The following is a 72089-nucleotide window of genomic DNA, read 5'->3' as shown; positions in this document are numbered from 1 at the left end:
AAAATTATGCACCATTTGTTTTTCTCTAAAGAAATCTTAACTGACGTCATTATAATGTCACGAGCTGAAATCTAGAAAAGGACTATCTTTCAAACAGTCACAGTAACTATTTAATAACACTCACTGGGTGACCTTCGTTTGACCGGATAAGGGGAACTTACAGTGAATGTTATTGATATTACTTTATTATACTTATTCACTACTTATGTTGGTTATAAACAGCTTATCTTGAACAACTTATATTGTTTCATTTTATTTCTCATACAGTTTTCATTTATTTACAGGACATATATATAACACTTTTTTAGTACACTGGTATCGAAATAATATGCGACAAGTTTTTTTGCTCTGCTGTCAATGTCCTGTGTCAGATGATGTCTTGAGCGCTTCGTTAGAGATTATATTTCTGAACAAGGTTGCTCAGAAGTCTTTGTATGAAAGTAGGAGTCCCTTCGCATAATTTATTTCAGTTTTCCGTCGTATAATAACAACCACTGCACATAGTTACGTTGTGTTTTCCGTCTCAGAATAAGACTTGGTATATTTAGTGCTATACACTGTACAGTTAGAACGAATTATCATATTCAATTTTCACCGCTTCCTTATATTCTACTGGAATGTTGCGCATAATAATATGTGATCACTGACATGTGAAGAAAGCTGAAATAATCGTATGACAAGAGAATGTTTTAAAATCGTAAATAATTCATATGTTAAAACGAAAGTACTGTAAGTGTCTATGTTTTTATGAACCAGAAACTAGTGCTTGGAAAGCGTTTTACATGACTCGGTGCAACAGATTTTTCACATCGATGAATCACTGGCGAATGACCACTACACTACTTTTCATATAATTAAGGTACGTTAATTAAAAATTATATAACATAACTCTGAATGGAAGAAGTAATTCTCAAGCAGTTTTTAGTCACCCATCTCTGTATTGTCGCATGTCTTTTCTTCCATTGTATGCTATATATTTCTAAGTTACGCGTTCGCGTTTCGTATTTTTACTAGAAGGAATTTAGCATGGCTTAATCTGTGACTTCTATAAGTCTCTTCAGAGTCTCGAATTTTAGTGGAAAGAGTAAAATACTGTTAACATAAATAAAAGATTGTTGAATAATTGTGTAGTTGATCAGACACTTATGAGATACACGGATTTGTTACAGTAAGTATTAATTAGACACTTAGGAGATACACGGATTTGTTACAGTAAGTATTAATTAGACACTTAGGAGGTACACGGATTTGTTACAGTAAGTATTAATTAGACACTTAGGAGGTACACGAATTTGTTACAGTAAGTATTAATTAGACACTTAGGAGGTACACGGAGTTGTTACAGTAAGTATTAATTAGACACTTAGGAGGTACACGAATTTGTTACAGTAAGTACTCATTAGACAGTTAGGAGGTACACGGATTTGTTACAGTAAGTATTCATTAGACAGTTAGGAGGTACACCAATTTGTTACAATAAGTATTAATGAGACAGTTAGGAGGTACACGAATGTGTTACAGTAAGAATAAATTAGACATTTAGGAGGTACACGGATTTGTTACAGTAAGAATTAATTAGACACTTAGGATGTACACGGATTTGTTACAGTAAGCACTAATTAGACAGTTAGGAGGCACACGGGTTTCTTAGAGTAAGTATTAGTTATACAGTTAGGAGATACACGGATTTGTTACAGTAAGTATTAATTAGACACTTAGGAGGTACACGGATTTGTTACAGTAAGTATTAATTAAACACTTAGGAGATACACGGATTTGTTACAGTAAGTATTAATTAGACAGTTAGGAGGCACATGGATTTATTACAGTAAGTATTAATTAGACAGTTAGGAGGTAGACGGATCTGTTACAGTAAGTATTCATTAGACAGTTAAGAGGTACACGGATTTATTACGGTAAGTATTAGTTAGGAACTTTTTACATGCTAATAAAAGATAAGACTATTAACCAATATGGGCTGTTACTATTGTTGATTTATTAGTCAGTGTGTTAAGCAGTAGATACGACAGGAAATTCAACAAATAAGTGACTGTTTAAATGCATTCGTGAGTTAAGCCTCTCGACGAAAGTAGATTTAAGAAGTTGTACGTTATAGTTTATGAAATATACACACACTACTCTTCAAGTAGTGGGTTAAAATACTGTATGGTTCATGTAAAGGATGGAGCTCTAATGATTTAGTTTACTGAAAATAAATTCGTACAAGAACAAACTTCGTTTTGTGCTTCGATAATGATATAAAATCTATATACCACATAGTTAAGGAATATATAAGCAGGAATTTGTTATATTAGGGTCACCGAAGCAAGATATAAATACATCTACACTATTAAACTTCCGCTAAGAAAAACAAGATGTAATTACAAAATCCATTGATCCAGCAAAGTTAGGGCAAACCGAGCGCTCTGTATCTGTACACTTTCTATATTTAGAATCTTTACAGTTGGTTGCTGGTTCACGTTGCTGACGGCGGCGCCACTCGATGTATGAGACTCAGTTCTGCGCGAAACTGAGCTGCTCTGTGGTATCAAAACAAGGCTCCCAAACGAAACGGCAGTCCTCTAGGCCCTTTATGTTCGTGATACCATCCTTTTTCAGGTAGACGTTGGAAACATGCCCGTTTAGCTATTAAAACTAGTTACGCATTGATCAGTAGTCAACTCGTGCGAAGTCCCTACAGCGATCTACGGTAAGTAAAATCCAATTATTTAGTTCTATCTGCGTGACATAGCACATTTAGGAATTTCATTTGGAGAACGTGAATATAAAAATGGCTTCTACGTTATACCTACACATGTTATATACACTGACGTTTACACGGTATGTCAGAACACTAAGCTGTAGTGCATAATGGCTAAAGAGATATAAACCTCTACATATCAAATTAAACAGGAGGTCGAGGTAAGTGTTCAGTATTGAACCATAAAACCATCAATTTTGTACGTTAAATAAAAGATTCGTGTTTGCAAATGTTATCCTACACTCTTCAGTTTCACACGACTCGCTGTTCTGGAGTGTCTATATATTTAGTGTTCTACAAATCAGTCTACTAGCACTCATAACTTATCTGGTGTCAGTTAAGTGTTTATACAGACTAGCCTTCTTTAGCATACACTTGAACTCTAATGAAAACACTTTACAGAGTACATGGTTCGAACCACACTTTAAACAGTGAACTTCAAACCCACGTGTTTCTTTATTGTTGAGCAGAAAGCCACGCAATGACCTGTTCCTATTCTTCCCACCGCGGGTATTGAAAACCGGATGTTAGTGTTAAGAGCTCTAACTGAGCCACAGGGAAGCCGGTTTAGGTTGATACTCAGGGCTTGCAACAAGAGCCAGTGGCACATTCGATCTCAATATGGCTGGAGTTGGTTAACAGTAAACAGTTGAAATATTTCTCTCAGGAGCTGAGAAAATATTAGGGTGAAGAAATCTAATTTGATAACTGTTACGTTACTGATATGTTTAATGCAGTGTTGTAGATTAACTTGTTTATTGATATGTTTAATATATTGTTGTTGCTTAACTTGTTTACTGTAATGTTTGATATAGTGATGTTGGTTAACTGGTTTATTGATATGTTAAATGTAATGATGTTGATTAATTTGTTTATTGATATGTTTGATGTAGTGATGTTGGTTAACACTTGTTTACTAATATGTTTGATGTAGTGATGTTGGTTAGCTTGTTACTGATATGTTTAATGTAGTGATGTTGGTTAACTTGTTTATTAATATGTTTGATGTAATGATGTTGTTTATCTTGTTTACTGATATGTTTAATGCACTACTGTTGATGAACTTGTTTACTGATATGTTTCAAGTACAGATGTTGGTTAACTTGTTCTTTGATATGTTTGATGTATTGATGTTGGTTAACTTGTTTATTGATATGTTTCATTTACTGATGCTGGTTAACTTGTTTATTGATATGTTCAATGCAATAATGTTGATTAATTTGTTTATTGATATGTTAAATGTAGTGATGTTGGTTAACTTGTTTACTGTAATGTTTAATATACTATTGTTTGTTAACTTGTGTACTGTAATGTTTGATGTAGTGATGTTGGTTAACTTGTTTATTGATATATTTGATATAGTGATGTTGGTTACTTGTTTATTGATATGTTTAATGTAGTGATGTTGGTTAACTTGTTTATTGATATGTTGAATGTAGTGATGTTGGTTGAATTGTTTACTGTAATGTTTGATGTAGTGATGTTGGTTAACTTGTTCATTAATATGTTATGTGTAATGATGTTGGTTAGCTTGTTTACTGATATGTTTAATGTAGTGATGTTGGTTAACTTGTTCACTATAATGTTTGGTGTAGTGATTGATGTTGGTTAACTTGTTTATTGATATGTTAATGCAGAGATGTTGGTTAACTTGTTTACTGTAATGTTTGATGTAGTGGTGTTAGTTAACGTGTTTATTGATATGTTGAATATAGTGATGTTGGTTAATTTGTTTATTCATATATTTGATGTAGTAATGCTGATTAACCTGTTACTGATATGTTAAATGTAGTGATGTTGGTTAACTTGTTTACTGAAATGTTTGATGTAATGATGTTGGTTAACTTGTTTATTGATATGTTTGATGTAATGATGTTGATTAACATGTTTACTGATATGTTTCAAGTACAGATGTTGGTTAACTTGTTCTTTGATATGTTTGATGCAGTGATGTTGGGTAACTTGTTTATTGATATGTTCAACGTAATAATGTTGATTAATTTGTTTATTGATGTGTTAAATGTAGTGATGTTGGTGTTAACTTGTTTACTGTAATGTTTAATATACTATTGTTGGTTAACTTGTTTACTGCAATGTTTAATATACTATTGTTGGTTAACTTGTTACTGACATGTTAAATGTAGTAATGTTGGTTAACTTGTTTATTGATATGTTTAATGTAGCGACACTGTCTAACTTATTTAGTGTAATGTTTGATGTAGTGATGTTGGTTTACTTATTTATTGATATGTTTAATGTAGTGATGTTGGTTAACTTGTTTACTGAAATGTTTGAGGTAGTGGTGGTGGTTAACTTGTTTATTGATAAGTTTGATGTTATGATGTTTATTAACTTGTTTACTGATATGTTTCAAGTACAGATGTTGGTTAACTTGTTCTTTGATATGTTTGATGCAGTGATGTTGGTTAACTTGTTTACTGTAATGTTTGATGTAGTATTGTTGGTTAACTTGTTTACTGATATGTTTCAAATACTGATGTTGGTTAACCTGTTTATTGATATATTTGATGTAGTAATGTTGGTTAACTTGTTTACTGATATGTTTAATGCAGTATTGTTGGGTAACTTGTTTATTGATATGTTTAATGTAGTGATGTTGGTTAATTTGTTTACTATAATGTTTTATATACTGATGTTGGTTAACTTGTTTATTGATATGTTTGATGTAGTGATGTTGGTTAACTTGTTACTGATATGTTAAATTTAGTGATGTTGGTGATCTTGTTTACTGTAATGTTTGACGTAGTGATGTTGGTTAACTTGTTTACTGATATTTTAAATGTAGTGATGTTGGTTATTTTGTTTACTGTAATGTTTGATGTAGTGATGTTGGTTAACTTGTTTACTGAAATGTTTGATGTAGTGATGTTGGTTAACTTCTTATTTGATATGTTTGATGTAATGACGTTGGTTAACTTGTTTACTGTAATGTTTGATGTAATGACGTTGGGTAACTTGTTTACTGTAATGTTTGATGTACTGATGTTGGTTAACTTGTTTATTGATATGTTTGATGTAATGACGTTGGTTAACTTGTTTACTGTAATGTTTCATGTAGTGATGTTGGTTAATTTCTTTATTAATATATTTAATGCAGTATTGCTTGTTAACTTGTTTATTGATATGTTTCATGTAGTGATGTTGGTTAATTTCTTTATTAATATATTTAATGCAGTATTGCTTGTTAACTTGTTTATTGATATGTTTGATGCATTATTGTTGTTTAACTTGAATACTGTAATGTTTGATATAGTGATGTTGGTTACGGTACTGATATGTTTAGATTATTTTGGTAATAACTGAACTACATGTTTTCCATCCTTTAAACATGTTTTCCTTGAGTTGATCACAGAATAAATAAAAAAATACGTGATATTATATCTTAGTCGTCCTGAATTGTATCAAAAACATCAGTGAAGAACGTTATCAATATGAGAGTTCTCTTAATGGATTTGGAAGCTTTACGTCACAATGTGCTTGTTGAGACTGAAGCTTGCTTATGTACTTGTGTTAATGGCGAGTAGTTTATAGAAAATAGCATGATATGTGCGGAAAATCTCACCCTATTTGCATAAAGATAAAAGATAAAAATCAAGTCTCGCTGTTTGCAGGAGAGTGTTCGGTTTGAGATCAATATTTGAGAGATGATTATTATTATGATGATTATTATTCTACCAGATGGTGGGAAGAAAAGTTCAGTGACTCGAATCTGGGACGCGCGCTTTTCTCTCCCAGCACTACTCGTTAACGACAGCTGTTTAATATCAGTTTACGTGTTGTTGTTTTGCTTTGTTTTTAATAGAAATTAAGACTTTTGTATTTATTTACATAATCGAAAACAAAAATAAATTCAGTATTTTTGATGGAAACTGTTAATTTGTATCTGTTAAATTGTTTTAAAACTGAATATGACCTTATATGGTACATGTATAAACAACATGTTGGTTAGTGAAGTCTGTCTTGAACCTTTTCGATAAATTTACAGACTTAAACGAAAAAACCTGGGGTGAAAACAGCAGATAGTCGAATGTGGCTTTTCCTAAAACAAACAACTGTTGTATTATTATTCCTCCAAAATAAAGAGAACAGTTAGTCCAACTTCATTTAGTATTAACAATAACTAAGTTACGTACTTACAGTCGTTTAGGCTTAGTAAATACTTACTAATAATAACTTTACCTTTAAAATCCAACTTTCTTTCTTACGAAGAATAACAGGCAGTTTTGTGTAGCTGTAGAACAAAGAAACGGTTCGAGCATTAGTGCTTCATTAAATTTCAATACTTTGCAGTGTTAATGCGAAACAGCACAAGGACTATCTATGTGCGCTAGCGTTCTTTATTTATGAAGTGATAGATCATAGAAAACACAAAAAAACTCAACTACAACAGCACCCGCTAGCTCTCGACTGACCGTCTCTGGAAATTAGTAACTTGGTTTTTCGGTGATGGACATTTGGATTAACAGTCCGGCATGGCAACCACTAGACCACACCCGGACCCTTATTTACTCAATTTTATATATAAGCACAAATACATCGCTTGGTGTTTAAAAGATGGCGGATCAAAGTTTTGTATTCTGAACTCTCAAGACATCAACTGGGGATTCGGGGTACTGCAGAATAGAACTGGGGCACGGTTTCCGTGTGTTATTGTCTAGAGACTTCTGCACAAACATAAATTGATCTCTATAAATCATGTTCAGTTCGTATTAAAAATGTGTTGTTTTCATTTGTCATTGATGAAGTCGAAGGTTACCCGACCATGTTCTTTCACTCAACTTGATTGCTTCTGTCGGAAAAGTGGGTGCTTCTATTGAAATAACAACTTTTCGACCTTTCTAAGTCATCTTCAGGTCGAAACGTTGTTCTCTGCTTATCAATAAAAGTGTTAATACCCATACCAGCCATTCTGAGATACACTTTTTATTTCAAGTGGGTTTCTCGTCATCAAGAAGGGTGCTACTATTGTTTCTCGTTATCAAGAAGGGTGCTACTATTGTTTCTCGTTATCAAGAAGGGTGCTACTATTGTTTCTCGTTATCAAGAAGGGTGCTACAATTTTTTCTCGTCATCTTCAGCTTTACAGTTGCCTCACTTCAGATCTCGTAAAGTACTTAATGGCTATGTGCACATGTCTGTCTGTACGTTTGGAAGACATCCACAGTTAATTTTTGTGCGACTGATTTCATCCTCGTTCTTACCGACATACCAAGAGATTGGGGATCATCGTCTTCACAGTCTGGACACGCTATCACTTGGCCACGCCCAATACGAGTTCAGGTGCAAAACTTTGCCCCAGTTTTTGTTGTGCGTTTCCATCACGACGAGTTCCGTTGGAACTTTCACAACTACTGTTCCATTCATTGACTTTACATTATTTCATGAACCATTCACGGGTATCGAATACTCGAGTTGTATAAATCTTGCCAGAAAATAATGGTTTATACAAGTTTTCTTTGCTATTTCTCAACCCTAATGTAACATTACAATTTTTGATCGGTCCTCGGGAGAAGTGAGAACTGGTCTAAAGCTTGGGTTTTTGAACTTTAATTAGACTCAACCATCCAGTGATTTGGTATGGCTGATGAATTTTTGTGACAACTTTCCAGAGCGCAGTAGGCGTGATAGTACAAGTTGTCGTTTCTATAGAAAGACTCCACTAAATCTGAACATGTGATTTCTACAGATTCACTGTATGTAAACATGTGGACTATGTATAGGTTCACTATATCTGGAACAGGTATGGTATATGCACAACCTTTCTCATTTCAATAACCTACTTGGTGGGATATTCCTTTCTCATTCCAACAATGCGTTTTTGAGAAATATTCCTTGTTCGTGTCGATAATACGTTGTTTGGATAATACTTTCATATTTAAATAATCCATTCTAGGTATATGCCCTTCCCATATAAATAATCCGTTGACGGGATATACTTTTTTACTTCATTAATTCGTTGATATAGAACGCTATGTGAAAACAGGACAATAAATACATGTGAAATGGAACACGTCATGAAATAAAACTTATTGTAAATTAGATTTCGTCCAGAAATAAAACATTACCTCAAAAGCGGTATAAATTATCGTTCCGCTATAACAGCTACAACACTATATACTATGTATATGTGAAACAGATCAAACTTATCTAAGTGAAATCCGTTGTTGTAGGAAATTACAGACAGGTCCGGTGGAGCAAAAGGGGGTGGGGTAGTTTCAATACAATCATTTCCTGAACACACATAACCTTCGTTTTGTTAATAGGTCACAAACGGTCGTCTTTGCTAAGGAAAGCTTACATAGAACTGTTATTGAACTGCTGATAAAATACTAATAGAATCTGAGGCGAAAGAAAATGTTTTATCTTTATTGATATAGCTTCACATCGGACTGTGACTACGCTACACCTTTACTTATACAGCTTCGCATCGGACTGTGACTACGCTACACCTTTACTGATATAGCTTCACATCGGACTGTGACTACGCTACACCTTTACTCTTACAGCTTCGCATCGGACTGTGACTACGCTACACCTTTACTGATATAGCTTCACATCGGACTGTGACTACGCTACACCTTTACTGATACAGCTTCACATCGGATTGTGACTACGCTACACCTTTATTGATATAGCTTCACATCGTACTGTGACTACGCTACACCTTTACTGATACAGCTTTACATCGGACTGTGACTACGTTACACCTTTACTGATACAGCTTCACATCGGATTGTGACTACGCTACACCTTTATTGATATAGCTTCACATCGTACTGTGACTACGCTACACCTTTACTGATACAGCTTCACATCGGACTGTGACTACGCTACACCTCTACTGATACAGCTTCACATCGGACTGTGACTACGTTACACCTTTACTGATACAGCTTCACATCGGACTGTGACTACGCTACACCTTTACTGATACAGCTTCACATCGGACTGTGACTACGCTACACCTTTACTGATACAGCTTCACATCGGACTGCGACTACGCTACACCTTTACTGATACAGCTTCACATCGGACTGTGACTACGCTACACCTTTACTGATACAGCTTCACATCGGATTGTGACTACGCTACATCTTTATTGATATAGCTTCACATCTGACTGTGACTACGCTACACCTTTACTGATACAGCTTTACATCGGACTGTGACTACGCTACACCTTTACTGATACAGCTTCACATCGGATTGTGACTACGCTACATCTTTATTGATATAGCTTCACATCGGACTGTGACTACGCTACACCTTTACTGATACAGCTTCACATCGGATTGTGACTACGCTACACCTTTATTGATATAGCTTCACATCGTACTCTGACTACGCTACACCTTTACTTATACAGCTTCACATCGGACTGTGACTACGCTACACCTTTACTGATACAGCTTCACATCGGACTGTGACAACGCTACACCTTTACTGATACAGCTTCACATCGGACTGTGACAACGCTACATCTTTACTGATACAGCTTCACATCTGACTGTAACTACGCTACATCTTTATTGATATAGCTTCACATCGGACTGTGACTACGCTACACCTTTACTGATACAGCTTCACATCGGACTGTGACTACGCTACACCTTTATTGATATAGCTTCACATCGTACTGTGACAACGCTACACCTTTACTTACATAGCTTCACATCGTACTGTGACTACGCTACACCTTTACTTATACAGCTTTACATCGGACTGTGACAATGCTACATTTTTATTGATATAGCTTCACATCGGACTGTGACTACGCTACACCTTTACTGATACAGCTTTACATCGACCTGTGACAATGCTACATCTTTATTGATATAGCTTCACATCGGACTGTGACTACGCTACACCTTTACTGATACAGCTTCACATCGGACTGTGACTACGCTACATCTTTATTGATATAGCTTCACATCGGACTGTGACTACACTACATCTTTATTGATACAGCTTCGCATCGGACTGTGACTACGCTACACCTTTACTGATACAGCTTCACATCGGACTGTGACTACGCTATATCTTTATTGATATAGCTTCACATCGGACTGTGACTACGCTACACCTTTACTTATACAGCTTTACATCGGACTGTGACAATGCTACATCTTTATTGATATAGCTTCACATCGGACTGTGACTACGCTACACCTTTACTGATACAACTTCACATCGTACTGTGACTACGCTACATCTTTATTGATATAGCTTCACATCGGACTGTGACTACACTACACCTTTACTGATACAGCTTCACATCGGACTGTGACTACGCTACATCTTTATTGATATAGCTTCACATCGGACTGTGACTACACTACATCTTTATTGATATAGCTTCACATCGGACTGTGACTACGCTACACCTTTACTTATACAGCTTTACATCGGACTGTGACTACGCTACACCTTTACTTATACAGCTTTACATCGGTCTGTGACAATGCTACACCTTTACTGATATAGCTTCACATCGGACTGTGACTACGCTACACCTTTACTGATACAGCTTCACATCGGACTGTGACAATGCTACACCTTTACTGATATAGCTTCACATCGGACTGTGAGCAAGCCATACACATTATTTAGACATTATTTAGACTACTCCTGTTACAGTTGCTAGTTTTTCAGTTGGTATTTCTACTTCTATTTGTAGAGTTTTGGTGTCAATAAATACTTGAGACACAATAATGTGGTATGGAATTGTAATACAATAAGAAAATTCATTATGAACTAGTGATCTAATAGTATCTGTTAGTAAAAAATATTAGTAATAATCAACGATGATCTCATAGTCTACTGACTTTTAGGTCATTCAAGGTCGTATCCTTCGGAAATCTTATTAAAATAAATCATGTTCTTGTAATATCAACTGAAACTTTGTAAACCAAAAGTTAACAAAAGTAATCAGTAATAACAACAATTATAGCCATAAATGTAACGTTTTAATGCATCTAGAACTGTTACACAGAAAATGAAATTCGGCCATAGTATAGGTTGCTATAGAAACCCAAGTTTGTTTCTCATGGTAAGAATATTGGGGGTTACAGCACCTGCGAAGAGCTCATAACGTTGAAAGCGTGAAAAGCCTTTGTATGAAGTCCAGTCTTGAATATAAAAACATTTTAGCAAACTACATAAGGACAATGTCTTCAGAATAACCAGGATGCTGGCATTGTGCGTCACATATTGGCATTTCACATGTATGTAGATCTTTCAACAGATCTGTTGACAGTTTCTAAGCCTGATTGTATGTTTAAAAATACCCATAACTGTTGCTTTTTTTTTTAGTGTAAAGTGTTTAAATTGTTATAAATATACCTTTATAACTCATATTTGTTGTTCATGTTTTATGTGCAAAAGACTTTAGAAGGCTTTGACATTGACTGATTTCAGGTTCAAAACACCTAATAGAATTATATCATTAACTGGTAGTTACCTATATCTATACCTTTCTCAACTGTAACATTTTCATTGTACTTCTGAGTCACCCGATATAATCAACATATTACTGTAAACACTACATCTGTCTATTGAGTCACACGATATAATCAATGTATTACTGTAGACACTACACCTGTCTACCGAGTCACCCGATATAATCAACATATTATTGTAGACACTGCATCTGTCTATTGAGTCACACGATATAATCAACGTATTACTGTAGACATTACACCTGTCTACCGAGTCACCCGATATAATCTACATGTTACTATAGACACTACATCTGTCTACCGAGTCACCCGATATAATCTACATGTTACTATAGACACTACATCTGTCTACCGAGTCACCCGATATAATCTACATGTTACTATAGACACTACATCTGTCTACCGAGTCACCCGATATAATCTACCTGTTACTGTAGACACTACATCTGTCTACCGAGTCACCCGATATAATCTACATGTTACTGTAGATACTACATCTGTCTACCGAGTCATACGACATAATCAACATGTTACTGTAGATACTACATCTGTCTACCGAGACACCCGATATAATCTACATGTTACTGTAGACACTACATCTGTCTACCGAGTCACCCGACATAATTAACATGTTACTATAGACACTACATCTGTCTACCGAGTCACCGGATATAATCTACATGTTACTGAAGACACTACATCTGTCTACGGAGTCACCCGATATAATCTACATGTTACTATAGACACTACATCTGTCTACCGAGTCACCCGATATAATCTACATGTTACTGTAGATACTACATCTGTCTACCGAGACACCCGATATAATCTACATGTTACTGTAGACACTACATCTGTCTACCGAGTCACCCGACATAATTAACATGTTACTATAGACACTACATCTGTCTACCGAGTCACCGGATATAATCTACATGTTACTGAAGACACTACATCTGTCTACCGAGTCACCCGATATAATCTACATGTTACTATAGACACTACATCTGTCTACCGAGTCACCCGATATAATCTACATGTTACTATAGACACTACATCTGTCTACCGAGTCACCCGATATAATCTACATGTTACTATAGACACTACATCTGTCTACCGAGTCACCCGATATAATCTACATGTTACTGTAGACACTACATCTGTCTACCGAGTCACCCGATATAATCTACATGTTACTATAGACACTACATCTGTCTACCGAGTCACCCGATATAATCTACATGTTACTATAGACACTACATCTGTCTACCGAGTCACCCGATATAATCTACATGTTACTATAGACACTACATCTGTCTACCGAGTCACCCGATATAATCTACATGTTACTGTAGACACTACATCTGTCTACCGAGTCACCCGATATAATCTACATGTTACTGTAGACACTACATCTGTCTACCGAGTCACCCGATATAATCAACGTATTATCGTAGACACTACATCCCTATTTAAATTGGTGTCTGTGTGTTTACTCGTACCAAGTATTACAAAACTAATGTTTCACAGTTACACCTACCGATTAGAATTAAAGATTTAAGATACCGACAGATAACATTCTACCCATTGTTAACTGCACTTTGGTCACGGCTTTTGTCTTACTTCTAATGAATCAAGTACCAGAGATGAAAATAGTGGTACCAGCTGAGATACCAGATTTGTAAATGGTGGTACTAGTTAAGTTAGCGGGTACAAAAATAGTGGTTCCAGTTGAAAAACCAAGTGTGAAAATAGTAGTACCAGTTGGTATATCAGATACGAAAATGATATTAGTTAAGATAGCGAGTATAGAAATAATGGTATCACTGAAAACAGTATTACCAGTTGAGATACCAGGAGTGTAAATAGTAGTACCAGTTGAGATACCAGGTGTGTAAATAGTAGCACCAGTTGAGATACCAGGCGTGTAAATAGTAGTACCAGTTAAGGTACCAGGTATGCAAACAGTAGTACCAGCTGATGTACCATGTACGTAAATAGTAGTATCAGCTGAGATACCAGGTATGTAAATAGTAGTATCAATCAGAACTAAGCTGGTTACGTAAGTTTATTTGGAAATATTTATTCTAGCTTCCTCTGCACCAAACCAACTTGCTGAACTCGTATTATTTAACTTACGAAACCGAGTTGACTTTTGTTCACCGTGCTGATAAACAGTGTTGGAAAGTGATAATTTGTGAACAAGTTATGACGAGAGAGTTTTTATTCCTCGAAAAGAGCGTAACCTGGTGGTCACAACAAAAGTATTTCCTCCCCTTAGGATTTATAAATCAATATTAACTTTGTACCGAGGAGAGTCGCTTGTAGGAAACTAAATTCTGATTAGTCAGTAAACAGAATGTTCTGGATATTTAAACACGCTGGATACACGCACGATAGATTGAAATTGATCAGGGTACGGGCAGCGTCGAGGGCAGAGCTGACACTGTTTCTGCTGCATTACCGGATGCACGTGACTTATAAAAAACAAGTGACCTTGACGCATAGTAATCAACACTGCGTATGTTCAACGGATAAAACAACAAATTCCGGACCAGTAATAAGCATCGTTTCCGTTACGGATCACCATGTCATAACTCCTTAAACCCACTTCTGTTTTTGAACAATAGTTAAGAGCACAATCTAAGCGATAATTGTGGTTAATCCATTAGCACGTGTTCAATCAATATTGTAGAAAACAAGAACCCGAGAAGGGTAATCAGTCTAATCGCAGAGCTCCAAACGGTAGGTTTTAGAGAAAGGCTTGGCTCGATGTGTAATAAAGCTGGTATTGTTATGCCTAGTTTTAATTCATTTGTTTAATAAATATACTGCTTAACAATGACGTTTACGTTTTAAATCACAGTAATTAATTACTGTGTTTCCTTCCAATATTCTGAATTTCCCCAGAATCATTACATTGTCAGCAGATAATCGCATCAATGAATCTTACAATTATTTATCTGAAACTAAACAAGAATCCAATTCGAACAAACTTAGCTCCCACAGAAGTCCTTTTCATATACTTAGTGTCCAGCTTTACAGGACTAAAAACTGGCGAAGTGTAGATTAGGAAAATGTCTCAACTATGTAACACGTCTGTTTGAAGAACAGGTTACAACATGCCATAAATACAAGCAGTTTCTAACTTCCAAGGCTGTAAAGTGTAATACATTCGGTAACTATCAACAAAGTATCATATTAAACGTTCTACTGTATAATCAGTCCTCAATACCAACAATTTCTCAATTATTCACTTGTTTGTATATAAAATATTTGTGTTTTATGTCTGCTACATATACACACACACAACCATATACATGTCTACGTTATAAGATTATACATAATAATCAATCTAATATGAAAAATTACTTCATATTTTTTTAGGATGTTTAGTGCAAACAGTTTCAAGCGCCAAGATATTATGTTTAATTGTCATGGTCTCATAAGAATACATGTTGTGGTTCACAACCATCTCAAAACATTTACCGTTAAATGTGGTCCTTTATAAGATAAAACATTTATCACAACGTGCAGTCACTTATACAATAAACTTAAACATTTAGGATAACGTGCATTCACTTATACAATAAACTAAAAAATTTTAATGTTAAATGTGGTCAATTATTCGATTAAGTAACACATACTTAAACATTAGAGATACAAGTATAAACAACAACAACTAATCACGTTATTTCATATGTCAATTTAATTTTGTATCAGAATGATTTCCTATTTCCAAGTTACAAACTCCCGGTGTTAGAATGTAAATAATAACAAACCAACCTCTAGATGGCGCGATTACAATTTTATTACGCTTGTATAAATAGGGTGTGGGCCGTGTTGGCAGTATCGGGTTGTTGGTGCGAGTCTTAAGTACTAGAACATTCTTCCAGTAGTTGCATGTGTGCGCGTGACTTGTCTACATCTATTATTCCACAGTACTTGTGTAGGTGTGCGCGACTGTTTTACGTCACAGATTTTTTAGAGAACAGCGGTCCGAAGTCACTAAAGTAAGCATCAACTCTTGCAAAATATACTTTTTGGTCTTGTGTACATTTGTGTTGTGCAAATAAAACCAGTAGGCCTCGTCACTGAGAAAGGAATTTTTAGCCACTCACAATCGACTGAGTTCTAGGTGAATTTTCCTTCTTGCTGTGTCGTTTAACATACAACTTATTTTTCTCTTCAATTTAATATCCATGTGTCACCATGTCGTTTACAGATTACTTTTCATCATTGTTAATCGCGCACGTGCCTTTCGTATTTAAATCCACAGGCGTGTAACCATGTTAAAGTGTGTTTGTGTATTGTTACATTGGTAGAGAAGAAAGTCTGTAAACTGAACGTTGTACCTCGAGCGATTAACGTTGTAAGCGAAAAACTAAACCAGTCAACTTGTCTCTCATCTCTCCCCGTACAAGCTAAGGGCAATGGAACGCGACAGTATAGTTACACATACGACCAACATATTATACCGAGTTATTAAGTCGTGAGCGCAGAATTCAATCCTTTGTCTGGATGTGTGTCTTGTAAAATTCGCGTTGCCTTCTCGTAAAATACAGTGGATTTTTCTGAACAACTTTCTAAGTGAGTAGAAATTTAAAACAGTTGTTAGTTGTTTATAAGTTGATTTAAAACCTAAAAGTATTCTGTGAAACAGATAACGTTTAGAATTAACTAGTTCAAAGAATGCATAATAGAAGTTAGCGTTACAAGCAACAAATGAATTCTGGATTAGAATATCCTTGCTTGCCTAATGTACAGTAAATAATAACCAAACTTTAACATACATGTATCAAACAGATTACGCTCAGCTACAACCAAGTGTGGAAGCAAATGTCCGCCATATTGTAATTATAACACAGCAAGCAGGTCTATCTTGCTGAAAATCAAGCGTGACAACCATTAAACTTGCCAATACCTTTAACAGGTGCTATCTTGTTAGCAGCTAGAGGTGTGTTATTAAAATATGAATCTTTGAGTATCTATATTTAACATGAATAATGTAGCAGATGTTTATGTCTTATCAAGTAGAGTTTGTTACATTTGTTTGTAGTGAACATAAATAACGTAGCAGATGTTTGTGTATTACTAAGTAAAGGTTGTTCTTGTTATATTTGTTTGTGTCTGTAGTTAACATAAATAACGTAGCAGACGTTTGTGTATTACTAAGTAAAGGTTGTTCTTGTTATATTTGTTTGTGTCTGTAGTTAACATAAATAACGTAGCAGACGTTTGTGTATTACTAAGTAAAGGTTGTTCTTGTTATATTTGTTTGTGTCTGTAGTTAACATAAATAACGTAGCAGATGTTTGTGTATTACTAAGTAAAGGTTGTTCTTGTTATATTTGTTTGTCTGTAGTTAACATAAATAACGTAGCAGACGTTTGTGTATTACTAAGTAAAGGTTGTTTTATATTTGTTTGTGTCTGTAGCTAACACAAATAACGTAGCAGATGTTTGTGTATTATTAGGTAAAGGTTGTTGTTATATTTGTTTGTGTCTGTAGTTAACATAAATAATCAGCAGACGTTTGTGTATTATCAAGTAGAAGTTGTTACATTTGTTTGTAGTTTATATGAATAATGAACCAGATGTTTGCGTGTTATCCGGTAGAGGTTGTTATTGTTATATTTCTGTCTGCCTGTAGTTGATATGAGTAACGTAGCAGACGTTTGCGCGTTATCCGGTAGATGTTGTTGTTATATTTGTGTCTGCCTGTAGTTGATATGAGTAACGTAGCAGACGTTTGCGCGTTATCCGACAGAGGTTATTGTTGTTATATTTGTAAGGGTCTGTAGTTGACACGAATAATGCAGCAGATGTTTGCGCGTTATCCGGTAGAGGTTGTTGTTGTTATATTTGTAAGGGTCTGTAGTTGACATGAATAATGCAGCAGATGTTTGCGAATTATCTGGTAGTGCTAGTTATTGTCATATTTGTTTGGGTCTGTAGTTGGCACGAATAATGTTACAGATGTTTGTGTATTAGTAGGTAAAGGTTATTCTTGTATTTGTGTCTGTAGTTAACATGAATAATGTCACAGATGTTTGTGTATTAGTAGGTAAAGGTTGTTATTGTATTTGTGTCTGTAGATAACATGAATAATGTCACAGATGTTTGTGTATTATTAGGTAAAGGTTGTTGTTGTTATATTTGTTTGTGTCTGTAGTTAACATAAATAATCAGTAGACGTTTGTGTATTATCAAGTAGAAGTTGTTACATTTGTTTGTAGTTTATATGAATAATGAACCAGATGTTTGCGTGTTATCCGGTAGAGGTTGTTATTGTTATATTTCTGTCTGCCTGTAGTTGATATGAGTAACGTAGCAGACGTTTGCGCGTTATCCGGTAGATGTTGTTGTTATATTTGTGTCTGTCTGTAGTTGATATGAGTAACGTAGCAGACGTTTGCGCGTTATCCGACAGAGGTTATTGTTGTTATATTTGTAAGGGTCTGTAGTTGACACGAATAATGCAGCAGATGTTTGCGCGTTATCCGGTAGAGGTTGTTGTTGTTATATTTGTAAGGGTCTGTAGTTGACATGAATAATGCAGCAGATGTTTGCGAATTATCTGGTAGTGGTAGTTATTGTCATATTTGTTTGGGTCTGTAGTTGGCACGAATAATGTTACAGATGTTTGTGTATTAGTAGGTAAAGGTTATTCTTGTATTTGTGTCTGTAGTTAACATGAATAATGTCACAGATGTTTGTGTATTAGTAGGTAAAGGTTGTTATTGTATTTGTGTCTGTAGTTAACATGAATAATGTCACAGATGTTTGTGTATTAGTAGGTAAAGGTTGTTATTGTATTTGTGTCTGTAGTTAACATGAATAATGTCACAGATGTTTGTGTATTAGTAGGTAAAGGTTGTTATTGTATTTGTGTCTGTAGTTAACGTGAATAATGTTACAGATGTTTGTGTATTAGTAGGCAAAGGTTATTCTTGTATTTGTGTCTGTAGTTAACATGAATAATGTCACAGATGTTTGTGTATTAGTAGGTAAAGGTTGTTGTTATATTCCTTTGTGTCTGTTGTTAACGTAAATAATTCAACAGATGTTTTGGTATTAGTGGGTAGACATTGTTATTGTTATATTTATTTGCTGCTGTTTAATGTAAAAATTCTGGTATATTTTGCCGTATAGGGGTATAAAGGTATCGTGTTAATTGATGCAAGTGTGATATAATGAATCTAACTTCTACTGATGTCTGCGTGTGTGTTGTTGGAACGTGTATTTGTTTCTAGACCCAACTAAATAAGCGAATGTCAAACCTCATGTTTTGCATCAGATTAAAACTTAGATAACGACATTTGATGTTTTCAGACGAAACGATTGGTGTTACTTGCTTTGGTTCACGTTTTGTTACACTGTGCTCGTAATACCTTTTACGTGCAAGTAACGTTATCTTTACGTGTCTATTTCATTGTGTAGTAATATTAATATGGTTGAAAATGTTTTCCTTATCAAGTCGCGTTTATAAGATGAAGTCTGTTAATTTAGTCTAATTAAAGGTAGACTAATTACGTTATAACACAACAGTGTTGAAATACGTCATTCCTAATAAGACGAGGCGTTTTTGAGGAAAATGACATATTTGAATCTCCTGCCAATGACAGAATGGAACACCATACGTGCTGAGTTCAAGGAAACCGCTTTTGGCTCAAGTCCAACTTATGGGGAAGGGGGTATGTTTGTATGTTTATAGTTTAAACCAGTAGTGAGGATAAAGCGTTCTTAGAAAAACTGTAGGGAATTTCGTAATTATATTGTAGATTTTTTTAAAGATGTATTCTCACTACACAGTTTTCGTATAGGTAATAATCTATCAAATACTTTTAGGGTTGTGTTTGAAGACTTTTTAAACAATGTGTTTTGTTAAGTATTTTTGATGGATTTTATATTGGTTTCCTGTATGTATTTTAGAAACCGGTTTCTAATTTCAATAAGATTTGGCTAGAGAAACTGATGGAGCCAAACTGGTCTAATGAGGTAACGATGACTTAATAGTTTAATTATGTTCAGTTTCAGACACAGAATGTTTAAGATTATGTCAGGAAGTCAGTTCTGTTCTAAACGGTTTGTGATGCTAAGCCTAACGTAAAGTGTATAATAAGTTTGATGATTGAAGATATCCAAAATTTTGTGAACGAAGACTCTTCAGAAACTGTCGCTGATAATCACAGGAGAATATTTAATTATTAAAAAAATAGTAAACATTGAAGCTAAGGATTCTTATAAACCGTGATAAACTCCTTTTAATAAAAGGTTTCAAAGGCCAAGGATAGTTACAACATTATAAGGCCTCCCATCGGTATGGCTGCGGATTTATACTGCTAGAAATAGGGTTTCAATACCCGTGATGGGCAGAGCACAGTTAACCCTTTGTGTAGTTTGGTAACAAACAACAACATTCTAGGGTGATAGACACAATGGAAATGGTAGTCTCAATTTTTATCAGTTTTGTTTTGGGATGTGTTAATTGTTCGGGTTATGACTATTTTCTGAAATGTGCTAAAGACGATTTTCACACCAAACACGTAATTTCCCCATTTTCTGATTGCTTCTCCATTTTGTGATATTGATATATATAAAGCTTGCGAAAGCGGGCCGTTTTTTCACTTGCTCTGTAGTTTTGCTGTGACCTTGAACTCTGAGCAACAGACGCCCTAACTATTGAGAACTGTTCACATTATCATGTGTCAGCTATCATAACAAACTTAGCTCCGTAAACTTTGAACCCAAGGTTACACATGTGACGGTAGTGTTTTACGAAGTTTAGTTGTAACTACCTTTATGCTAATAATTGACACAGGCAAATTCTGATTGTAGACATATGAAATTTATGTGGTATTTTGCATAACAATAAGTTCATGTGGAAGGCAAATAAACAGACTGGTGAAGTATCACATAAGCAGAGTTCAAGTCTAATTACAGTCTTGCTAGGATATTTAGTCGCATTTATTTAATTACAATGTTGTGATGCTACGCCACACTTGTTACCATAATGTTACATACATTACTTAATTATAATGGTTGTAATGGTTCGTTATATACATTAATTAATTATAATGGTTGTAATTATTTAATTACAGTGGTTGTGATGGTTCGTCATATCCTCACTTAATTACAGGGGTTGTGATGATTCGTTATATCCTTAATTACAGGGGTTGTGATGGTTCGTTGTATCCTTACTTAATTACAGTGTTTGCGATGGTTCGTTGTATCCTCACTTAATTACAGTCGTTGCGATGGTTCGTTATATCCTCACTTAATTACAGTCGTTGCGATGGTTCGTTATATCCTCACTTAATTACAGTCGTTGCGATGGTTCGTTATATCCTTAATTACAGGGGTTGTGATGGTTCGTTATATCCTCACTTAATTACAGTCGTTGCGATGGTTCGTTATATCCTCACTTAATTACAGTGGTTGCGATGGTTCGTTATATCCTCACTTAATTACAGTGGTTGCGATGGTTCGTTATATCCTCACTTAATTACAGTGGTTGCGATGGTTCGTTATATCCTCACTTAATTACAGTGGTTGCGATGGTTCGTTATATCCTCACTTAATTACAGTGGTTGTTATGGTTCGTTATATCCTTACTTAATTACTGTGGACTCAGCAGATAGTCCGATGTGGCTTTGTTGTAAGAAAACACAAACGCGCAGGGGAAATAATAATAGGTCTTCCTTTGTTTCGAAAGGTCTCCTAAATCCCAAAGTTCTTCACTCTAATTAGTTGTTAGAACTGTCACAGTTTTCTGATGTGTACTGGAACGTTGCTCTACCTGCCAGCACAGTTCTAATTAGTTGCGTTCAAAGTTTTGTTTTGTTAACGTGTTAAACTTTTTCTCATCACAATAATTATAATACATTTAAAATAGTCCCCTAGTAGGATAAAGAGATAAGTCTATGGAATTACAACTCTAAACTTCGGGATTCGATTCTTCGCGTTTGAAACAGCAGATAGCCCAATGCAGTTTTGCTAAAATAATAAACGCACATTTAAAATTACAGTTCATGTTTGTAAAAGTGTACAGAACTTAATCTGGTAATTTTAAAGATCGTCAGTGAAAGACTATATAATTATAATAATTCCTTGTTGTTAATTTTTATTAATGATATGATTTATAGTCATCGTCTACAATCTTCAGATAATGACCTTATAGGCTGTAAGACTATTGACAAGTAGTCATATTTGAGTTATAGCTGGAATTTTTATCACGTAAAGGACATGTATAGTAGTTTTGTGAGTTAAGGTGAAAATGCTTATTTCTCCATCAGCTTACAAGGAATAAATTCGTTCACGTACTGGGCGTTTTATGTTTCTGTTCATAAAAAGAAAAATCTAAAAACATTAGCCGTTTTGTTTTAGTTAAACACAAAGATGCACAATAGGCTGTCTGTACTTGCCCATCACGGGTACCAAACCCTGCTTATATCGTCGTATGCCTTCAAATGGCTACCAAAAACGTTGTAATCGTTTACTGTCACTGGTTAGAAGGAAATACATCTATAACCGCTGTATTTTCTATGCATTGAAATTAAAGTTCACTTAACTTCATGAATACAGTGTTCAAACTACTGATATATTGAACGAATGACAAGTTACTCATACCAAGCAAGACCTGATAGAAATGTAGTTTAACGTCTTGGCGCCAGCAGAACTCGCCTGTCGTCGTTGGACTACTCTTTGTGACCTTGATGTTGTAAACTCGTTTCACCCACCCGGGAAGCCTTTCTTGTTTGTGGTTAAAAGGTGTGGTCTGAATAGCTGGTTACACAAAATACCACAATATACTAAACCATCACCTCTGTGTGATTCTAGTAGCCTAACCAGTTTGTAACTCTACTGACCTCCACTGAAGGTGTTAAACATTCCGTTATTAAACAATAACTGAAATTATCCTGTAATGTCCACACTGAAAAAGTCTAAAGAATCAAACAAGAGGAAGAAGTCTGAGATTTAGGTAAGTAAACTCATCCTTTAAACCCTCTGTAGAGTGAGAATGTCTGAGATTTGGGTAAATAAATTCATCCATTTTTACCTCTTGTGGAAGGTGTATGTTTCCACTTTGTTTATGTGGTTGACTTTAGGGTACAATATTAATCACCGATAGTAATCACGTTTTACCAGATATTGTGCAACACATTATGTGTTGGTAGTTGTTGTTGTTGTTTTTAAATTAAGCACAAAGCAACATAATGGGCTATCTGTGCTCTGCTTACCACGGGTATCGAAACCCGAATTTTAGTATTGTAAGTCCGCAGACATACCGCTGAGCCACTGGGGGGCTGTGATGGTGGAGATCAGCAGCTAAACAGATTAGTTATGATTAAACACGATAATATCTATGTGTGGATAGTTAGCGATCCTTATGGTAAGAACCGGTACTTTATTATTTTCTATCCGTTAGATACAGTAACTATTTTTCCTTCCAATACATCAGGGTTATTTGCCTTATAAATTTATTAATTTCCAAAAATGGAATAAGGGCGGAGAAAACATCTTGTGTAGATGAAATATAAACTGTTATTGTTACCTGCGTGTGGAAGGAACAGTAATTTAGACCAATATGGAAGCAATTAAACCTAAAACTTATTTTAATCTGATTCTTTACTTTTCCAACGCTGTCATTAATAACACTAGATGGAGTTCTATGTCCGTAAACTGTGTGGAATTCACACAGAACAAGTGATTTCCGGTTCTAAATAACCAGTAAATAAGCGCAGGTTTCATGTTTTATACATTTTAAACACGCATATGCTTGCGGTGGTTACATTTACATCTCGTTTTTAATGCGATTTTTTTTTACTGTTTAGAAATATAATATTTCTTGGAAATTATCTGTAAAAATTCGCTGCAAACATTCCCTTCTTTTGATTCCTTTTATGAAAATCTAAACATTCACATTTATTCCAAACAACCATGGAGACCAAGTTTGAACACTTCCAAAATGTGGATTTGTTATTTTTAACGGCTTCTCATTTGACCAATTGTGAAATGCATCTATTGAGTGAAAGCCGAGAGTAAAAAAAAAAAAAAAAACACTTTTTTTCCTTTTTTTGGAGGGGGAGACCCTCGAGACTTCTGCTCAGTATAGCATTATTGAGGATCAACAGAATGCAATATAGAATGTCATCGTGTCACAAACTGAAGGAGAGACAGTCGATATTTACTGTACATATCGTAAGCTTCTTTTAATATGAAATTAATATTTTACTGTTTATTATCTTAGTAACACAACCGACTAAACGTAGTACATAGTTACTCAGCCATACCACGTGACATTATTCACTATAACAGAAATAATAATTACAATCATTTTGAAAGCAGGATATGTTCGTGTGTTTTTCTCTTAAGATCTATTTAAGTCACAGTGTAACTTGTTCTTATATCGCATGTACTTACCACTAGCTGCCGTGTTCTCATACTTTTGTGTTTTTACTCTTTTCTGATCTTCATTTTCTCAGGAAATATAAAAGTACTTCTTTGCTTTGAATATGAAACTCGTTCGTGGGTATCAATGTTGTATAGAAACGATGACCCAACTAAACGAGATAAAACACTGAAACCATAAATTTGTTTTAGTTCCCAAATTTCACGCCAAGCTGCTATCAGTTTCTAATTTTAGACAACAGGGACAACCGCTAGTCTGAGAGAATAGTGGAGAGTGCGTTCTTGTGGCAATGGGCCACGAACCATGAATTTTCGGATAAGCAGCCTCAGCATCTTAACCATTAGGTCACACCCAGCCCTATAAATGTTCACAGGTGGGTCAGATTAAACCTATTGTGAGAGTTATTGTTTTCGTTTTAACGTCAAGCTCTACAAAGAGTTCTGTTTGTGAAGATTTTAGCATTGTAGGTCCATAAACTACCAGCTGATATATCACGGGAATAATGAGAGAGTAAACATATCTGAAAACAAAACTGGTGAATCTGGGTATAAACCACATAGTGACATGTCTGAAAACAAAACTGGTGAATCTGGGTGTAAACCACATAGTGACATGTCTGAAAACAAAACTGGTGAATCTGTGTGTAAAACTGTAGTTTTCATTGGACCCCATCCCACCAACCCTCATGTTAGTAACAAAGTAAGTTCCCACAGCTTTAAGTCAGCACCGTAATTCTAGACTGTTTTAACAGCTTTGAGTAAATTAAAACAGAATCTCAATGAAAGGAAGACAGTAATAAGGATGAATTATCAAAATGAGCTCATTTCCTGGTTCCTTGTGACAAGTACTCACAAATACATTCAGTTTTATAATGTGTGTTGAGCAAAGCTGTATTACTGTTCTACGTTAACCTTCAGACTAATTACAATTCTGTATTCTGGTATACACTAAAAAACAGTAGTAGTCTGAACTAAGTGTACCCTTACTTTTCTATAAATAACCTCTGACCTTTATATATAAATACTGAACACCAGCCACGCTGTTAGTCTGACCTTTATATATAAATACTGAACACCAACCACGCTATTAGTCTAACCTTTATACATAAATACTGAACAACAGCCACGTTATTAATATGACCTTTACGTGAATATTGAATACCAGCCACGCTGTTAGTCTAACCTTTACGTGAAACTAAACACCAGCTGGTAGTTGCTAACAGAATGACGTAACCACTCTTGCAGTTTTATAGGAATGTAACTATGGGAATCGGGCCCATAGTTACATATATAAATTATAGTAAAGGGGGAAAATTTTTAAAGAATTTTATTGTTTCGTGTTCTAATAGAACTACTCTGTAGTTTGAACTTTGGTAAACGTTATGAAACTGTCACATTTCTAAGGAGGGCTTTAAAGAAAATAAGAATTTCGTAAAATCGGCTTAACACCGAATTAACTTTAGTTGTTAAACTAAAGGTAATGAAAAGATAATGTCACCAATTTTTGATAAACGTTATACACAGGGAGAGATAGAAAAAACGAAACATTTTAAAAGGTTCAACTTGTTTGTTCACACTGACATAAGTCGTGCTAACCGCGCCTCTAGCGGCGATTTTACTTCAAAACATAGGTCAGTGCAAGTTAGCATCGAGCAGATCCAGTTTTGCTGGTCGACTATAATTTGGGTAGAGACGATGACCTGAAAGATTAGGTACCCCCGTTTACATCTTTCTTGCACGTAGTAAGAACGTGAGGTGCGCTAAACATCCATACAGCAAGTATAGGTTAGAGGTATTTCCAGTAAGAAGCACATGGAAAAGAAAAGTTTTGGGTATTATAGCACTGAAAGGTAACTTAAAAATTAACCGATCGCTACATTTAGATGAGGCAAGATTGTTCTGAAACTTTTGTATTAAATCCAGAAGATGTTGACATATATATCCATAACACGTAGACACGTGTGTATATATCCAGAAGATGCAGATACACTGCTGGCCAAAATCTTAAGGCCAATGAACATAAAGAAAAAATATGCATTTTGCGTTGTTAGACTCAACCACTTATTTGAGTAGAGCTTCGAAAGATAAAAAGGAAAAATAAAAATAAAAAACTTTTTAGCATTTAATAGGGAAAATATTAAGCCAAATCTAATTCAGTACAAACTTAAGAGCAGTCTATGTTAAGGGAGAGAATTTGGTTACAGATTACACGTTTTCAGGGATCACAAAATGTTCCCATTTTATACACATGAATTTAATTTAGTTATACACTGAAATGAAAAGTGGAAAATTAGAAGCAAGAGTCACGTTGTGGGTTTCATAGTTATTTGAAGAGAGTAGAACTCCCAGTGGGTCAGCGGTAACTAAACATTGGGTTGTGACACCTGCAGTGAGCACAGCACAGATATTCTGTTATGTACTTTTTATTATTATTATTAAGAACAGACAGTGAGTAAAAAAATTTGTATGAATTGCGTTAGGATACAGGCCAGGAGGTGGAGACAGCTGGGCCATGATTAGAGGCCAGTCTGTTGTGTGCCAAACCAGATACCAGTTGAGAAATTCGTAAAGACTAAAAGAGTTCAAAACAGGTCCAAAACGTGGTTCCGGTTAGAGTCAGAAACAGGTCCGAGGACGTGGTTCTGGTTAGAGTCAGAAAGAGGTCCAAAGATGTGGTTCTGTTCATCGTGGGTTTCATTATCTGCTTGAGTTTGTTTACTGTTGATAGGGACGACAGAACTCGGGTCGTGAGAAACTGTAGTGGTTTAGAATTTGTAACGCAGCTATTTCTATCTGGTGTAATTATGTTGTTCAGAAACGGCATGGGCTGAGCGTGGCGCTACAGTTCTCGAACTTTGCGGCCGTGGATGTGCTATAAGAGTGACGGTCACAACCCAATATTTTGTCAGAAGAGATTATCTCAAGATTTGGCGGTGAGTGATGCCTTCTCTCTAATCTATCAGTTCCAGCTTAAGGACGGATCTGCGCAGATGTAACTTTGAACCAGTAAAGCTCTTAATTCAGTAAAAACGTTAATCACCGCTGGTTATCAGCCTAAATATCTCAAACCAATAACATTTAACGAGAATAAAGCTTAAAATCTGTTTGATAAATAAGCATGGATGAATAGATAAGACAAGAACACGAAACGCTATTTCAACAAATGAAGAAAGGCTTAGGTCTATTTACATTCCAAAGTGTTTTGACCGGTTTTCATCTTAGGATTTTACGTGTGATAGAGTTGAATAAAGACTTTTGAAACATTTATATATGGAAACAAACTTGTTTGATCAGCATGGTGGTTTTCTTTGGTCACTGACTATACAAAACGCGTGATGTAATTTCTCGAATCTTCAGTCTTGAAAATTTTATTTTATAGTTAACCATAATATAACAAATGCACAACGCTTCACTTGATAAGAGAACTTGGGGGTGCTCGTGCATGACGTTTCCAGGCTTGTAATCACGTGATTAACTTTAAAAGCGCAAAAAGTGGTTCGTCACGCCCATTTTCAAAACGAGGACTTGTTTTGTACATCACACGTTTGTACACTACAATATACATTGACCTTTGAAATGATTCTTTCATTTTCTTGGTATAGTGTCACACAGTCTGTTCTATTTCTACCCCCTTTTCAACAGAAACGCATGCCTATCCATCGACACATGAGTACACAAACTCACAGTAAGTACTTTCGTGTATTGTTTTTCTGTCTCTTGTTAGGACTACGCGTCTTAAAATGCTAATACCCTTACTACCCAGCGATGACTATCTTTTCGTGTCATGTTACAAAGCTCTACACTTTGAATGCCCTTTGGACAACTCGATTTTTTGTAATTTCCTTTTAAATGGTGGACTCTTGACATACCTACCTTAGCAAACTCTGCCTTTATCATATTGTGGTTAAGGTTAGAGGTTGTACATCAGCTGTACAACACTGTTGCATGGAAAAGTGGTGTGACTGCCATTGTAAATAAAATGTGTATTTACAGTGTCCATTGAACCAAGAGGACAGCCATCATATTAATTCTAGAATCACAGATAGTGTCCATCACCAGATTCCATTAATTACATTTTTCTAAACTGTTCATGAGCAAAGCTGTTTCGTGACCCATGACTTCGTTGATTTGAAAGTCCATGATTATTGATTATGTAGTCTTAATTAATATACAAATAACAAAACAATAAATATGAATATTACGGCTATTCCTGATAATTACGGCTGGAATTTCCCATGTATTTGACCAGTTCCTTAGATTGACCATTGCAGATAGAAAATCTCTCAGAATGCTGTAGATCACACCGATATAACAACAATTCCATAATTTGAAAGTTGAGTTTATCGTTTGGCACAAAATAAAAACCTAAACCTACAACTTGTTCACCATTCTTTATTGACGATCTGGTTTCACTAATAAACATTACTAATGCAGTGGTCCGTAAAATTAACAAAATGGAAGACAACAAGTATTAGCGTCAACCTTGAAACAAGAGAATAAAAGCAACAGGAATATAAACAGTAATCTTTAAGTTTAATAGTTAGTGTATAACACCAACAGTCTTATATCAGATCGTGAAAATAACTTACAATATCGTTGTGAACGTTTGACAGGTGTGTTTCTAAATCTTGTGTGGTCGTGAATATGGGAGATATTCTCCAAAAGTGTAGTCTTACCAACAGTTATATAAATTAGTTAGGTGTCTTTTATCACCTGTAGGTTATGCAAGGAATAGTAAGGCAAACTGAATCATTCCAAGTAGAATACTTAATCTAAGTCTATATGCTTACGGCGCTGGAAACGGGGTTTTTATATCCGTGGCGGGCAGAACATTGTACAACACTATTACAGGGTCACCGCGACCTGTTACAGTTTCATTCTTCACGTGAGGTGTAATAACTTGTCTTCTTCCGTCAAGCGACTCCTTGAAGAACGAGTCGAATTGTTTGTTTATAAGTTTCTTCAGCTTTTGTCTTGTTCATCAATCGTTTCCTAAATAAACCAATTTATGAGTTACTACGGTTCTACTTTAAAGTTACAGCTGCGTAAATAAATACAGTACTGTTATCTGATAGATTAGTTTTATGTCACGTGAATACATTCTGAGATAAGTTATGAATTGTTTGTGTAACTAATCTAAAAGACAACATTTATCTCACGAGGTGTAATCTCAAGTTCAGTACTGTATACCAACCGCCTTCTTTTGTAAATGGGATGTTATAGATGGCGCTTCAAATAGAAAAGTATAAATTGGGACAGTTCTGAGTGCAGAACAATGCTTAATGATATTAAAAAGATAAAAAAAATACACGTACGTCAAGACTTGTGTATGTGCCACACTTACAAGGAGTGGGGAGCGAACCCCCATACTAATTCTGTTGTACTGCCTAGTCCGTCATCAATACTACTTGATAGTCAATTATTGTTACTGTGAGATTAGTTTTAAGCCACTCGTGAGCGTTAAAGTTGGTCCCTGCTAATTTGTGTGTTGTGCGCGCACGTTGTAGACCAAATATTACAAACAAGGCTATGAACTCAATGGACGTACAAACTATAAACTGAAACCTCGGGTTGATACTTTTATACACATAATAACAAATCGTTTTCCTTACCTTGCTGTCTTTTCATAGGTCGGTAACAAACTAGACTTGTATTATTCTATTGTACTGTTATTTATATATTGCCATTTGTATCGCAGGTGGTAACAGATGGCAAGTATGCAATGTGTGTTTCAGAAATGTAATAGCGAAAGAAGAATTAGCACTGGAGTAACGTTACAAAATCTTAAGTTCTGGTAACTCTGATGTCTACTCCTGGAATCAGTAAAAACATTAATTTCAGATCTTGCGTGTGGTTTTCTATACCATTAATATAACTGCTTCCAACACCCTACGCTAGGCTGTTGATTTGTTTGTTTTTGAATTTCGCATAAAGCTACTCGAGGGCTATTTGTGCAAGCCGTCCCTAATTTAGCAGTGTAAGACTAGAGGGAAGGCCGCTAGTCATCACCACCTACCGCCAATTCTTGGGCTACTCTTTTACAAACGAAGAGTGGGATTGACCGTAACATTATAACGTACCCACGGCTGAAAGGGCGAGCATGTTTGGCGCGACGGGGATGCGAACCCTCGACCATCCCAGGCCGTTGAATGTTTAATATTCTCAGCATAAATACCGGTTAGGTAATGCTTGTTGTAAGGCAGCAAATTATAGGTTATTAATTTCTATAGTTAGTTTAATTTACAGGGGATTTCACTGTCCATTAATTATCTGTATTGCTATTTAGTTTTTAGGACCAGGAAAAGTCCTGAAAAACCTTCAGAAGCTTTCATTATTGGCCGCTAGATGAAGAAAACTTCCGCTTGTTTGCTAGTGCCGATTCAAATAAATTTGTCAGTGGATCAGCATATAACAGTTCTCTCAAAGTTCAAGGACTTTTAATCAACAGTTTCCGTCTATAATGTCAAGAGGCTCCTTCAAGAAACATTCGACACTTTGTAGAGTTCAACTTGGTTTAATTGTCGATTTTACAAGACTGGACTGAATAATGAATGTGGAAATTAGTGAAGTGTTTGATCTTTATATTTTCATGATTTATTTAAAATATACTACAACAATAAAACAGGCGTTTACGTACGAAGATTCGATATAATTGAGAAATGTAATATAATACTATACTAAAGTAAAATAATTGAAATAATTAAGAAAACAAAACTTGTGTCTAGGGAGAAATAATTAAGAAGAACAACGTTAGGGAATAATGCAACAAGTAAATAAAACACAGGAAAACAAAACTTGTGTCTAGGGAGAATTAATTAAGAAGAACAACTTTAGGGAATAATGCCACGTGCGTTACTTCGTCATCCGGCGCTTCCACCAGTCGAAGAGATAAGAGACATCAATCAGTTTGTCATCACGTGTGTTAGTAATACAATTAATTTTCTGTCGATTTAATATAAAAGTTGTTCTTTACCATATTTATACATAACTAAAACCTAATATTAGCTCTGTATCTATATTTCCAGCTAGTTACCTAGTCGACGATGGTGCTGAACCGCCTAGTGCTAGGAATAACCCTGAGAGGCAAATATGTCCAGTGTAGAAGTTTGTAACCCCCTATCGACTTCGCACCCTGTAGAAAACAGTGGAGGAGTTATAGTAGCTCCCGGTAGAGACCATTTGTCATCGACGAAAACAACGAGCAATCTGTTTGAGACGAAGAATGGCCGAAGTAGTCCAAACAAGGAGATCGAGTTAGTTAGAAAACCCGAAGTTAGGGAAGTGTTTCGTGACTCTTACGTTGGTAACGCCCGCGAAAAGCAGGGCGAAGTTTCATCTCACGTGATGCATCCAGGAGGGAGAGCGGCCGGTGTTTACCCCCAGCTACACCATGTGACACAACAACCACGGGTTCCCACTCACCAAGGTTTATACGGATTATCCCCACATTTAATACCTCCCCCCCAGCATGTTCCCATTGACCCACATTCTGTACATTCACCACGGCACAGACATCTGATGCATGCTCATGCCTTGCTGAACCCCCAATATGCCCCTGCTGTTAACTTGAGCATCTGGCCACATAAACACCCCCATCTGGTTAACTCCCAGTTCATGGTGCAAGGTGTTTCTGAAGAAGTGTTATTGCAACAAGAGAGGGAACGAGCTATTATTGAAAAACAGTGCATCTTACACACAGACAGGTAAGAAGCTGTCAATTACGAATTATAATAATGTGGAGAAGGTGAACAAAGAGGGTGTTTGACGTACTTGTTTATTTAGTGTTAACAAATCCATAGTTGTCATCTAATTTTGTTTGATACAAGACAAGATCGAATTAATATAGAGAAAATCATTTCAAATTCATTTATTAAATTAGTATCTACTTTAATCATATATATTTAAACGGAAATAGGGTGTTACGCACAATTCATAACGTTATTGTTACGTGGAAATAAAAGTATTTTTTTATATTGCCATGGTATTAGTTCCCATTCTGGCCGCAAATGGTAAATTATCATTTTCAATAGCATTACAAATGGACTGTAGGAATAACAGTACAGTATATAAAATTTAAACAGGATACAAAACTATTAAGATATGAAATAAATGGAACCTCAAAACACACCATTATCAATTTTAAATAAATAATTATAGTCTTCATTGTTGTAGATAAAAGTTTTGACACGGAACGATTATGAAAACAAAAACATACTAATAATATAGTATTACTGTGAATTAAACATTTTAGCCACATTTCGTCTTGCTAATTCTGTATCGATTATGTAATTAAATACGACACCGTTTTTAAAGTATATTGTTACAAGTTTTCTCTTTGTAAAATGCTGCTAGTTACAAATCATTAAAAATTTCCTATCTCTGTCCAAACATGATTTTTATCCTCAAGACTGCTGGTATGGATATAATCACTTTAAATAAAATAAAATACAGAACAACCTTTGTTAACTTGAAGATGACCTCAGAAGGTCGAAACGTTGTACTTTATATTAAAGTGCTAATACCCATACCAACCGTCTTGAGAATACATTTTTCCTTCAAGTGGGCTTCTCGTCAACACAATACTTTTTATCCTGTACACTTTCTTGTAGAGGGTTCGTTAAGGGTTTGTACAACAAACTAAATCTTGTAGGAAACCTTTCTATCTGAATTTAATTTGAGGTGTTGCTGTGTGACTATAAAACGTATATCTATGTACTGCAAATAGCACGGGCAAAGAAATAAATATACTTATTGCGACCTTGGTTCCAATGAACTCTTGGTATTGCTTTCTACTAGAATATTAATAACACTCCCTGTTCTTTGTCAGGTTATCCATCTCCAAAGTTGACGTTAAAGTACATTTCATACGAGTATTCTGCTGCTGTTTAAAAACATCTGTTAGAAACGTTAACATCAAGTATCTGATGCTACAGGCTGTGAAATAAAAATTAAACAAGGGATACTGCACGTTTTAAACTGAAAAAAAAAAAGGTTACTCGTGACAGTAATTTAAGCGCTATCTCTCTCTCTCTCTCTGCTGTTTTTGTTTAATTTTTTAAACAGACCTTGGAATTTTCTACCAGCCAATCGTGGTTACCTAGAATTCCAGAACAGTTTCTTAAGGGATCGTACTTTTAAATCGTAATTATAAATTATTTATAAATAAACAGAATACTAAGTTCAGTTCATGCAAAAAGCCATGAAGAAGTTACAAACAATACGAGTTTATTATTAAACAACAGTGAAAAATTAATTTAAGCTTTCAAAACAGCTAAGAAATGACATCAAAAGATTCATATTTATTTTAAGGGCTGTTGTAAGAGTCTAGAACTGACAATAGCAATAATTCTGGAATATTTGAGATTCAGAAACGTATGCTATTGTAATCAGATGCAATTAGTATACTGCTGGTCAAAATCTTGAGGCCAATGAACATAAAGAAAAAATATGCATTTTTCGTTGTTAGACTCAACCACTTATTTCAGTAGAGCTTTGAAAGATGAAAACATGGTCGATATAAGCGTTTGCAGAAGGCTGGCTGGAATGTTATTCCAAGTGGTGAAAATGGCTTCACGAAGTTCATGCACTGTTTGGAATTGTCGTTCATTTCTATAGACGTCCCTTGCCATCCACTCCCAAACATTTTCAATGGGGTTCATTTCGGGCGAACACGCTAGCTTGCCCAAAAGAATCATGTTAGTCGCCATGAAAAAAACCTTTGTCCTGCGGGCATTGTGGTTTGCAGCGTTGTCCTGCTCAAAGATCCAGTCATTTCCACACAAGCGAGGGCCTTCAGTCAATAAGGATGCTCTCTCCAACATGCTAATGTAGCCAACTGCTGTTTGACGCCCCTGTATAACCTGAAGCTCCATTGTTCCATGGAAGGAGAAAGCACCCCAGATCATGATGGAACCTCCTCCATTGTGTCGTGTAGAAAATGTCTCCGGTGGGATATCCTTATCGTGCCAGTAACGTTGGAAGCCATCTGGACCATCCAGGTTAAATTTTTTCTCTTCAGAGAACAAAACCTTCTTCCACTTTTCTACATCCTATGTTTGATGCTTTTAAGCAAAGTTTAACAGAGCTGTTTCGTAGTGTGGAAGGAGGCGTGGCCTTTGAAAATGTTCACGGTTTTCTCTCAAGATGATGTATTGTTGTTCTTGAACTGCATTCTGTGTCCGTTAGGGCTTTAATTTGGTTCGACAATCGGCTGATGTCTTGCCGGACAACCCGTCGAATCCTCTTATTCAACGCAGGCAAAATTTTCTTGGGTCGACCACTTGAAATTCTCGTTCCGTATCCCACAGGGTCTTTCAAGACATTTGCAACAGCAGTTTTACTACGCCCAAACTCACCAGCGATGGCACGTTGAGAGAGACCTTGCTTTTGCAGCTCGACAACTCTGCCATGTTCAAATTCTGTCAACTTTTTAGCCTTTGCAATGTTTTTACCCAATGTGACACAGGAGATGTCAGTGGGAGCTGTTGATAACGCTAATGCTTGAACTAAATGACTAAATTTCGTTACGTGTTTACCGATTAACGCTTCGTTTCAGTATGGTCTTCAACTTTTGACCAGCTAGTATTTAGGCTAATTTCATAGTGTTCACATTTTCCCTATTAAATGCTAAAAATGTTTATTTTTATTTTCTCTTTTCTTATTGTCATCTTTCGAAGCTCTACTCAAATAAGTGGTTGAGTCTAACAACGCAAAATGCATATTTTTTCTTTATGTTCATTGGCTTTAAGATTTTGACCAGCAGTGTTTTTCAAAACGAGAAGTAAACAAAGGTATGCTTGTGTATTATAAAACTTTAAAATAACCTCATGCACTTTATTTAGGATAAGAGAAATAATTCTATATAAAAACTACTTTTAACAACAAGTATTTAATTTTCGTTATTTTTCGAAACGGTTAACAGAAAAAAAGTTAAAATTAAGTGGACAGTTGTAATATTAATGAGTTTAGATATGATGTTCTGCTACAAACAGTTACAGTAACTATTATTGATGGTTATAGTTTACGGAAAATCTCCACTTAATTAAATAACTTTTTTAATACACCAAGAGTTATTTATTAGGTTAGGTGTCCATCAACTTTGAATTACAGTTAAATCAATCTGGCTACCAGGATTGTTGTTTTTATTCTACAGGAACTCGATCACTATGTAATTTTTAACAGGGTGTTACTTTACCTGAAAAACGTGTTGTTGTTTTTTTAAATAATTTGAAGCTATTTCTTACATTTTATAGAGGCAAGAAAAGTAAAGCACTCGTATTGTATGATGCAATAATACTATTCCCCGTTTCAGTGTTAGCGGCGTTCACCTACTTATTCGTACATAGGCGAAACTAGTCATTAATAAAAATAGAAAATCTGTATTTTAGAGGCGTCATTACAGTGATAAAAGGAACAAAATGTCAAATGATATTTGTACAGATGGTTGTCATTTCTAGTACATGAAAAGCTAAACCATATATATATATGTATATTTGTTACCTTTCTATGCTGTCATTTCTGTCCATTCTACAGTTCGAAGAGAGGCGAGAAAATGTAACAAAATTGTGTTTCTGATAGTCTTGATTTTCAAAATGTTCCAGGAGGATTATACCCTCAAATCCTCGGGAAAATCGTACTTAAAACGCAATGTTAACCTTGCCTCACTCAGACGAGGTTACTCCTTTCCTATTCTAGAATTACCCACCTACTCTTTAAAAATAATAAAAAATCTGTAAGGGGTCTTTTATAAATTCAACAAAAATAACAAGTGATTCAATCTGATTAAAGTAAAATGAAAACTGTTCTTGTTGTTAAGAGATGTAGTATGTTAAGACTATATATGGTTGTTTCAAACTTTTTAATGTTTTAGTTAATTGTGTAACTAAAAAAGTTTCGTTTGTTTTACTTACAGGCCAGTTAAAGCATTTATTACCAGTAAAACAAACAAAAAAATATTAATTTCAGTCTGTTCTATTTTAAAACTCTTTATAATAAATAACATTGAAAAGCAAAACAACTCTAAAAGAGTATCTACTAGTACCATTGCACTATGATAAAGTATTACACTTCTAATACTTTGCGCAGGTGAGTGACCTTTGTGTAACATTGTGCAAAAATTCTAAATATAAGTTATCGTTAGACTGCAAAATAAGTTAGCTTGTGTATTTTATATTAATAACAGCGGTTGCTTACATCCGATAAAAAGTAAACATTATTAGCATAGAATCATATTTAAAAAGTTCGTTGTTATTACGTGTACAATTATTTCCAAAACGTTTTCCTCGCCTGCCCCCAGGTGCTTTACGTAAAGTGCTTGTTTTTCAAGATTTTATCAACAGTATCGTTTTATTTCTCCCAGATTAATATTCCAATAAGTGATTTGTTTGAAGCAAAAGAACGTGTCAAAAAGAACTTTTTGTTTTGTTTCTTGTTTGCAACAATCAATGCATGCACAAACATGTCAGGAATATTTTATTTTGAAGTAATCTTGTGTAACATTTTCCAAGAAACAAGTCCCTCGCCTTTTCCAAGCCCTTTGAATAGTTCGTTTGGCACGTTTTCCAATGACGTCAACCAGTCACGTGCACTATTTGGTTTCTTGGAATAATAAATTAGCATTCCTCTCGTGAAGAGTATGGGGTCTCCCATATAATGTTGCTCCGCCTACAAATTTCCTGTTTTTATGTATGCATGTGAATATATGTGTTTGTGTGCATGTCTGTATATATATATACACTATCCTTGAAGTAGAACTGGAGTTTGGAGAGACAGAAAAATGGAACAGTTAAAAATAGATGAATTGCTAACAACAATGTCATATTCTTGCTCATGAAAGGTGTGTGTGTGTGTGTGTGTGTTTTCAAGAGTGAAATATAGGCAGGCGGGGTTATATATATTTTACTAGGTATAAGTGAGGTTTTCTGTACTATTTGAGGAGGGGGGGGGTGTCTGGAATCCAGTAGGGAATTCTTAGAAGAACCAAGCTGCCAATATGTAGCACTTTACCTCGAAGTTATATTTATAAAGTAACTGTCGTAATGATGATTATAATTGTAATACATATCAACCAACTAGTAGAATACTCTTGAATTGTGTTTAGTCTGACATTTACTCCTTATACATCACTGATACTTATTAAGATTTAATCGGTTTATATCGATTACGTGTGGCAATTATTTTGTTAAATACAACTATGAGATTAAGTGAGAGATAATGCTTTAAATAAAGGAATTTTTTAAAAGATGTGTTGAGACTGAGATATATATATATATTAATAAATAATGAAGTACCTCGTACTTTACAGCTGGACAACTTTAATCTTATTACAAAGACTTAATTAAAATTTGATATTAGCTAATCTACTCCCGTTTTTATCTGGATCTCTTTTTATCTCTTTCTGTAAACTATTATTTATACTACGAAGCACAGTCATACACATTAAAGATGCTGAACAAAATAAAACTTTTTTGGAACCAGTGCTGAACATGTAATTCATTCTTACTGTACTCAGAGTGAAACTTCTCACTGAAGTTGTACAAACGTTCATTGAAAGACTCGTTTAGTAAATGAAATCCTCTTACAAACACGTATAAAGCTAGCAATCAAAGGAAAGAAAACTTATTTTTACTCATGATTGTTCGTGGTGTTTTAAGAACAGTGCTTACGTATATACACGCTCACTCACGATTGTTCGTGAAGTGTTGTTTTTAGAACAGTGTTCACGCATATACATATTTACTCACGATTGTTCGTGGTGTTTTTGGGAAAAGTGCTCACGCGTATACATATTTACTTACGATTGTTCGTGATGTGGTATTTCACATATATACAAATTTTGTGCAAATAAATTACTAATAAAATGATACAAGTGTAAATGTAACATCCAGATTTTGAAATAAAAAGGGGAAACTGTAACGAAAAAAGAATATTGTCATACGTAATTTTTAACGGAGAAAAGTGGGATTTTAACATTTAAACTAACGGGAATAAGTGGGATTGCAAAATGTAATCTTGAACAGAAAAGAGGTGGTGTTGTAACAAGTAAACTTTGATGACAAAATATCGCATACTCCTACAGAACAAGATATTCTAAAGAGTAAATTAGGAAAAATATGTGCAGGGTCGCTTGATTAATTTTCATAGAATTGATTTTGATAATGTATCACGTCGTTATCCCAAAAACCCGAAGAGTGGCTGAAAGAATATTCCAAAGGTGTTTGTGACTTGTATTGACATTTGGGACTATAATTACTCCAACGAGTTTATTTAGAAACAATTCTCCTTAAAAAAAAAGTGTTGAAACCTACGACTTGGCTTTTTTTTAGGAAGATAGAAGACTGCAAGTCGTAGCGAATTAGGCCTTATCGAGTGACATACCCCAAGCACTGAAATCTCGAATCTACTCTAGGATTGATCTCAAGGTCATCCACTTGTCACACAGCAATGCTTAGAGTGCTGTAATCTGTACAACTTATTCAAGGCACACATCTGTCTTGTACAATCCTGTAGCAAAGCAGAACCATCATGAAATTCCACGTTAAACAAATGGGAATACTCAATATCTGCAGCATTTTAAATTCTTTTAGACAGGCTTAGAATAAATTAATCCTTTTTTTATTAGCTATATTTTTGTGCGCCAGCAGTAAATACCAAGCGTGGGACGAATGTAAACCCGATCCAATTTTATTACTCATCAGGACCTTTACTAGCCTACTTTCAAATTGAATTTTTGTGCAGGATTAAATTAAATCAGTGAGGCTCTGGGCATGGCCAAATACACCAATCGAAAGGGTTTGTTCTTCTGACTCCAAAACTGTAATTAGATCTCAAATCGGTCAAGAGATGACTGCTGTGAGCTGAAAGTTTGTACTGGGGGGGAGGCGCTTTTCCGCAGCTAAAGATGTTGGATGAATTAGGCTGTCATAACGTATGACGGTCTAGTAGAAGGTACAATGTAATAGGCAGGCTTTAATCAAGTCAATACTCTGAACATAAGATCTGTTTTTTTAGTTACACATTTTAAAATCTTTAGTCCATCAACGAATATTTTATATCAAATGTTTTAGAAGCATAGGTGTCTTTGATGTTTTAATATAAAAATATCAGAAGGTTTTTGGCAATTTACTTGATGTTTATTGTTTGAAGAAAAATTTAAAGCATAATATATCATTATTTATAAGTTTTTTTTTATAATAAACATTGAATAAAAAACATAATATGGGTTTAGAAATTTTTATATGGTAAACATCGTAATAAGTATTCTAAATCACTCGCCACTAATTACTGTTTTGTAATTTGATACAAACAAAATCCTTATTGTAATTACCTTTCACGGTTTCGTGCTGAATGACGTGACACGACATTCTTTGGTATTTAGAAATGTTAACCTTAATACCGATATATCAGTTAAACTAGCATTTAACAGTTCTCAAGGTATAAACATAGCCATCCTTTATTCAGAAGTCTTTAAGCAAACATGTTTTATTGAAATGTGAAGCTGCTTTACAAACTGTATATGCGTATCTTTCAGACGTGTCAGATTTCGATTATTTCGTTTAGCCTGAATTTAGAAATATTCTAAACATTTATCTTAGGCGTACCTTTAGCTTCATCAGGGCGCGACAAGTCTATTGGGTTAATAATATATTGTTACCCTCTGCTGGCCAAACGTGATAACTGAAACCTATATATAATATCTTTATAGCAACTTTAGTAATGTTTACAGAGCCTAATAGTATTTTTGTTTTTCAGCATTTCGTCGTGTGTTATTTTTTTTAGCCATGATAATACTAGGTTAATACTGTAGTATTAGTTGTCTTAGAACTAATATTATGAAACATTTAGATGCAATATTTATGCTCTGTTTGTGTGTGGTTCCAGAGATAAAAAAGATGAAAAAGATAGGTTGGGACAGCAGAAGAACGAGAGAGAAAAACACGAACAGCAGCGGCTTGAAAAAGAGAGACATGAGAGAGAGAGGCAAATTTCAGAGCACATTACAGGAGAGCGAAGTAACCGGCCTAAGGTTTGGGAAGAAAAGGAGAGAGCTCAGAGAGAAGTTCAGTTTCACTTCGAAGAATCGTTGCGATTGGCAAATAATAAGGTACAATAATAAGCCTAATGTTAATAATTTTGTAATAACTACTACCACAAAAACTGGTAAAACTGTACATTAGTAATTGCAATTAAAAATAAATAGTCGTAAGTATGAATGAGAAACTTGTATGGCCATAGCCAGCGTTCAAGCCGTCAGTTAGGTACATTTGCTGATAGCGTGTTTTCTGTTCTCGACTTAAGAGCATTTGACGCAGTTAATACAACTTAGCACCGGAGCATATTTGAAGCTTTGTACGCCATGACTATCGTATTTGACTAGTATAATTATTATCATTTAAGGAATTAGAATATATTAACACAGCTAATAATATAGATAATTTAACTATTATAAATTAGTACAAAAGCCCTTCAAAGCTAACGGTAAACTATTGTTTACACTTAGCAATACCTGATACCTCGGTTAATATCTACAAATTAAATCTTTTCATTCAGTGGTATAGTAACTACTCAACATGAGACGTCATATCTGCATTGACAGTGGGCCTGGTTTGTTTTGCTGTTTGATTAAAAACAAAGGAAGAATAATCCGAAAAAAAAGTTATTTATTTATCTATGAATTTTTGCAGAAACTATGTTTATTAGTACTTAGTTTTATAAAGAAACTCCCTCCCATGTTCAGTATCGGGTTTTTAGATCGTTGAGGGCCCTGGAAGGTCAGGTGGTTAGGGCGCTTGATTCTTCGTTTGAGGATCGCAGTTTCGAATTCACGTTATGCTTGCTCTTTCAGCCGTGGAGACGTCATAATGTTACGATCAGTCTCACTATTTGTTATTAAAAGAGTAGCTCAAGAGTTGTCAGTGGGTATTGATCACTAGGTGCCTTCCCTTTAATCTTTCACTTCTAAGTTGGGGACGACTAGTGCAGATAGCCCTAGTGTAGTTTTGCGTGAAATCAGAAAACAAGTAAACCTCTCTCCCGAATTTGTGATTTAATAACCGTCAAATAGTACTGATAACATAAAACACTGATTCATTTTCTATGTCTTTTCAGAGCCGTGTCCTTGAATATAATGTTAGTAACATTTAGTGTAATTTGATTTTTTTAGTTTTATTTGTTCACAAACACTCGTGAACAGTTCGTACTGTAGCATTTCGCTTTATTTGGCTCCTGTATAAAATCTCAAAAATGTTCCGGAATCAACTACATTTAACCATGCTAGGCATGCATATATGTTATTATAAAACCTCTTTCATTATTATTTATCTTGTGCTGTTTGAATTTTGACAGTAATCGAATGGAATGGTTGCTAAGTAACGTCGTGTAAAGCCCTCTGTCCCTCATTTAGAATACTTGTAGAAACGTGCTAATAACAAATTTCGCCTTCGTAAAATTGCAATTTTCAGCAGATGGTAGTGCATTATCAAAAATATAGGTGGCATAATTTAGACCTACTGTCAGTTTGGGAAACGTATTAATACTATATTTATAATAGTAACAATAATATATAATAAATTATCAGAACTATTATAACTATGTTGTTGCGAGTACGTGGTCGTAACTCAGTAATTGTATAGATATATTAAAACTAAAGATAACTGAAGAAATAATGTAACTAATTCCTTTAAAAGAAGACTAACTTAACCAAGGCAACTTTTCTGAGTGTGTTACGTCATGAACAAATACAAAACGCTTAGCCTAAAATTAGTTGTTTTTTTAAATCGGCAAAATATACGACAACATTCAATCTACTTCGTCGTTTTTTAAATGTATAATAGTTTATAATACTAAATCTGTATAATAGTTGTGATTCACTTAGAGAAGAAAAAGTAAGACTTTTGCGCTCTCGTTTAAAAATGTTTATTTTCAAGCCCTAAACCTGATCACAACATAATTTCAAACATGTTGCTAGTCAAAATTTTGAATATGCTCTAAATCAGTACGCAGTACGACATACAACGTCATAAATTTCTGGCTTGGATCATATGAATACTAAATAAAGACTATTTTTAATTTAAGTATACAACATTGAAAATTCTGTCATTTTATATACAATTTTCAATAGGGAGATTAGGAAAATTGATTTTATAAATTAACATATTAGTAAGGTATTATTGCATGTGATTTCTTATCCTTATATTAAATAATATAACGAAAACCTAAACATAATGCAGCTCAATTTTCAAAGTTATAATTTATTTAATTCTAATATATGTCATGCTGAGTCAATTGTTTAATACTGTGTTCTAATTGAAGCAGTATATTCACTTAACTGTTATGGCCTGTACAGGAAATAGGTAACCTCCTTCATCCAAAATAAATAACTTCTAATACAAACGTAAGCATTTAGTTACTCAAGCTTTATCCTGGTTTTAGTTAGTTCAGTGGTAGTCCAAGCACTTAATACATTACACATGCAGTGACATAAGAGACATAGTTATGTCTGACTTTATGCAGATTTTACCTAAGTTTTCTTAAATTATCTTTTTTGCTCTTAAGAACTGGTCCCACTTGTAAAGTCCGTTTTGGTAGTTGAGTAGGTTTTCTTTAGTAAAGTAACACTCAAATGTTATGGTAAAACTAGACCAAATACATTAACGAGCATATATTTCTACAGGCTGTACTATTGTTCTGTGGACATCTAGCTTCAGTTTTCCATGTTATAAATAAAATGTATGTGTAACCACTAACTATAAGATGTTTATTCTTTTTGTCACTCTGTCAAGAAAGCTTTCATGCACCTTTTTTTTGGGTAATTCTCAACAGTGTACATTGTTGCTTAGCAACAGGATTATCACCTGTATTGTTCTTTGGCCAACTATGGCATTTATGTTGAATGCTTAATGTTCAAAATGTTGATAACTTCTATGATGTAACAGAAAAATAGTTTAATTCAGAAGTTTATGACATTGAGTTGTAGCCAAAAGCAAAACAAATGTTCAATAAATTACTTAACTTTGCAGATGATACTAAGACTTTGAGTGTTGATAACTGTAAAAGGGCCTGGCATGGCCAGTTGGTTAAGGCACTCAAATCGTAATCCAAGGGTTATGGGTTCGAATCCCCATCGCACTAAACATGCTTGCCCTTTCAGTTGTGGAGGCATTGTAATGTGACAGTCAATCCCACTATTCATTGGTAAAAGAATATCCCAAGAGTTGGCAGTGGGAGGTGATGACTAGCTGTAAAATTAGGGATGGCTAGTGCATATAGCCCTTGTGCAGCTTTGCATGAAATTCAAAAACAAATAAGCTGTAAAAGAGAATGTTACTGATTTACAAAAGAATTTAGATTATTGAGTGAGTTGGAAAAATAATGGCAGATGGATTTTGATTATATTAAGTGCAAGATAGTGCATGTAGGTAATCATCATTTGAAAATTATAAGTATAATTTGAATGGGAGTAACCTTAACAGTCTTATGAAGGAAAGGGATCTTGGTGTAATAGTTGATCAGTCTCTAAAGTCATTCAAGTAGTGTGTTGCTACTAGTGATAGTGCAAATAGGACTTTAGGTTATATCCACAGAAATATTGAATATAAGTCTAAAGAGGTTATAATTTCATTGTATGTGTCATTGATTAGGTCACATTTGGAATATTATGTTCAGTCTTGGGCTCTTTACCTTAAGAAAGACATTGAATTGTTGGAAAGAGTCTAGAGAAGGGCTACTAGAATAGTGTTTGGAATGGAGGGGTTGTTATATAGGAAAGGCTGAAATTTCTAAAATTTTGTCTTGAAAAAAGAAGAGTTATGGGGGATTTATTTGAGATGTTTAAGATTATAAAGGGAATTGATAGAATTGATGTATTGTCTTTTTTTCATACTAAAGAATGAGAATGGTAGGACTAGGGGACACAAATATAGATTTTGGCTGGGTAGGAGTCAATTTCAACTAAGACAGTTTTATTTTACCAACAGGGTGGTTGGACTTTGGAATGGGTTGCCTTTGGGTTTTTGAAGCAACTTAAATAAGTTTAAGGGTGCCTGATAAGTAAATGAATTATTAAAGTTGTGTTTAATATTAAAAAAAAAAGTTAATGGTTTTAGTTTAATTTCGATGATGGAACAGCTGAGATGGACTAATGTTGTTCCATAACATTATGTTATGTTATAAGCAAATTTCATCACAATAGTAAATAATATTTTGTGTGAACGTCATAGAATGCAACAGTACTATTAACAGTTTTACTGTTATAAGTGAAAAACATTCAAGGAAATCAGTAGAACTTATAAATACCCAGGAGTATTTCATAACATTAATTGAGATATGTAGTTTAACAAAGGCCCACCAGAGCCACAGAGGTATGTCTGTGAACTTATGATGCTAGAAACTAGGTTTTAATACCTGTAGCAGGCAGAGCACAGATAGCTCATTGTGTCACTTTGTCTTCAACTGTAAATAAGCTCAACAAAGAATGGATAATGTTCACTGATAACCTGGATCCTTTTGCAAGAAAAAGTTTAGATTGATCTTTGAACTCTGAACCTCGAGATACATGACATACAGACAACAAGTAATAGTTTGTACTTTCAAAGCCATCTAATCCATGATACAAAGTAAAAATTTGGTTCCACTTATTTCTTATAGAAGAATAAACTTAGACTTCTGTAAGGCAAAAGAACTTTGGTTGTATGCATTTTTCCAGGAGAAGCCTAGTTAGTGATATATAAACAAATTACATCTTTTTAACTTGTAAACTGTATGTTTCTAAATACACCCTAAATTTTATAAGTTTTTTAAATGGTGACAAAGCACTTTCTCATTGGCTTAATTTAGTTAACAGTTCTTGTGCCAGAACCTTTCTGTGTTAAATATGTGAGTTTTCACATTTTTGGCTAGCTGATCTCTAAGCCATTTTTGTATTTTTTTTCATAACCAGACTTACTAAAGTTCTATAAGTCTTTCAATTACCTTTCAGTTGTGAGGTGTTTAACCCTAGTTTGTTTTGTTTGGTAAATCAGTTAAGCTGGACCCTCTCTTTCACTCCTTTTTTTTTTTTTTTGTTCAACATGTCTATCTTGAATTAATATAATTTATTTTAATAAATTTTATAAATACATCCTACATCCAGTTTTAACTTGCTGTTATCCAAATTCATTAAATGTAACTCTTATGTCATGGCATCAAAATAGGTTTTCTGAAAATGCAGAAATAAAATTTGATTTTTTTTATTTCCTTTTGACTATAACAAAGAGTCGAAACTAATTGATCATTTTGTCCCAAATGTTTGTGCACCTCAACCATCGCAACTTTGTTTTTAAATGGCTGGCTATTAACAATCTTAACTCTTTCTTCATTGCTGCTTTACTCCATCATTGTGTCTAAAATCAAGCATCCTTAATCATTATTACTTTTAAAAATTACAACCCTGGTTTCATTATACCATTGATCTCATCTGTTTAAGGTGTGGCTTATTCTGGCCTCAGTAACACGTGTATATTTCATTTCTTGATTACCATTTTTATATGTGCATCTCTAACAAGCTACAGTTCATTATTTAAAAAAAACCTTTTTCAATTAACAGTAGTGCTACGAGATAGATGCTGTATAAAATGAACTACCTGGACTTAAGAACACTCCCATCGTGTCACCTGGAACACATTTGTATCTGAAAGATTTAAACTAATTTTACTTTATTTTAAAATAAAACAAAATTTAGATGGAAGTAAAATCTAAATGGTGGGATAAGTTTTAATATTTTTCTTCTTATCTTACAGAAAAATTTAGGGTGGAGCCATATTTCAAACCTTCCTTTGACAAAACATTCATTAGGACATAGATCAAGTCCAGCATTAAGTAGAGCCCCAACATTAACACTACAACCAGTTGAAAGAGACACTGAAGAAAGAAGAAAAGATTGGGTTGAAATTGAGTCAGAAGAGAAGAACAGGTAATTTATGTTCTTAGAGGTTAATATACATTCCTTCTTATAAAAGAACAGGTAATTTATGTTCATAGTAGTTAATATACGTTTCTTGTTTCAATTTTACTTTATAAGAATTTAAAGCATTTTGTTTTATCCATATTTTCATGCCTTCTAAATTGTGTTTATTCTTGACATTGCTGTTGTAATGTTTACTGAATATTAAAAGTTAATTAGCTTTAAAAGTAGTTCAACAATTATAAGAGGTACTGCTGTAATGTTTTTTGACCATTAATTAGTTTAATTAAAAAGTAATTAGTTTTCAACTATTATAAGAAACTACTACTGACCTTATAACAGAGCAACAGAAATAAAACATTAGGAAATTGGAAAAAAATTCCAAAATGTGTTAAATATTTAATATTACACATTTAAACCCACCAAATGTTACATTTTTAATCTTTAATATAACACTTGCCAAAAAAAAAGTTTTTAAGTTTCTTAGTATCCAAGAGATAATTAGCAAAATTTTGTAGTTTTTTTCTTTGGTTTATAAAATCATTTTGTAACTAACTTACAAAATTCCCCCAAAACATTAGTATGTCTGAAAAGCTAATGTGGATGATGTTTAAATTGTTTCTAATATGGAAGGTGTTTAAATTAATTTTTTACTTGGGGGAATTAAATTTTTACATCAACAAGTAAAACCTAACAAATACTGATGAAGGTTTAGATTTGTATGTGTGTAAGATATGAAATGGGATATCTGCACTCTGCCTACAACATGTGTTGAAGTCCACTTTTTAGCATTATGAGCCCTCTAGCTTAGTGCTAATCCATTGGGATAGATTGTGAGAGCCATAACCTATGAAAACATTTTTTGCTTGTTTCAGGATTGCAGTAGTAGATGGAATTGTAGAAGTAGAACCCAAGCATTGGATGCAGCACCAGAGAGTTTTGGAACAAATGCAACATACCTCACAGATGTCTGGCCCTCCAGCTGAGGTAAACAAAACAGAATAAACTTCTTTGTAGCTACAAAAATATTTCCAACAATCGAAATTACAGTGAAAGTTCAAGACACTTTGAACTAGAAATTTAAACACTTTGTTTTGAGAAACTGAAGGTAATTTTATTTGAAACTGTATAATGCATTAGAGCAGAGAATTAAGTAATTTAATGATTAGTTAAGTGTACAAGTAACAATATATTATTTTAATGGTTAGTTAAGTGTATAAGTAACAATATATTATTTTAATGATTAGTTAAGTGTACAAGTAACAATATATTATTTTAATAGTTAGTTCAGTGTACAAGTAACAATATATTATTTTCATGGTTAGTCAAGTGTACAAGTAACATTATATTATTTTAATGGTTAGTCAAGTGTACAAGTAACAATATATTATTTTAATGGTTAGTTAAGTGTACAAGTAACAATATATTATTTTAATGGTTAGTTAAGTGTACAAGTAACAATATATTATTTTAATAGTTAGTTCAGTGTATAAGTAACATTATATTATTTTAATGATTAGTTAAGTGTACAAGTAACAATATATTATTTTAATGTTTAGTCAAGTGTACAAGTAACAATATATTATTTTAATAGTTAGTTCAGTGTATAAGTAACATTATATTATTTTAATGATTAGTTAAGTGTACAAGTAACAATATATTATTTTAATGGTTAGTCAAGTGTACAAGTAACAATATATTATTTTCATGGTTAGTCAAGTGTACAAGTAACATTATATTATTTTAATGGTTAGTCAAGTGTACAAGTAACAATATATTATTTTAATGGTTAGTCAAGTGTACAAGTAACAATATATTATTTTAATGGTTAGTCAAGTGTACAAGTAACATTATATTATTTTAATGATTAGTTAAGTGTACAAGTAACAATATATTATTTTAATGGTTAGTCAAGTGTACAAGTAACAATATATTATTTTAATGGTTAGTCAAGTGTACAAGTAACAATATATTATTTTAATGGTTAGTCAAGTGTACAAGTAACATTATATTATTTTAATGGTTAGTCAAGTGTACAAGTAACAATATATTATTTTAATGGTTAGTTAAGTGTACAAGTAACAATATATTATTTTAATAGTTAGTTCAGTGTATAAGTAACATTATATTATTTTAATGATTAGTTCAGTGTACAAGTAACAATATATTATTTTAATGGTTAGTCAAGTGTACAAGTAACAATATATTATTTTCATGGTTAGTCAAGTGTACAAGTAACATTATATTATTTTAATGGTTAGTCAAGTGTACAAGTAACAATATATTATTTTAATGGTTAGTCAAGTGTACAAGTAACAATATATTATTTTAATGGTTAGTCAAGTGTACAAGTAACATTATATTATTTTAATGGTTAGTCAAGTGTACAAGTAACATTATATTATTTTAATGGTTAGTCAAGTGTACAAGTAACAATATATTATTTTAATGGTTAGTCAAGTGTACAAGTAACAATATATTATTTTCATGGTTAGTCAAGTGTACAAGTAACAATATATTATTTTCATGGTTAGTCAAGTGTACAAGTAACAATATATTATTTTCATGGTTAGTCAAGTGTACAAGTAACAATATATTATTTTCATGGTTAGTCAAGTGTACAAGTAACAATATATTATTTTAATGGTTAGTCAAGTGTACAAGTAACAATATATTATTTTAATGGTTAGTCAAGTGTACAAGTAACAATATATTATTTTCATGGCTAGTCAAGTGTACAAGTAACAATATATTATTAACTATAAAACATAACTGTTTATCAGTTTACACACAGAAGAAATGAAAGTTAAAAAAAAAAATTGTACCACCATTTTCTTTATGCAAATCAAGAAATATTGACAATGGATTGTAAAATTAAACAGACATAAAAGCAAATCAATAACTGTTAACTCATGTAGATATAACTTGAACCACTTTACAACCAAGCATTTTGTTTTCTCAGGAACCAAGGAAAAAATTAGAATATTTTACAAAATACAGATCTTTGTATTGAAGAAAGGCCTTACTAGCCATATATCATTGTGAAAAATTCCTGAGGATAGAAATAGTGGGTGTACCAGGTACATCCCTATGGTAACCAAGTGCTAAACCAATCAAAAACAAATAAATTGAATTTTAATTGAAGAAGTCCAGAAGCTAAAACTCAATAATTCATTTATTTTCTGCTTATGCTGGTCTCACTGTGTTGTATTTATTTTATTCTTGAATTATCTTGTGTTAAACCCACAAGTATATTGTTGTTGGTTACAGTTACAGTGTTAGCTGAGTGAAACATAATTTGTGCTACTCTTGTTATTGTATACTTACACAGTGACTTGTAGTTTAATATTACTACCTAACTTGTAGGAAATTTAAATTTCATTTTTTATCAATAAAACAGTTATCTTACTAATTTCTATATATTTTATAAAACTAGTGGGTGATTTTTGCTAATTTGTGTTATCAATTATTTGTACCGAGTATAGTGGAATAGATAAACACATAAAACTACTCAAGTTATACAATGTATGGACCCAACTACAAGAGTGAACATCATGAAAACATGCCTGTAGTTTGAGGAAGAATGAATAAAAATAAAAACTTTTCTTCACTCGTGTGTTTGATGTGCTTTATTCACAAACTTTAACAGTTAAGTTTAAAGTAGGAACTATTTTTAGTCTTTTCAGCCAGTAGTCAAGACAAAAATAGAGAGTTATATCCAGAGAGTGAGTTCTCCAAAGGAAGAGGGCAAAGTTTCTGTGGTTTGTACCAAATCAAGTTCTCGAGTTAGTCCTATAACAAGTACTGTTGCCTCCAAGCTTGAGCCAAGCTTCAATATCTATGGCTACCAGGGTTATCAACCAATGTATCTGTTTCCATCTCAGCTGAAGTCTAGAGAAGGTCTTGGGTAAGAACAGTATATTATCACATGGAATGTTTGCAGGGTAACTAGTGGATGCAAGTTGAAAAAAATTCAAGGTTAAAAACATCCTGTTAATATATCAATTTAAGATCAAGGTAATCGAATCATGGGTGTATTAAAAATATCTATTAAAAATGATGGGGTAGGGTTCTCTAAATTATTTATGCACTAAAGTGCTTGTCGATCAATGACGTTTAGTCTACAGGGCATTTATAATAAATGATAGGTACTGTCAACATTACAGTTGATCGTGTTAATTACTTCAGGAGTTCCTTATGTGATGATACTTGGTTTTTTTTTATATCCAGCTTGTTATGATGAGTGCTATATAATAGGCAGGAAACATAAAATTACTTCATATAATAATCTAGTATGTGAGGTGAATAGTATAAAAATGAGTTATTAAGGGGAGACATTATTCATGTCGTTTTAGCAGAATATATTTAGAGTACTTCCCTATGTTGCTAGTTTACAATGTATGACTTTAGCTATAAATGTTGAAAAAGTCAAGTCTGATTGGTGAGTTTCTCATGAATATGGTTAAAGGTAAGTAAAGTTTTATTTAATGATTTAGTACATTAACTGGTTTGTGTGTTTTTAAATGGGCATGTTTCTTCCTCAGTATTTTCAAATTATGTTGAATATTTTTCTGTAGAACTACACAGTTTTTATGTGAGGTTCTCCACAATAGATGAAAATTGTTTAGTATAATGAATTAACGTTGGGTAATGCTACCCATTTTACTTTTTCATAAAAGTGTATATTAATCATTTTGTATTATAATACTCATTCTAGACATATTTTTTTTTCAGCTCCTCAGTGACAGAAAGAGCTTCTGTCATGCCTCAACTTAACTATCCAGCAGACAGTAGACGTAACTTATCACTGACTAGGTCTCCTTCCATGTCTCCAAAACAGCAAAAACTTTTACAGGAAACTATTAATCCTAAAATTCAGCTTCCAGGAGAGAGTATTAAAACCCGTGAATATTTTCAGCCAACTCCTGCTCATCAAAATTCATCATCTCCTAGCTTGCCAGGAAGAGCAGGCACTCCCCAGTACCAAAGTCCTACCCAGGAACAACCCCAGAATCTGGTAAAGAGCGAGTCCAAACAAAACAGAGTAACTAATATTAATCCACAACGGGAACCTTCACCCCGAAATCTTGCACATTCCACACCAGGTGTTTCTCGAAGATACCAGCCGTCCCCAACACCACCGAAGTGTTCAGTAACAACCTATCCCAGTAGCCTGATTCAGGCAGGGTTGGTACCTAATCCAATGTATTCTTCATCTGTCAGTAATTCGGCTTTGAAAACTGGACTGTATGGACATGAAAGATCTGTGCCGTTAGTTATAGATACAAGCTCACACCCATCTCTAGTCCAGAATAATGCTACATGTGCACAAGTGAGTGGTATTACAACAGGAATCCCAGTTTGTAAGCCAAATACCAACAATCATTCCTTGGTTTACCCTAATTCACTGAATTCTCAGTGGTCTCAGAATTCTAACATTCAACAAGTTTCACCTCCACCACAAACCAGGACAAACAGCAATTCCCTCTCTCTTTTCCCACCAAATTCTTTTAATGACAGAGTGTCAAGTTCTTTAAATAACTTATCACATCATAATCGCTATGCTAGTCCAACTCTGACTCCACCAGCACCTAGTCCTGCTACTGTTTCAACTCCAGTACGTCCAAATTCCAGTCCATCTGGTCCGGTGTTGTCCAGTAATATTTCTTTGACAGATAAAAAGCGAAAATCTCCAACAGAAAATCTTGCTACTAAACGACAGAAAACAAAGAATGATTCTGAATCTCCCCCTCAACTCCACCCACACTTTCCGTCTGATTCAAGAAATGATGATAACCCCTCTCCACCAGCTTTGAATATGATATCAAGGTCCCCTCTTACATGTGAAGGTTTAGGGGTCTGTGTTCCTCAGAGTGGTATTACTCTTAGTTCACTTGTAAAAAATCCACAATTTAAAAAAGAAAATGGTTTCAATGTGCTGGAAGAGCTTGATAACTTGAATACCAAAAAAGTTCAGGCTAACCAGTCAGTTATTGAGAATGAGAACTCTCAGTGTTCTACTTCTAAAAATACCACTAATCATCCTAAACTGAAAAAAGCTTGGCTTCAACGACATTCTGAGAACAAGGATAAAATGTTCCCAGATGAAGCTGAATCTGTTGTGAAAAATCGTGGTGCAGCTGTTCTTAAACTTGAAGATTTAGACAGAACATTTCATGAATCCTCATTGGACAAGCTGTCATCTGGACAATTAGACAGAACATTTCATGAATCCTCATTGGACAAACTGTCATCTGGACAATTAGACAGAACATTTCATGAATCCTCGTTGGACAAGCTTTCGTCTGGACAAGATGAAAGTTCTGATGAGAACCCAAAGGAAGTACAAACTGCAATTAATGGTAACCAGCTGTCTTTTGAGAACCAGGATAAGCTTGACTCTATTGAAGATGGAGAATGTATTAAGTCTACCTCTGACACTGAACAGGAATTGTTGAAACAAAAAACTAGAATATCTCAAAGACAAGGTTCAACATCTAGATTTAAGACACGTGGATTGAAGAGAAAAAGCTTTAGGCAAGAAAAGACTGAAAAGGATCAACTGATGCTAACGAACGGTTCAACCCTGAAAAAGGTTCAAGATGAACATCAAACACAAAACACAGAAGTTGGTAATATCCACAGGAAGGGAAGGAAACCAAGAGGACGAGGAACTGCCCCAGAAAATGGTCAACCTAAGAACAATAATAGTAAGTCTATAAAGTCATCAGAACAATGTGAAGCAATCCATGCCAGTTCTGAAGAAATAGATATTTATTTATTTAGACATGAGATACACCATAAAATTTATAAAATCTGTTGGAGAAACCCAGATATATTAAAACTTATTTTTTGTAATTAATGTGCATGTATTTTTTCATTGGTTCTGTCAATTGGTCTTATACATGTGATTTCTATTATATAATTTATTTACAAATATACAGCATAAACTGAACTGTTATAACAGTTGTTTAGTTTATTATGGAAAAGAGGTTCTAAGAAAGAAAACAATCATATGTTTACTGATTCAGGACATTGCACGTTTCCAATGGAGTGAGGGTGATGAATACAGCTGCAATGTGATAAAGTTTCAAAGTTGAAAGAAGGATGTAAAATAGCTGTAAAGGAAAGAAACACAAATGTGTAGTCAACATCTTTCCAAATGACCTAGATCGTTTCAACACTGATCAGATATTTCCTTGTCCTATACACTAATTTTAACCATGTAATACAGTATGGGATATTATTTACTTAGTATTGTGTATTTTAAAATTAATAACAGGATGTGTGTGTTTATAAACACAGAAGTGAGAGGTTTATTTATCTATAGACAAGGCACCAGAAGGGCTGGTTATCTATAAATGTAGCAGTGAGAGGTTTATCTACAGACAAGGCACCAGAAGGGCTAGTTATCTATAAATGTAGCAATGACAGGTTTGTTTATCTACAGACAAAGCACCAGAAGGGCTAGTTATCAATAGATGTAGCAATGAGAGGTTTGTTTATCTACAGACAAGGCCCAGAAGGGCTAGTTATCTATAAATGTAGCAATAAGAGGTTTGTTTATATATAGACAAGGCACCAGAAGGGCTAGTTATCTATAAATGTAGCAATGACAGGTTTGTTTATCTACAGACAAAGCACCAGAAGGGCTAGTTATCAATAGATGTAGCAATGAGAGGTTTGTTTATCTACAGACAAGGCCCAGAAGGGCTAGTTATCTATAAATGTAGCAATAAGAGGTTTGTTTATATATAGACAAGGCACCAGAAGGGCTAGTTATCTATAAATGTAGCAATGACAGGTTTGTTTATTTATAGACAAGGCACTAGAAGGGCTAGTTATCTATAAATGTAGCAATGAGAGGTTTGTTTATCTACAGACAAGGCACCAGAAGGGCTAGTTATCAATAAATGTAGCAATAAGAGTTTTTTTTTATATACAGACAAGGCACCAGAAGGGCTAGTTATCTATAAATGTAGCAGGGAGAAGTTTTTTTTATATACAGACAAGGCACCAGAAGGGCTAGTTATCTGTAAATGTATCAGTGGAAGAGATGATGACCCATTTCTTTGTGTATTAGTGATGCTACCTTTGATAGAACCAGCTACAAAATTATTAGTATATTTCTTGTATAAAGTTGGCTTGTAATAGAGCTACCCAGAGTTCCAGAGCTGACATAAGTTATTTTACACATTGATTATTAATTTACTAATTCTGTTCTCTGAACTGGCATCATCACTCTAGGTGATTTTTACCATGTCAGTTTGTTGCATTGCAAAGATTTTTATCTCTAATAATTATTAAAATGAGTTAAATATTGATAAATGTAATGACTAACAATGCTTTCCCATCTTGTAATATCCTTGTAATAATTTGGGCATTGTATGTTTTCAAGATCCAGTAAAGCTGAAAGAAAAAACAAGTGTAACAGTACTTAAAAAAACAGGAGAGCCATTCTTTCAAAATGGTCCATGTGGAGAAGTTGCATCAAAGCTACCAAAATGCAGAGAATGTCGCATGACTCCTCACCAAAGAAGCAAAAAAATGCCAAATAACTTCTGCAGGTTCTTTGCATTCAGAAAGTAAGGAAATTGAACAACAAAAGATAATCTCTTGACTAGTGACACATGAAGAATGTAGTTTACTTTGAGAGATGTATGAAAATGGTACATTTAAAAAAAATTGTAAGTCTTGGCATTATCTGTATCATTACAGATACAGAATGTATCATACAGCATTCATATACAAGTTTGAAAAGCAGAGTTCATTCTTTAGTGCAGTACTGTTACAAATGTTTATTCCAGTTAACATTAAAATGTGATAAACTTATTTTTTACATAATTGAATTAATTCATGTAAACTGTGTTAGTCAACTCAAAGTATAAACTTGGGAAATGGATTAACTCGTGTATGATGTTTATTTTATACATTTTATGTATAAAAGTTATTATGTGTTAAGTTATACAGTACAATTTGTAGAACATTTATGGATAGATTTGTATAGCTTATTACAAGCATATGTGTTTTTAATTGTACAATTTGTAGAACATGTATAGATAAATTTGTTTAGCTTATTATAAGCATATGTGTTTTTAGTTGAAAGTTTTCAAATGTTGTAACAGGTTACGATATAGCAAGACTGGCACGCTAGTCAGCTCTGGCTTTTCAGAGCCCTCAGATGCCACTGAAGAGGACTTGCGTCTCTGGATGCCATCACCTCAAAATGCTCTTGATCAGCTAGATATAAAGACAGCCAGGCTTCTCTTGGAATATGTGGGAAACCAGTTTTGTTATCTTGTGAAACAAGAGAAAGAAGCCCAAGCTTTACACATGAACCAGGGTAGGAATGTTTTTCATTGTCATTGCAATATCGAGAACTTTCTGTCAGTCAAGGATTTTAAAGTTTTGGTTTTTACAGAAAGTCTGAGTTTGATTAATTTCATAAAGACTTCGTTCATCTGCTGTGTTCATTTAGTTTGATGACAAAAATTGATTGTTCAGTTTGGTTAGTTTAATAAAAATGTGACTGTTTCTTTAACCAGGTGATAATCTTTAACTGTCAGTGTAAAAAAAATCTATCATCCATTTAGTCTTATAAAGTGTTATGTCAGTAATTTTAATAACAGTTAATGAATTTCAGAAGTCAGATACAATCCAAGGTGTATTGTGGAACTGTGTCTTTGTGCATTTGATCAGCTTCACTATGATGTTATAATATATATCTAGTTACTTAGAGGAATTTGGGAAATTGTCACCTACTCTCTTTGTACATTCAAGAAGTGATGAGTTTTAAAATATTAATCGTTTATAGATTACTTATATTTTACTCCATAAAATTTCAATAAAGAATTTGTGCTTCATGATGTGTTGTAATTAAGTTATAAAAGTTGAAAGGAGTTTAAGTAGAAAATAAAAATCAATATACATGTTAAAACTTTTTTTTTATAATTCAGCCAGTAGTAATATGACTTTCTTTGTGTATTGTGTGACTTTCCAGATAAAACAGTAACTTGGAAAAGGATGGTACAGAATGTCCGGGAGATGTGCGACATATGTGAGGCCACTTTATTTAACATTCACTGGGTTTGTCACAAATGTGGCTTTGTTGTGTGTATAGACTGTTATAGAGCAAGGAAGGATGGATTGAAAAAAGGTATGGCAATTACTTAGAAACAAACAAGGTTAAAGAATCCTTTCTCTTATTTCTTGATTATAGTTTGGACAGATTTGCATAATACTGAAAACTTTAGGTTTATAGTTGTGATACTTTAAGATTACTAATATTTAGTGTTTTATTTGCTATTTGTTTATTGTAATAACAAGGTAACAAAATGATGTGGGTCATAAACATAGTGGTACATTTGACAAACACTGAATGTCTAAGCAGTGCTTCATTTTGAAACTAAAAGTGTTGTGCTTTTCAGAGGACGACTTTCCCCTCAAGGACAGAGATGAGTGTCAATGGCTTTTGTGTAACAACCGGCAGCCTCATGATCAGGAGAAATTAATGCTGACACAAATCATACCTGGCACAGCACTTTGGGATATGGGAAACATGTTGCAAGCTGCATGTAACAGGACAATGTTTCTTTCATCAGAAAGAAAGTCAAACAATGGAATATGTAAGGTAAGTTTCCTAAAAACTGGTGTTGACAAATGGCTATTTTTACATTTATATTACAAAGTAAATTAATTGCACAGTTAAAAAATATAAAGAAATTGTGCATTATCATAAATAGTATCGTAACTGCAAGGATTATGTAGTGCACAATTTGTTATTTTTATTTTTAACAGTGCAAGAGGCAGTTTTTACATAGCCCATGTATCATGAGACATAACCAATTCATACAAATACTTATATGTCTGCATAAGTGAAAACTAAAAAGTGGTTATAACTATAATGGTTACAATTAGTGTTATGTTGTTACAGTATTTTTGAAAAGAAAAAAAGAGGCTCATGAAAACTGCAATACTTGTAGCATGAATAGCCAGCCATATGTTTACAATTATCAGAAGTGAAATAACAAAAAGCTACTGTGTACGTGAGTGTACAGAACAGTAACAAGCCTTGAGTTGAACTCTGCTTTTACCAGTCACAATATTATTTTACTTCAGCTACTCTCCCGATTCCAGAAAAGTAAAGTGTAGGAATGGACTAAGTTGTTGCTTTGCTTCTATTTCTTTTCAGTGTAAGTATACCAGACAGTTTGTCATTATCTGTCTGTCAGTCATGTTTCACAATGAGTAAGTTTCCTCTGCATTTTTATTATTGAAGTGGCACTTGTACTTATATGGTTAGAAATAATATCACACGTACCTAGAACTTGAATCTATCTAATGTATTGTATGTTATCTTCCTCAGCAGCTCATCAGTGCTGTAAACATGCATATTTGTGACAAGGAAGTCTCTCCCATCGGTCATAACTCCACATCAGAATCAACTCAATTCAGCAGAAAGAATGGCCTATCTGATCCTGTAAAAGGCGAAGAATTGGGTGGTTACACATCAGATAGTGAGGGGTCTCCTTTAAGTTGGCTTGCTGATGTGGCACTAGGAAAGAGCTCGAGACAATCGCCAAGAAGTGGCACTGAAGCCGAGTGTGAAACTACAGATGTCGAGGAAGGAAAAGAGACCACAAATGGCTGTGAAGAAAGAAGTGGAAATCGTTCAACTTTACGTGAACTGCTGATCCGACCAAATGAAAAAGGAGTTGGTGGAAGTAGTACCGAGGACAATGAAGAACACTTGAAGGAAAACACAGTAGAAAGTGTAACACAGGTCACAGAACCAGAGGTTAAAAAGGAACAACTGCAGTTCAGTTGTAGCTCTCTTGATGTTCCTAAACCACAAAGAACTTTGTCCATTCAAAGTCGAAACCTTACAGAAAGCTCCCTGCTTCATCCAGATATTCCACATTCGTGGCTGTGTGGTGGCAAACTTTTGCGTCTTCATGATTCACAACTTCATCAAAACATCCATATTTTCCAGGAACAGTGGAAACGAGGGCAGGTGTGTACTTATTTTGTATTCAATTGATAATAATAATTTTTAAATAAGGGTCTAAGAATATATTTGAGAAGCTCCAACTAATATTTCTGTATGTTTTATACGTGAAGACAGTGGATAAAGTATGTATAAATTAGGTTCTTTGAAAATTTTTGTTATGTTAGAAATATCAAAAATTGTACTTGCAAAATATTTGTTGTTATATATGTATCAAGGTTCTTAAGCCCCACTTCAACAGGAAATCTGGTGCCTGCCAGGTGTGTTCATAATAGGACTCATGAACAGAGTTTCACTACTTTCAGTAACAAATAAGTATTTTTAAGTAGTTCAGGTAAATTCATCTTATTTACATTAAAAGTTGTTTCTTCCATGTGAAATTCTAAAAGCCACCAAGAGAGGAAAGAATTTATAAGTAGTTAGTTCTTATAAATAGTTTCATTATCACAATGTCATCAATTCATTGACAACATTAAAGGAATATTTTTCACATACTTGAATATTAAATCTTTCTCTTTTAAATAATTTCATTATCACACTGTCATCCATTCATTGACAACATTAAACATAGATTTCTTTCCAGTTTTTCAAAATATCATATTGAACTTAAATTGCACTTCATTCAGTTAGTGGAAAAACTTCAAAACTTTTGTGCAAAGTGTTTTCAAATTTTGAGGTTAAAACAAGATGTTTTAAAATGTATTTTATTTTCTGAGACATAATGAGATTTTGAGAAAACTCTCTCTTTTTAAAATTAACCTTAGTGCTTTCAATAAATAGTTGTGAAGTATACCTCAGTATTCATAACAGTTATGTATTTACACTTCTGCCATTATGGCAATTTTAAGATTAAGAAAGTTTTATTTACCGTTTTTATCAAAATTTAATTAAACACCACAACACTTTTATTTTTGTTATTTAAAATATACAGTAATTTAACACATATAAAACATTTTTTGCTCTATTGAATATTCAAAAGTGCTTCATTATAAATTGTATTTCGAGCCACATACATACTTTGTGACCGCAGTTAGCCTTCTGTGAAAAATTTGTTGTTAATTTCAGTTTATTTATATATAAACAGTAACAAAGAATAGATGGAAGTTGGTGAAAATTTAATATATCATTAATATTACTTTCCAAACACTAATAGCATATTTTATTCAACATTGTTTAGCCAGTGATGGTGAGCAATATAACATCAAGAATTGATACAAAACTCTGGAACCCAGACAGCTTTGGGCAGGAATTTGGTGGAGTTAAAACGGAGTTTGTTGATTGCAACACAGGGAGAATCCTGCTGAATCAGTCTCTCCGCAAGTTTTGGGATGGATTTGAAAATGTTTCAAGTAAGTAGATGAAGTTAAGTATGCAATGGTAGACAGAACCGTAATTGAATTAATTAGTGTTTGTTTGTTTTTGCCATTCATGAAATTCTTTTCATTATGGAGTTAACAGATGAGTAAAGGTTTGTAAAACGGATTGAAAATGCCAGTATCTGTAAATGTGTAGCACTTAATGAATTACTAATAAATGTATGTGAAATAACCCAATGGTTTAGAATCTAAAAACACAAATGTTCCTTACATCTTAGAACGATTGAAAAGTAAAAATGGAGAGGAAATGGTGTTGAAACTCAAGGATTGGCCACCAGGGGAAAACTTTCGTGAGAATCTTCCATTAAGACACAAAGACTTGATAAAAGTTCTTCCACTTCCAGAATACACACAGCCTGGGGGGATCTTTAATCTGGTTGACAGACTTCCAGATGAGTTTATTCAACCGGATGTAGGACTTAAAATGTGTAGTGCATATGGTAGGTGTGAATAAATTAATCTTATTAACATTCAACTGATTTAACTGCTTGATTATATTTTCAATGTTTTTCCCTTTTCATTATCAACCTCTTTCACTTGTTTGATTGGATATGTGTTATGCTTTGCATAAAGGTTATAACTAAAAGTAACAACAATGACTTAATGTTATGCTGTTTCATGAAATGGACTACACTGTGTATGATGTTGGTAATTTAACATAACAGCTTGTAAAAGTATATTACCTTGTATTTAATATTGGTAACTTAATACAACAGCATTAAAACTCTGCTAAGCTGTTTAATTGTTAAAATGTATCCCTCTACATTTAATATTGGTAAATTGCTATGAAAACATGAAATCTGTATTAAGCTGTGTACTAGTAAAAATGTATTACCTTACATTTAATATTGGTAAATTGGTATAAAAACATGAAATCCATAATAAGCTGTGTACTAGTAAAAATGTATTACCTTACATTTAATATTGGTAAATTGGTATAAAAACATGAAATCCGTAATAAGCTGTGTACTAGTAAAAATGTATTACCTTACATTTAATATTGGTTTAGGCTCTACTCATTATTCCACGAATGGAACATCCAATATCCACCTAGATGTGTGTGATATAGTTAACATCATGATGTACTCTTCAAATGGTGAAGAAAAAACACAAGGTATTGTAGAGACTTGTTTGGTTTCTGCTAATTTTGATAGATCAGAAGAAAGATCTGAGTTCTAGAGAACTAATTTCAGGGGTGACATCAGAATTAACCTTACTATTGTTGTGAGTGCTAGTGAATTAACCTTATTGTTGTGAGTACTAGAGAGTTAACCTTACTGTTGTTGTAAGTGCTAGAGATTTAACCTTACTGTTGTTGTAAGTGCTAGAGATTTAACCTTATTGTTGTTGTAAGTGGTAGAGAATTAACCTTACAATTGTTGTGAGTGCTAGAGAATTAACCTTACTATTGTTGTGAGTGCTAGAGAATTAACCTTACTATTGTTGTGAGTGCTAGAGAATTAACCTTACTATTGTTGTGAGTGCTAGAGAATTAACCTTATTGTTGTGAGTGCTAGTGAATTAACCTTATTGTTGTGAGTATTAGAGTTAACCTTACGGTTGTTGTAAGTGCTAGAGATTTAACCTTATTGTTGTTGTAAGTGCTAGTGAATTAACCTTATTGTTGTTGTAAGTGCTAGTGAATTAACCTTATTGTTGTTGTAAGTGCTAGTGAATTAACCTTATTGTTGTTGTAAGTGCTGGAGAGTTAACCTTATTGTTGTTGTAAGTGCTAGAGAATTAACCTTACTATTGTTTTGAGTGCTAGAGAATTAACCTTACTATTGTTTTGAGTGCTAGTGAATTAACCTTACTATTGTTTTGAGTGCTAGTGAATTAACCTTACTATTGTTGTGAATGCTAGTGAATTAACCTTATTGTTCTGAGTACTAGAGAGTTGTTGTTGTAAGTGCTAGATAATTAACCTTACTATTGTTTTTAGTGCAAGTGGATTAACCTTATTGTTGTGAGTACTAGTGAGTTAACCTTATTGTTGTTGTAAGTGCTAGAGAATTAACCTTACTATTGTTGTGAGTGCTAGAGAATTAACCTTACTATTGTTGTGAGTGCTAGTGAATTAACCTTACTATTGTTGTGAGTGCTAGAGAATTAACCTTATTGTTGTTGTGAGTGCTAGAGAATTAACCTTATTGTTGTTGTGAGTGCTAGAGAATTAACCTTACTATTGTTGTGAGTGCTAGAGAATTAACCTTACTATTGTTGTAAGTGCTAGAGAATTAACCTTACTATTGTTGTGAGTGCTAGAGAATTAATCTTATTGTTGTGAGTGCTAGAGAATTAACCTTATTGTTGTGAGTGCTAGAGAATTAACCTTATTGTTGTGAGTGCTAGAGAATTAACCTTATTGTTGTGAGTGCTAGAGAATTAACCTTATTGTTGTTGTGAGTGCTAGAGAATTAACCTTATTGTTGTTGTGAGTGCTAGAGAGTTACCCTTATTGTTGTTGTGAGTGCTAGAGAGTTACCCTTATTGTTGTTGTGAGTGCTAGAGAGTTACCCTTATTGTTGTTGTGAGTGCTAGAGAGTTACCCTTATTGTTGTTGTGAGTGCTAGAGAGTTACCCTTATTGTTGTTGTGAGTGCTAGAGAATTAACCTTACTGTTGTTGTGAGTGCTAGTGAATTAACCTTATTGTTGTGAGTACTAGAGAGTTGTTGTTGTAAGTGCAAGAGAATTAACCTTACTATTGTTTTTAGTGCAAGTGAATTATCCTTATTGTTGTGAGTACTAGAGAGTTGTTGTTGTAAGTGCTAGAGAATTAACCTTACTATTGTTTTAGTGCAAGTGAATTAACCTTATTGTTGTGAGTACTAGAGAGTTAACCTTATTGTTGTTGTGAGTACTAGAGAGTTAACCTTATTGTTGTTGTGAGTGCTAGAGAGTTAACCTTATTGTTGTGAGTACCAGAGAGTTAACCTTATTGTTGTTGTGAGTAATGATGGGTAGACAAACAGTTATTTATAATCACAAGGAATGGTTTTATTGATGGTGGAACATACTAGATGTTTCAGGTACAACATCATAGTTATGGCTTATATTAAACTTTAAAACAGAGACAAATGTTATTAATTCCACACTCTAACCTAGTGACAAGAAGAACATGAGAAATATGTTTTTATTTCCCGTTCGTGCCAGAAATTACTATCAATATTACCAGCATATTTAATAATTTAAGAAATTTCAAAACTTATTCAAACCGTCACATAAAAGTAACAACTGTGAGAATCCCTACTGAAAGAACAAAAACAAGGCATATTTCATATGGAAATAAATAAATAGAATAAAAGTTATGTTTCTTATAAATATGACACAAAGAAAACCAAGGTAACATATCTCAAGGTGAATTCCAGGTATTTCCCTTTAACATTATTATCACTATGAAGTGAGTGAGAAAATGTTGTAGCATAAAAGTTTTCTAAACCTGTATGAGATAGAAGTTGTTCACAGAAATCATCAAACCCTGGCCCCATCAACATCATTTGTATTTGGAAGGGTTTATTTACTGTATGTACACTTGACCTTTACCTATATTTTGTCACCTGCTGACACCATTTGTTTCACATTTAATCTCTGTCTTCTGTCTATGTTATGATATATACATAAACTCTGTATTGCTTAGTACTGATCATACCTGAGAGAAACAGACCCGTATTCATGTAGTATGTTCCACTGTTAATAAAACTCTTCATGTTTATAAATCATTGTTTGCCTCCATGTTGTTGTTATTATGTTAGCACAATGTACTTTCTTAATGAAGTGTTGTGAATGCTATAGAATTAATCTCAGGAAGGATGTGACTGCTAGGGAATTTAATTTATGGCTCCATAAAGCAATTATTATAATATTTTGTATGCTACAATTGAAAAAGATGTCTGAGTATTGAGACTTGACCAATAGTATCTCTTACTATAAATGAAACATTTGTTCTGCATTGTTAATGTCGCATTATATTTTGAACAGTGAGAGAAACATTCATGAACCATGCTGGAAGACATTTATTAGAACATCCATCCATGTCATTGCATTGTTCTATTGACATGTGATAGAATACTGTCCAATTCGTTTTGCTGTTTTACTGAAGTAAACATCAGAGGCTCTGGAAATTTGAAAGAAATAAAACAAAAATTTAATAAAAACTATATGAGATCTACCATCTACTCTGTTATAGTGGGAAGTGTGAAAAAATGGTGTTTATACACATTTCACTTGTTTACATATAGTTGTTGCTTCAACATAGAAAGATTTACATAACATTTAAATAATAGAAAGAACAAACAAAGTGTTAGGTGATTTACTAGAATGTTTTTAATTTACTGTTAGATGTTCTGAAAGCTATGGAAGAAGGTGGTTGTGATGAAGGGATTCTATGTCGTGTACACAATGGTGACATTAAACCAGGTGCAATATGGCACATTTACAGTGACGAAGAAGCTGACAAAATTCGAGAATTCTTGAACAAGGTATATATGTGTGGCAATACGTTAGTGAGTTTTTAGATGACAAGATACAATTTCTTTCTTCTAACAAGCTTTATCCTACTAAATTAATTATTTATCAAAATCACATTTTCTCATTAATTGTTATTATAACCTTTGGTAATTTTGTTAGAAATTGAAGAAGCTTATTGTTTCACCATCAGAAGATTAACAATTAGTGATAATTTGGAATTATTAGGTGGCCAAGGAACAGGGAGAAAAAGTGGACAGCCACCATGATCCACTGTTAGAGCAGAACTGGTACTTGAATGGTATGCTGCGTAAACGTCTATACTCAGAGTATGGGGTGGAGGGGTACACTGTTGTTCAGTGTGTAGGAGATGCAATGTTTATCCCTGCAGGATCACCACACCAGGTCAGAGATCAATTTATTGATAAGATATTTTACACTACTTCAGTGATAAATTATATTAATTTTCCATTTTGTTTCTTGACAGACACAACATTGTTAATATAATAGTTTGACAAAATCATTACATCCAGCTTTGTTTCTTGATATCTGAATATAGGCTAAAATTAAATAAACTCCTTTTATTAATTTTTGAGTGATTATTATGAGCCTATGTTTCATTTCTCTGTGGTTTTCGATTGCTAGGTTCAGAACCTCTACAGTAGTATAACAGTTATAGAAGACTTCATTTCACCTGAGAGTCTTGCTCGTTGCTTTTATTTGACCCAAGAACTGAGAAACTCTCCGGAAATTTCAACGTACCAAGAAGATAGATTACAAGTAAGAACTTTAAGTATAATTTTATTGTTATTATATTGTACTGGAACAAAGGTGAAGTGTTTGATATGGTAGTTTCAATATGTTTACATGTAGTATCCATTATATTTCAGATAAAGAACGTCATTTATCACACAGTGAAAGATGCTCTGTCAGCTCTTCAAGCTGGGGAAGAAACATAAGATTTGAAGTTTTTATGCATCAAGAAGAGACAAATATCATGAAGCTTTGATGTTTTTTTTTCATGAATAAGAAAAGAAACATGGCATAATAAAATCAAGGTATTTCCTCTTTTTTCAAGATAAGAAGGAAAAAATCAGACCAAGTTTTTTACATTTTTGGATGAAAAATAAAATGAAACATTGATGGTTCCTCATTTGAAGTTGAGAAAGAAATGGAATCAAACCTCTGACTTTCCACTTTTATAGCTGAGGAGGAAACATTCCTCAAAAGATATGGAAGTGAAAGAAAATTTATTTTGCAACTTTATCTAAATGCTTGACTGTAAGCTGGTTTCTCTTCATGTTATTTCTGACATAATTCCCACCAGGAACTTCTCTTAGGGAGAAATGTGTACTTTCATGAAGTGAATATCTTGAGAGAAATGTTGTGCCATGTGTGAAAGGAACAACTTTTACAAGATAGTAACTAAGGTCATTAAAGTACTGGCTTGAAAACTCTTACTTAGAGTAAGTTTTGTCACCTCGCAACATAAGTCGTAGTTAGTGGAGAGCATGGTTAAAGGGTTCATTACACAAAAAAGGATATATATATATATATATATATAGTAAACTATTGCAGACATGGAGAATCAAAGTATAGATGATATAAGACTGTAATAGAATTATGTCCAAAAAATGTGGAATGACAAGAATGCATTCACTAAAAGAATATAAGGTGATTAGTTCTTTTATTAGGTTTACTATAAGTTACCCTAAGTTTAGTAATGAATATACATAAAAGCAATATTGTTAGTTCAACTACTAGAGATGAGGACAACTTTTATCTTAAGGTATTGTGCTTATAGTTATGCTCTGATTTATAACAGTCAGTCACTTGTAAGAAATATAACACATTAAATAGCTTTTCATTGGTGTTAGAAGTAAAGAAGGTGTAAACATTTTCTTTATTTATGGTCTCTAAAGTGACTGTGAATGTATTGTACAATTGATGTCATTTTCGAAGTGTTTGAAGGTAGATGTTAAAGAAACTACTTCATTAGCATCTTTTACTTGTTTACAATTTTCTGTGAGTCTGTTACAATCTGTTTTAAAGTTGATGTTAGAAAGCGCTTTGTTTGAAAATTCATTGTTAGTATGTTTTACTTGTCTACAGCTTTTTGTTGAGTATTTTTATCATGAAAGTGAATTTTAAAAATGAACACTTGTTCACTTTGCTCTAGTATGACAGTTATTTGTAACCAGCCTGTGCTTGTGCCTTTACGACCTCCTTTGACAGTGCAATATTGTTTCACAGAAATCTACAACAGTCTCTATTGTCATTCTTGTGTAAGAACTGAAGAATTTAAACCATTTAAAGCCTAATGTTCTCTGTCTGATTATATTAAAGATTTGCAAACTTTTAGTTTTGATTTCAGTTGTGTCTGAAGGAAATTTTACAAGTGTTGTATGTCTGAACTATTCTGGGTTTGAATAATCTGGATGAACAACATTATTGTAATGTACAAGTTTTTTCTTTGTCATTCATGTTTGTATTAAATTAGGGCTGTGATGATAAATATATCCTACTTATTGCCTGTTTCCTATCTGTGATATTATCTACCCATAAAAAACAAACAAACATGGCAGTGTCGTACATGGTTATGAAATGTCATCCATACAGGTGTTTTGTAAAAGGATTTCTTGTTGAAATTGTAAATAAGGTATAAATATGTTGTTGCAAACATCAGAGCTGTTTCTTGGCAAAACTATAACTATAGAAACAATTCATAATAGAAATGTGTGGATTGTACTTTGATTCTGCACAGATTATTCTGAAGTATTTTTTTTCTCTCTCCACTAATACAGAGTGGAAGAAGTCAGTTGTTTTAATTACAAGTACATTTGCTTGTTGCTTTGTAGTTGATGTATGTATTTCTTAAAGGATGTACCTATTTTAGCTTTCTTTTATTTTGGCTCAAGATTACACAGCTAGGGTGAATATGGCTCCAACCTGTGTCACTATTGTGTATATATATATATCACTAAGTTTTTATCATAAGATTAACTTTGTATGTTTGAGTGTGTCACCCCCAAATTAGGATTAGTTTACAGTTTAACAATGTACATAACTAATAAGAAGTATTTTTGTATATCATAATGCATTCACACAGATGTGATGGTGTAACCCATGTTTGTTGGAAATGATGTGGCTAGTAATGACCGTGTACTCGAACTATGAGCTTACAGAATTATAATGTTTTTCTGAATACCAAATATGTAAGGAGTCTGTTTAATTACCATGCCTTTCAAACACAAACGAGAACATCATAAAACTGCTCAATTTGAAATACTTAAAACATTAATTAAGCTTACAAAAATACTAGTGTTTTTCTTTTTAGACTTAAACCTTTCAGTTTGATTTTAATTTTACATAAAAACCCATAAAATTAGAAAAAAAAAGTTTCAAGTCATTTTTAGTTTACAAAAAAAACGTTAAAATGTTTTCTTATGAATTTCCACTACATAAGAGTTAGGTTTAGGGATTTACAATGATAGAATCTGGAGTCACATAACTTCTGGTGAACAGAACACAAATAATCTATTTTATTTTCACTGTATTCTCAATGTAATGAATTATTCTCAGAAATTTGGTAAATTGTAATTAACCTACTAAGAAACCCCTTGTTTTGTTCTATCTGTAAACAAGTTTTAAATAAAATACATCACCTTCTAAACTGGTTCAGTTAATTGGAAGAAAGCTCAGAAGTCTGCAACTGTTCATATAGAAAGCATAGCATTAACTATCCAGTTTTAATGAATAACTAATAATCTCTTTTAGGATAAAGCAGATGGCAGAATATCCATCAACAGGAGCATGTTATCCTTCTTGGACTTGCAGTGATTACATGAAAGATAAATATGACTAAAGAAAATTCTGATCTGTACTATAAACAAGCTATAAGCTGTTCTTCAGTGTCTTTTAAACAGCAAGGATATGTCTGAGTTAAGAAAGTAGAAATATGTGTGATGTATATCCAGTAAACAGAGGATGATGGTAGAATGGCCATTCATATAAGAAATATGAGTATGAATGATGTGTTACTCACATACAGGGTCAAGAGAAATCAGTGTTACAAAATTACTACATCTATTACTGCTTTGTCAGTCAATGTTACAAATGTACATTACCACTATGACCTTTTTACAAAATTACTACATTTATTACTGGTTTGCCAGTCTATGTTACAAATGTACATTACCACTGTTATTTTCTTACAATTTTACTTCTTCTGTTACTGGTTTGTCAGTTTATATTACAAATACACATTACCACTGTGACCATCTTACAAATTTACTGTGATTTTTACACGTTTGTGAGTTATATTACAAATGTACATTACTACTGTGATCTTCTTACAAAAGTACTACATTTATTACTGGTTTGCGAGATATATTACAAATGTACATTACCACTGTGACTTTCTTACATAGCTACTTCATTCATTATTGGCTTATCTGATTATATTGGAAATATGTGATATTTGTACAAAACGGCTTGGTTAACATATTATTTCTGTGGTGTTTTTGTTTCTTGTATGTTATTAGTAACCCTGTTACCAATGGGCTGTGGACAAAGAATCATGTTTTCTGTATATAATTTAGAATTATACCTCTGAAATTTGGGCAGAAGTCATAGGGATCATACACTGGTAGTTCTAGTGGTATCAGTAGATATGAGTTAATATTTTTGTCATTTCTTGCTTCGATTATGATACAATTTTTAAAACAACTTTTGTTGAGTTTTAATTTTGAAAAAATTAGGTTTTCCAAAATAGTTTACATACTGCAACTTTCCATGGTACCAACCAGTGGTGTGCATGCATAAGGAACTTAAGTGAGCTGGGAATTTTTAAATAGGTGTCTCTATTCCTTGGATGTAAGAAATGATTTTAGAGTCTGAGATAGTTTGTAAAATAAAATAACATGGAAGACAGAAATGTATAAAGTACCATATGATTTTATTTCCAATCATCCACTATTGTGTTGTGCTTTTACACATCACTAAATGTACATATGTAAAGTCAACCAGTCAGAAGACAACATTTCATTAGTATAACAGAAAAACACAACATTTAAAATGTTTTTTTATAATGCAGGAAATTCTATCATTTGTAACTGCTATAATGCAACAACTGATAGTTTGGTAAACAACCCAGCCAGGGGTTTCACAAAATTATTATGTACAGACTATTTACACACATATTATCAAGTGAATATTAACTACAGTGGAGTCATGTAACATAAACTTTAGGAACATAAATATTAGTGATAGCCACTGGTGTGTTTACTGTATCCAAGTACTGTAAAGATTGGAACTTTAATCCCATAACCACCTCCCCCATAGCCACCACCATAACCACCTCCTCCGTATCCACCACCATGACCACCTCCTCCCCACTTCCTCCGTAGCCACCTCCAAAAGTACCATGTGTCTTCACAGAAGCATGAGTAGGATAGTGACAGAGGATTCCATACAGCCCACCGTATCCATATCCTCCACCCTTGCCACCACCATATCCTCCTCCTTTGCCTCCACCATAACCCCCACCATAGCCTCCTCCTTTGCCTCCACCGTAACCCCCACCATAGCCTCCTCCTTTGCCTCCACCGTAACCACCACCATAGCCTCCTCCTTTGCCTCCACCGTAACCACCACCATAGCCTCCTCCTTTGCCTCCACCATAACCACCACCACCACCACCATAGCCTCCTCCTTTGCCTCCACCGTAACCACCACCATAACCATCACCAAACACAAGACAAACTGCAGCCACCAGGACTGTGAGAATCACGATGTGCTGTAAGAATAAAAGTTCCTTTTTAAACAAGTAGTTTAATATTTGTACACTGTCTACAGTTCCTACTTGCTATATAACGTGTTACAATTATATCTTTGTTGTCCTGAATGTTCTCTTCAATTCATACATTACTGCCATAATAACAACCCTTTATATTAATATCAAGATATATCAGGTTTTCAACAGTAATATGTTTAACATGGTATCTATACATTCAAACATCACAACTTCTTGTACACAATATGTATATTGTAGCTTTGAAATTAAACATGTTAGAATATGTTTCTCCTCAAAAAACCGACAACTTGTAATTGATAATCAAAATTATACATAAGAGCCAACAATAGATTGTAATCCTGTGATGACACAGCGACAAAATATAAAGTATTTATATTAATGTTAAAATCAGAATTTCTACTTAGAATACAATAATCCAAACTGTTAGGCTTACCCGTGGTTCCATTTTAACAGATATAACACGAAGTTGAATCACGATCTTAGGTTCTTTGAGACAAGACTTGCTGCTGTGTGCTGTTTTAGCTTAGGATCTCTGCTTTTATAGGGATGGCAGGATTGAAAAATATAGGTTTCCTTTACATTATCGCTATAGAACTGGAGGGGGAACACTTCTCTTTTTTTTTCCTCGAAGAGATTCATACTTATTTTCGTCTAACCACGAGCGTTTGATGTCCATGACCTTATCAACGTATCAAGTAATTAATTTCTGTTTGGATTGTATTTTCCTGGTGATCTTCAAAAGATTTCTAGTCTTGAGTTTACTAACCTTGTGGTTTATTTATTTCTTTTTCTAACAGCTGCATATCTATGTTTGTAAGTATTTACCTGAAACACTACTGAGAGAAAATAGAGTATTTGAAACTGACCCAAATAATTTCTGTTGAAGAATTTGTTACAGTTTTGTGTTTATGTCATTGTCACGCGAGACACAGCCCAGTTGAATTTATCTACCCAATAAAAATATCGTGGATACATCTCGTAATGTCTGCACAGTTACATACAATATTTCGAAATATACATGAGTGAGAATTGTAACAAGAAGACAAACCCTTTCACGCTTAAATGAATTTCCTATTGTGATTTGGTTGCATTATTCTTTGCTGATGCAAAATTTAAATATTCTAAGTTATTTTAAGAACACACAGGTTAGTAGTTCACATGTTATGTTAATCACGTGTTCTTCATATTGTTTCGTCTGGAAGTGCTTGAAAGTTTGTGAAATGAAGTTAACATTTATTTCATTTAACACATCGAATCTTTTTTAGCTAACACCAAGTCTTTGATAAGACACTATTATGTGGTTTGGTTTATTTTGAATTTCGCGCAAAGCTACTCGAGGGCTATCTGCGCTAGCCGTTCCTAATTTAGCAGTGTAAGGCTAGAGGGAAGGCAGCTAGTCATCACCACCCACCGCCAACTCTTGGACTACTCTTTTACCAACGAATAGTGAGATTGACGGTCACATTATAACGCACCCACGAATGAAAGGGTGAGCATGTTTGGTGTGACGGGGATTCGATCCCGCAACCCTCGGATTACGAGTTCAATTACCTGGCTACGCCGGGCCTCATGCAAAAGATAAAACTGTGTTGAAACAAGCGTATATATTAAAATAGACGTATGAAGGAAAATCCGTTACAGGACTTATAACGCTAGAAACTGGTATCGATATTCATCGCGGTTAGAGCATAGGTGGCCCCTCATGTGGCTTTGTGGTTAATTAAAATTAAACAAACGAAGAAATCTTCGATTCACTTTAACCTCGACTCGTTAGATTAAGAGAGAGAAAAAAAAACAATGAGCAGGTATTGGTGTTCCAGCCAACAACGCCCCAC

The 72089-nt window shown here is 33.9% G+C and overlaps 1 protein-coding gene and 1 long non-coding RNA gene across 3 annotated transcripts; one reads left to right on the top strand and one right to left on the bottom strand.

Moving 5' to 3' along the window:
* Window positions 1-29029: 29029 nt before the first annotated feature.
* On the bottom strand, window positions 29030-31825 carry LOC143257297 (uncharacterized). Its single transcript, XR_013031769.1, has 2 exons — window positions 31688-31825; window positions 29030-29646 (listed from the first exon to the last, which is right to left on the bottom strand). It is a non-coding gene; the product is annotated as an uncharacterized LOC143257297 (long non-coding RNA).
* LOC143257296 (uncharacterized) lies at window positions 31744-67651 on the top strand. Of its 2 annotated transcripts, none has more exons than XM_076515744.1 (18): window positions 31744-32357; window positions 40534-40756; window positions 46428-46600; window positions 47467-47578; window positions 50269-50498; window positions 51326-53301; window positions 54990-55176; window positions 55717-55934; window positions 56592-56747; window positions 57019-57221; window positions 57960-58604; window positions 59776-59947; window positions 60193-60414; window positions 60984-61088; window positions 64314-64453; window positions 64668-64844; window positions 65085-65219; window positions 65330-67651. In XM_076515744.1, exons 1-18 carry the CDS (start codon window positions 31744-31746, stop codon window positions 65396-65398), a joined length of 5757 nt encoding a protein of 1918 aa, XP_076371859.1. In that variant the 3' UTR covers window positions 65399-67651. The 2 variants fall into 2 exon arrangements, with proteins under 2 accessions (XP_076371859.1, XP_076371858.1); XM_076515743.1 differs by having other exon boundaries at window positions 57957-58604.
* Window positions 67652-72089: the final 4438 nt, after the last annotated feature.

Source organism: Tachypleus tridentatus, chromosome 7 (assembly GCF_004210375.1).
Source record: "Tachypleus tridentatus isolate NWPU-2018 chromosome 7, ASM421037v1, whole genome shotgun sequence".
Classification (NCBI taxonomy): domain Eukaryota; kingdom Metazoa; phylum Arthropoda; class Merostomata; order Xiphosura; family Limulidae; genus Tachypleus; species Tachypleus tridentatus.
Note: the sequence above shows the minus strand (reverse complement) of the source record. Positions and strands in the feature narration are given on the sequence as shown.

Excerpts from the sequence above, each read along its gene's own strand:
- LOC143257296 (XM_076515743.1), top strand. The coding sequence starts at position 31,744 with ATGTCCAGTGTAGAAGTTTGTAACCCCCTATCGACTTCGCACCCTGTA. Across the intron at positions 58,605-59,775 it reads AACAGTGGAAACGAGGGCAG|CCAGTGATGGTGAGCAATAT; the intron begins GTGTGTACTTAT and ends AACATTGTTTAG. Across the intron at positions 60,415-60,983 it reads TAAAATGTGTAGTGCATATG|GCTCTACTCATTATTCCACG; the intron begins GTAGGTGTGAAT and ends ATATTGGTTTAG.